Source organism: Saccopteryx leptura, chromosome 7, assembly GCF_036850995.1.
Source record: "Saccopteryx leptura isolate mSacLep1 chromosome 7, mSacLep1_pri_phased_curated, whole genome shotgun sequence".
NCBI lineage: Eukaryota > Metazoa > Chordata > Mammalia > Chiroptera > Emballonuridae > Saccopteryx > Saccopteryx leptura.
In genome coordinates, this window is record NC_089509.1 from 266,661 (window position 1) to 337,786 (window position 71,126).

Sequence of the window (71,126 nt, forward strand, 5' to 3'; positions counted from 1 at the left end):
TCTTGCTTGCCCAGTTCACTCCCACTTGCCCACCTTTAAATGTTTCAATGTGAGGACCTCTCAGGCCATCTTGACCAATCTTGGCCTATATTGACCAATGTTTGTGCACTGAGCAGGGAATTTGTTGTTGAATTATAGCGGTTAAAATTGTTGAAACCTCTACAGAAGAGACTACTACCTGTACATTCTTTTCATTGTTCCTCTGTATAAAATATCTTTGTATTTCCCCTGTAGCTGCTTCTAAATGTTTACCTTTGAGTATCATTAGTTTCATTATGAAGTGCCAAGGTATACTATTATATGTGTTTATACTACTTGAGTTTTACTGTTTCCTGCACCAGTGGCTTGATGTCTCTCATCAATTTTGTTAAATTCTCTGCTATTATCTCTGCTAAATATTTATTTCCTGCTCAATCTTTCTCACCTCTCTTTCTGATGCTCCACTTACACATATATTGGACAATTTGATATTGTCTGACAAATCTTGGATGTCTTCTATTTTTTTTATAGTCTTTTCTCTTTGTATTTCAGTTTGGAGATTTTTCCCTTATCTTTGAGTTTTCTGACTGGTTTCTCTGCTTTTAATAAGTTCATCAAATACATTTTGTATTTCTATAAAGTACTTTTTATTTCTAGAATTTTCACTTGGTTCTTCAATATAGTTTTAATTCCTCTGCTAAAATTTACCACATGTATACACAAGTTATCTATCTTTTCTGGTGAATTCTCTAATATATGTGGTATAGCTATATTAAAATCCCTTTATGATAACCCCAACATCTGGAACATCTTTGGGTCTACTTCCATTAATATTTCCTATCTTGACCATGCGTTACAATTGTTTCTTTGTATGAATCATCACTTTTATTGGTTTTTGTTTTTTGGTATACTAGACTTTGTAAAAAATAGTTGAGACTGAAGCTAATGATATTTATCCCTTAGTAAATAACATTGCCCTTCTGTCGGGACACAATTGTAGAGAATTAAAACTATGGCACAGACTTACTCTGTGTTGAGTTTCTCTGTCAACCCAGATGTTCTTTACTTTCTACCTTATTTAGCTGTTTTCTATTTCTTATTCATGTCTGCTTATTGTTCTATTCTATGTTTATTTCTGTGGCTATTTGCTTTTTACCTCCCATTTATAAGAGGTTTCCCCCAACTTTCCACTGCATTAAAAAAAAAGGCAGATATGGCCTCTTCCACTTTCTGCAATTAGGTACATTTAATTCTCTTTATCACTTTAGTTCTCTAGTAAGTTTCAAAAATTAAAATTTTTGTAGCTTATCAGCTTGTTCCAACTGTTAGGACAAATTATGCAATATTCAGAATACTGACTCATAATTTGAACAAGTTATCACTATCTCATATATACTGCTCACAAAAACTAGGGGATATTTCAAAATGTATATGAAGTGATAAAAAAAGAAGCATTTGATGTTTTTATTAACAAGAACATCAGAAAAGCAAATGACAAGTCAAAGAAAGTTGTTTTATTATGCAAATGAGATGCAAAACCAATCTTTATTTCATTGGTGAAAGTGCACTACACAAAAGGCTGAAAATATTAAAGTATCTGCACATTCCCTGATCCCCTAATTTTTGTGAGCTCTGTATTATATCAAAGTAGTTCTAGATTCAATTAAATTTTAAATATAAAAAGAGATATAATAAGGTACTGGAAGAATTTATAAGGTGATTTCCATATAATCTGGTGGTATACAGAGATAGTCTAAGCACAACACCAGGACAAGAAAACACAAAGCAAAATGGGTAGATTTAATTAAACAAAAAATTAGATGGCAAAAAAAAGAAATAAAAAAATATAGAAAAGTCTGTGAGAAGTTATTTCTAAAATCATGGTAGACAGGGAGTTTCATTGATATTTTAAAAACTATTAAAAACAAAAAAATAAGCCTGACCAGGCAGTGGCACAGTGTATAGAGCATTGGACTGGGATGCTGAGGACCCAGGTTCAAAACCCCAAGGTTGCTGGCTTGAGCGCAGGCTCATCCAGCTTGTGTGTAGCCTCACCAGGCTTGTGTGCAGGCACACCAGCTTGAGTGTGGGATAACAGACATGACCCCATGGTCGCTGGCTTGAGCCCAAAGGTTGCTGGCTTGAAGCCCAAGGTTGCTGCTTAGTTCAAAATCACTGGCTTGAGCAAGGGGTCACTCACTCTGCTGGAGCCTCCCCTACCCCCCCCCACCCCCATCAAGGCACATTTGAGAAAGCAATCAATGAAAAACTAAGATACTGCAATGAAGAATTGATGCTTCTAATCTCTCTCTCTCTTCCAGCCTGTCTGTCCCTCCCTCTCCCTCTCTCTCACTAAAAAAAAAAAAAAAAGTAATATCCTCAATATAAATATAATCTGAGAAAATAGTTTTCAAAAGAAGAAAAATAATAGGCAAAATATATAAAATGCTTATTTTAATAAGTAATTAAATACATGCAAATTGAAACAACACTGAGATACCATTCATCCTACTACAGTTTAAAAGTAATAACATTCTTCATGCACATCATAAATATCTTTTTGGCATCTTTTACATTTAGGATCGGCATATATCCCAGGAAGCTGAAATCCAGAAGTAAATTGACAGTCTGCTCTTAAAGATGAGAAAAATTGAGGTTTGGAGAGATTAAGTAACGTGTCCCAAGTCACACAGCTAGTTAGACAGGGCTGGGATGTGAATGCCACACTCTTGTTCCTAATGGCCCTACCTGACTTTGTTTTTCTATGGCTGAGGCTGAGACCCTCATCCCCAGGCCCCCAGTCCAGGTGGGCCTCAGGGGACCAGCCCAAGGAAGGAGAGAGCATCCAGCTCCAGTCACTCAACAGACAAAGTCAGGAGTCAAATACCCACAAAAAGGCCCCACAGGACTCAAAAGGCAGGCTTTGCAGGGCAGGCTGCTTTCCTCACCTGAGGTGGCACCTATCCCTTCCTTTCAGGCCTCAGCTCTGGAGGCACAGGTTTCTGTTCCACCCTGGCTTTCTGCTGGCTTGGCTTCGGTGAGAGAACTGGTCTCTCTGAGCCTTGGCGTCCTCTTCTGTAAAAAGGGTGGATGATGGACATAACCAGGGAGTGCTGCACTGAAGAGTCATTAAAGGAGAAGACTTCCATGTAGCACCAGCCAGTAGAGCTAGTTCTTGTCCCAGATGCGGCATGGGGCTCTGAGCCTACTGCCAATTGCCAAGCTTGATGTTCTCAAAAGGAGCCCACACTTGCTACTCCGTTCCATTAAGCATGCCTCTTGCCTGCCACCTTTGTGAGCACTGACTTTGTGAGGTCTTGTTGCCAGCCCAGGCCTACAGCTGGGTAGACACTCTGGTGCACCCCACATCTGTGGTGCAACACTATACCTGGCTGCTGTGGGATTGAAGTAAAGGCATACAAAAGGCCAACAGATACATGAAAAGATGCTCATCTTCACTAGTTATTAGAGAAATGCAAGTCAAAACTACAATGAGATACCACCTCACACCTGTGAGATTAGCTATTATCAACAAGACAGGTAATAACAAGTGTTAGAGAGGCTGTGGAGAAAAAGGAACCCTCAGGAGAAAAAGGAATTCCTCTGCTGGTAGGAATGTAAACTGGTACAGCCATTATGGAAGAAAGTATGGTGGTTCCTCAAAAAAATAAGACTAGAATTACCATATGATCCAGTAAGCCCTCTATTGGGTATCTCCCCAAAAAACTCAAAAACTTTGGTACACAAAGACACATGCACCCCTATGTTCATCTCAGCACTATTTACAGTGGCCAAGAAATGGAAACAACCAAAGTGTCACTAGATAGAGGATTGGATAAAGAAGATGTGGTACATATATACAATGGAATACTACTCAGCCATAAGAAATGATGACATATTGACATTTATGACAACATTGATGGACCTTGAGAACATTATTTTGAGTGAAATAAGTAAATGAGGAGAAGCTAAGAACTATATGATTTCACATATACGTGGCATATAAAAATGAGGCTCATGGACATAGATAAAAATGGAGTGGTTACCAGGGGGAGGGGAGTAAAGAGGGACAGATATATGGTAACGGAAAATGATTTGACTTTGGGTGATGGTCACACAACACAATCAACAGTTCAAATGCTATCAAAATATTTACCTAAAATCTATGTACTCTTATTGATTAATGTCACCCCGTTAAATTTAACTTTCTAAATAATTTTTTAAAAATAATAAAACTTGGCAGTTAAAATTACTCCTTGATCCATGAGCTACAGAAAGGATGTTGTACTACCAGGCATAAAACAAATTAATCTCAGTGCTCTTAAGTGACCAGGTGCACTGTCAATGAGCAGGGATATTTTAAAAGAACTCCTTTTTTTCTGATCAGTAGGTCTCAAAAGTGGGCTTAAAATATTCGAACTATGCGGTAAACAGATGTGTTGTTATCCAGGCTTTGATGTTGCATTTATAAAGCACAAAGTAGATTTAGTATGATTCTTAAGGGGCCTAGGATTTTCAGAATGGTAAGTGAGCATTGGCATAAAGTCACAGCTGCATTAATCCTACCCTTTGAAGCCATATATAGACTTTCCTCCAGTATGAGGCTGTTGTATCTACATTGAAAATCTGTTGTTTATTTAGTGCAGCCACCTTCACTGATTATCTTAGTTAGATCTTCTGGATAACTTGCTGCAGCTTCTCCGTCAGCACTTGCTGCTTCACCCTGCTCTATGGAGATGGTTTCTTTCCCTAAACCTCATGAACCAACCTCTGCCAGCTTCAAACTTTTCTTTTATAGCCTCCTCACTTCTCTCAGCCTTCATGGAACTCAAGAGTTGGGGCCTTGGTCTAGATTAGGCTTTGGCTTAAGGGAATGTTGTGGCTGGGTTGGTCTTCTATCCAGACCACTAAAACTTTCTCCACATCAGCAACAAGACTCACTTTCATCATTCACATGTGCACTAGAGTAGTACTTTTAATTTCCTTCCAGAACTTTGCAGTCACAAGTTGGCTTACTGTTTGGCACAAGAGGCCTACCACTCAGCCTACCTCGGCTTTCAACATGATATGTCACTAAGTTTAATCATTTCTACCTTTTGATTTAAAGTGAGAGTCATGTGACTCCTTCTTTCAATTGAACACTTTAAGAGGCCATTGTAGGGTAATTAATTGGCTTAATTTCAATATTGTTGTGTTTCTGGGAACAGAGAGGAATGAGAATACAAAGAGAGGAGATGGGGGAACAGTTGGTGGAGCAATCAGAACACACACATTTATCAATGAAGTCTGCTGTCATGGCACCCCAAAATAATTACAGTATTAACATCAAAGATCACTAATCACAGATCACCATAACAAAAATAATGAAAAGGTTTGAAATATTACAAGATTACAAAAATGTGGCAGAGAGACATAATGTGAACAAAGGCTGTTGGAAAAAATGGTGCTGATAGGCTTTCTCCACGGTTGCCACAAACCTACAATTTGTAAAAAATGAAATATCTGCAAAGCACAATCAAGTGAAGTGCAATAAAATGAGGTCTACCTGCTGATGTTGTGGCTGTGGGCTAGGCTCCCTGCATGTCCACCACCTTCCTGTGGTGCCAGAGAGGGATGCTGTCCTTCTGCTGACTATTCAGAACACTGGTGCCAGGTTGTGCCTTGTCACCATAAAAGGCTCCTTTTTAAAGGTGGGTGGTTAAAGAGGGGAAAAGAGAGAAATAAATGGCAAGAACATTCCCATTTGGAGCAAAAGAAAGGTAGTCACTGCAAAATTTGGAGAAAATACTATTTGCACCCAGGTTCCCAGCTGCTGGCACTGGGGGAAAGAGGGGCAGTGCCCACTAGGGCCTGGTTTCTAAGACAGATGAGCCCCTTCCCTGCAGTGATGCTTGGGCAGGCAGGCCACACAGGAAGCAGCCTCTTTGAAACCCAGCCCTCTCTACTGAGCTGCCAATATCCCAACCTGTGTGTCCACTCATGGCTCAGACCCCATTAGATGCCACGTGGCCCTGCCCAGGAAAAGAGCTTCCATCAGAAAAACCAGCTGTCTTATCACACTGACTTCAATCTATGAGGAGGGTGACTCTGTAATAACATTTGAGATGAATGGAGTTAAAAAGAACCAGGCCAAGTAAGGGATGAGGCAGGGCGTTATGTCCAGGAAGAGCAGCTGGCCAGAGAGGGAAAGTCCCCCAACCCTCCCCCCATCTCTGTCATGAGTTCTACAGAGAAGCAGGTATAAGACGCAAAGTGTCTCAGTGAGAGGTGACCAGCTGAGCACAGGAAACAGAGAAAGAGGCTAGAACTGGTCATAAACCCCCAAAAGAATTGAGGGTAACAGGAAGTTACTAACCCCCATCTCTACCAAGACATGGAAGCCCCTGGACAGACCCCCCTTGACCCATTCATGCTTTGCTCCAGCTGGCTCCATGGAGCAGGGGTGGGGGGTAGTGGCAGCAAGCATCAGGATCCTGGTGGCTCATCCCAGCCGATTCTATTTAATCCTTAAAAGGGTCACTATGTCCCCCAGGAAATATTCCCTATTTCCACTATGTATTTCCAAAGTGCTCCACTGCCCTACCTGGTGGCTCCCCTTCCTGCAGCTGGGTTTGGCCCTTTCTGGGAAGAAACAATGATCTAAATCTGAGATGAGGTCCTGCTGGGAGCTAAATGCTCCATGCCCACACCTCTCACCTCACCCTGCTCACAAAGGCTTTGTGAGCCTGGCTTTGCCCCAGAACTTCTAAAGGTGTGTTCCTTTAGGAGAGGTTCCAAATATAAAAAAGAGGACAATGCCCTTGGGACATTAGGCCTGTCCACACCTCACCAAGTTGGCAGAACCTATCAATAATCCTGCTAGCAGGAACATTCACAGTGGGGAGGGTGGGCTCCACTGCTCCCTGTGTAGGCTAGGTGGGGAATGAGACCCAGAACAAGGCTTCCACTGCAGGACAAGGAGTGTAAGCCAAGTGGGCCCTTGCCCAAACACTCAGAGAGAGAGAGCAAGGCTAAGCTCCTAGGTGCCAGTGGTCTGCCAGGGTGGAGTCACCTAGGCTCTGCAGCTCTTGGGATGGGTGAAAGTTGAGGGCCATGTTGTTTCCATCTGAATTGCACTGATTTTCATTTATTTATAATCCCATCTTCTTCCCAGAAGGATTTTTACCTTGCAGCACCTTAAGTTGTTCATTGATTGCTTCCTTGTATGTGAATGATCCCTTGCTCAAGCCAGGAGACCTTAGGGTTTGAACCTGGGTCCTCTGTATCCCAGGCCTACATTCTATCCAGTGCACCACCACCTGGTCAGGCTCCCAGAGGGATTTAAGACGTTAAAATCCAGAAAGAAGACAAAACAAGTGAGGAGGAGAGGGAGGAGAAAAGGAGGCCCAGCCTACTCAAAATCATGGGCAGAGCTCCGTTATGCCTCCGGACACCCTCTCCCACAACTGGTAAGCCCGGCCCCCCAAAGTTCAGGTAGATATGGGGCAGCAGGCACCCCAGTAAGCCCGCTGGTCTCTTAAAGCCTGAGACTTTCAACCCACAAAACGGCCACCCTGGAAAGGCACTGGGCAAGCCTCTGTGCAGGTATGGGTGGAAAGGACGGAGTACCTCAGAGTCTGAGTAGTCCTAATGGAGGAGCACTTAGCCAGGGGACAGCGCTGCAATGGGAAGCAGCTGGTGAGAGAGCCAGTAGGCAGGCCTTGCACTGGTCAGCAGGCCTCTCCAGGAGGCAGGGCAGAGGGTACAGCGAAGGCACAGGCAGCGCGAACTAGGGGCGAACGTAGAGGCGGGCCCTACAGAAGGTGAACAAGCACATGAAATCAGAGTAGCCACGAGTCTCGCTCTCCGTTCAGGTTCCCACCCTCCCGGTCCTGCCGGGCCCGCCACCGTAGTCGGGCCTGGGCCTCGGTGGTTCTTACACCAGGAGACGCGAAACCCGTCGCGATTCAGATACCCCTTGAAAAGTTTGGCCCCAAATCAACCCCTCTCTCTCGTCCTGCGTGGAAAGCAGGGTCACCCTCTGGGGAGGTCCTATGGACAGACTCAGCAGGCCTCTTCTCCTTGGTAAACACATGCGCAACGGAAAGAAAACCAGGGAACCAACTGGAAAACCCCGGGTCTCGCACTGTCCGGTACACGGGCGCAGGCAGCTGCGGCTGCGCCGCGGTGCTGCCCCACACGCCCTTCCGTGGGACTGCAGCCTGGGAAGGAGGGACCGGCGGGTTGATCTCCTGGTTCTCGGACTTTGAGGAAGCCTAGTGGATAGGGAGGGAAAGTTTCCGTTTGGGTTCTGAGGCTTTTTCTGTTAAAGTGAATTAATTACCTTTCATTCCTAAAGCCGAAATTTTATCGCCGCTTGCGCTTTTCCGGAGCAGAAGTACAATGACTTGCTTTTGTCTGATCATGACTTCCTACCACTAGCCGTGTTGTTTTCTTTTTCTTTGACATTAAATTAAAGATCGTACTTTAAAGAATTTAGGAAATGGTTATTCAATGGTTATTCACAACACAAAGATAATCACAGAGCAGACGAGCTGCAATTGCTTTTGCCTGAACTCTGAAAACACTCAGGGCTGGGTGCTGCCTCCAGCAAACAATTAGACCTCCTTATGTTTGTATACAATCTTAGGACCAAGGGGAACCTTGGATGCCAGGTAGATCACTAGAGAGAGGAAGAAAACAGAGGTGAAGAGGACCTACTGAGTGCCAGGTGGTTAGCTGTGCTCTGCGACCTTGCTTCAAATCCACAACGGCCCCCCACGTTGTTTAAGGTAGGTTAGGGGTGATAGAGGGCCTCCAATATCCGCCCACATAGGATCCACTGGAAACCCTATTGGGGCCCACGCTCAAATCAACCAAGCAGCACACCTGAGACTGACGCTGGAACCAATAGGGCTGTGGGAGGGAAAGAGAGAGAAGAGGAGATGGTGGCTTCTCGAGTATGCCCTGACCAAGGGGGGAGGGGTGATGAACCCGAGACATCCTTATGCTGGGCTGACGGTCTAGCCACCTAGCCGACCAACTAGGGCCACAATTGCCCTTTAATGTGCAGGTTTCTGCCAGTTTTTCAGGGGATTACACTGCGGCTCAACACAGAGAGCAGCTTGATGAAAATTTCCTAGCCAGTAGTGGGCTATAGTCTGCATTTGACCATTTCCACATGTTGACTGATTGATTGAAGCAACCTGACTCAGGATTATGACTCATCTAACTTGACTTTGAAATGGGAAAAAGTCACCTGCAGCCTTAGGGCTTCAAAGCTGTGCAGTGCTTAGATCAAAGGGGTAAATGGAGTAAAATCCCACAGCCAAATAAATAGGAAGATTTTCTTCTTCCAGGAGAACTCTAGAAAAAAAAGAGCCCATATGTGTGTGTGTGTGTGTGTGTGTGTGTGTGTGTGTCTGTGTGTATTTCCCTTTCAGCCAGTCCAGCTGAGTTAGTCCAACGAAGTTGGATTAAAAAGCTTCTCTGGGGGAGCTGTTTGTCTGTGGGTCAGGCTGCTCTGACTCCCATCAAAGCTCATAGGAGGGGCAGTCACCAACTGGGGACCCTGTGTAAGGCCTTTCTTCCCTAGTTTTCCCATGGGGACAATGAGATTGTCACAAGATGGGGCCCCAGGCCACACACAGGTGGTTTTGGTGGCCTTTTGATAACATTCCAGCTTTCTCCTGAACACTCTGGACCCACATTCTTATCTGGCAGTATGGTTGTAAGGAGCTAAGGAGTGGCCCCTGTAAATCCTCACACAGCCCCCAACCCCAGCCCTGGCCCCCGGTATGGGGAGCTGAGGTGAATCCAGGGGTGGGTAAGTGCTAAGCTCCAGAGCCAGACAACCTAAGGTCAGAATCCCAGTTCTAGGACTCTCACAAAAGAGAAGCTTAGTCTACCCTGGAGGACACCCATGGGCTCCACGCTGGGCCCAAATACCAGGGCTAAGGGCAGGGGTGCCCATGGGGGAGGATTTTGCTGAGGATTTATCCACCCTTCTCTCCTGGTTCAGGAAGAGAAAGCCCCAGAGAGAGAACCACCGGTCATCATGTGAGCTGTCAGGGTCCTCATCCCATCTGAGCCTGTTTTCTCTTCTGTAAAACAGGTATCATACTCCATTCTGAATGCTTGCTGATAGGATTAGGAATGACACATCTACAGTAGTTCTTAATGAAGAGCAGCTTCACTGGTAGAGAATTGCCATCTGGGTAAGGATGCCTTGTGGCTGACCCAGGGCAGCTCTTCCCTCCTGGCTTCTGGGCTCGTGAAAGAAGACTCCCTAGGACTCAGCCTAAAGAGAGGTCAATGACTGCAGGAAGAGGTGGGTACCTGGTATAGCCCCACTCCTGGGCAAGAAGGAATCATCAAAAGGAAGTCTAAATAGGCTGACCCAGGCTTCCCTGGGCCAGGGGCAGTTTTAAAGTAGCTAAGAATGGACCGGACTTTGGAACCCTAGGTCACACCAGGACTCACTACCCCCCACCTCCAGCAGCTCTAAATCATTCTGAATTGTGTTCAGGACACTGCACCCTTCTGTTTGGAGTGGCTGTTCCTTCAGCCTCCTTTGACAATCAAATGCTCCCATCTTAGTGGGTTTTGGGGAGTCCAGGGATGATTTTTCCAGTTCTCTGGATTTGCTCCCAGGACTTTCTGGTGTGGTTTAATATATTTTCAACAGTTTTACTGAGGCATAATTGACACAGTAAATCCTCACAAACTCTCCCCATGCTTTCAGGAACCCCAACGAAAGGAAATCAAGGATTCTACTTCCACCGCAGACCACCAGGAGATGGTGTGGGCATTTGTACCCAGGCCTGGCAGCTGGGATCCCTCCTAGAGGCCACCCCGGCCTTAATCAAAATACCAGGACCATTCCTGCTGACCCACGCTAAGATTCCACGAGGACTTTTAACACCGCAACCCACCTTCTCCTAGAGGTGCCACCGCTGGCGGCACAGGCATGGTCCACTCTATTTTAGCAGGCAAGGCGCCTGAGAAGCCCTGCGCAAGGCTCCAGTTAGCTGGAATATTTTGTGGATTCTTGCAATTTTTAAATATTGGCTCAACATTTTACATTTTTTTCACTGGCGTTATATAATAATCATGGATGGGGGAAAAAAATGCACACTGCAAAATTGTGATTGCATACAACTGGCCGTAAGCCCTCTCCCCGCCCCCCTCCGGCGCACACTTCAGCTCATCCTCAATAAGGGCTCACACTCATTGTCCCAAAGCCACAGGGTGGGGTGGGGGGTGGTCCCATCAAGGTCGCATGCCAACCCTCCCTTCCCTGCGCCCAGCTAAGGCTGTGCTTCAGACCCTCACCGCCCCCTACGTCCCTCTAAGTGCACTCGGTCTCCTGGCGTTTGGAATTTACCCAGCCTGCAAGGTCAATACCTTCCCTCCCGAGAAGTGGGGAGAGAGCCATTCCACCCACAGCCGAGACCGCGAGGAGGAGGATCCAGGCCCAGAGACGCACTCTGGCCTAGCAGGGCCGCCGCTCCCCGGTCCTTAGTCGCTCCCCACGCCTCTACGCACAGAAATCGGCTCCGAGCGGGTGGCAACCCCACGTTGGAGAAGTCGCCCAGCCGCGAGAAAAGGAACCGGCTTGTACAGCCTAGGCCTCCCGCCCCACGCGCTCTAGGGGCGGAGCCGAGGACCAGCGCGGGCGGTAACTGCAAGAGGCGCCGAGGGGGCGGGCCGGGGGCGGAGCGGGCGGACTGCGGAGACGCGGGGGCGCGTCGGGCTGCGCAAAGTCAACGCGGCGCGGTACGGTACGGCTGCGTGAGGCCCGGGGGTACGGGCTGAGGCCAAGCGAGAGCCGAGCTGAGCCCCGTGTCGGCCCGGGAGGGCGGGGAGCCGGCGGAGAACAGTCATGGCGTCGCGTATGGCCGCGGCTCGATCCTCTGCGGGCGGCCTAGGAGCCGAGTAGCAGGCCCGGCCGCAGCGCGGGCGGCGGCGCAGGTAGCTGCTTCCGCACCCCTTGTCCTCACAGGCCCCGCGCCCCAGCCGCCGGCGATGGTGACATATGCGGCGGCGGCGCGCCGGCGGCAGGACCATGGTTGAGCGCGCCAGCAAGTTCGTGCTGGTGGTGGCGGGCTCGGCGTGCTTCATGCTGATCCTGTACCAGTACGCGGGCCCGGGGCTGAGCCTGGGCGCGCCCGGAGGCCGCGCGCCGCCCGACGACCTGGATCTCTTCCCCACCCCCGACCCACACTACGAGAAGAAGTACTACTTCCCGGTGCGTGAGCTGGAGCGCTCGCTGCGCTTTGACATGAAGGGCGATGACGTGATCGTGTTTCTGCACATCCAGAAGACAGGCGGTACCACTTTTGGCCGCCACCTCGTGCAGAACGTGCGCCTCGAGGTGCCCTGTGACTGCCGGCCTGGCCAGAAGAAGTGCACCTGCTACCGGCCCAACCGCCGCGAGACCTGGCTCTTCTCCCGATTCTCTACGGGCTGGAGCTGCGGGCTGCACGCCGACTGGACGGAGCTCACCAACTGCGTGCCTGGCGTGCTGGACCGCCGCGACCCCGCCGCGCTGCGCACGCCCAGGTGAGGCCGGCCAGCCGCGCCGCCACGCGTTGGGGACCCGAACGGGGCGGCCAGTTTGTGAAGACTCCTACGGTGTGCCCCGGGGTGTCTTGGGCTCGCCCCCCCCCCTCGTTTCTTGCTCTTTGGGGGACCCCACTCGCCAAAGCCCCGCTAGACCTCCTCCCGCGGGCCTGGCGCCCGAGGCTGCCTGATTTGCTTTCCGCTTCTGCTCCAGCCTCTCTACTTTTCCCATCTCCCTCCCGCGCTGTACCTGGGTTTCCACGGGGTCGTTACGGGCCGGCATAAAATGGGACCGGCCCCAGTTATAAGTCCAGACTCGCCTGGAGTCGTCGGGCAGGAAAGTGGGTTCCTTTGCGTGTGCACCTTACCTGGGGTATTCGCTTTCCCTCGCCGTTCTCAGAAGCCACTCTTATTCAGAGCATAAATGAGAAGTGGAGTTCTCTTCTCCTGTACCTGTGGGGCCCCCATACTGCCTTGTGGGGACCGGGGAGGCCCTGGCAGAGAAAGGGGTTCTGTCTGCTTGTGTGTGTAGGTAGAATAAAGGCCAGAGTGTGATTTGGGGATAGGAGCGGGGAGGAGGCAGTGCTCCTTGCTCTCTGAGTTGGGCTGTTCAGCCAGATGTGAGCTTGCTCTGAAAGGAACAGTGGGGGACCAACAGTCAGATTGCAGAGGAGCTGATCAGGTCTGAGACAGGTGCAGCCAGACACCTTTCCTGGGAGCCTCCATATCTAGAGATTGGGGGCATAGAGTTGACCTGTGTGATGGGGCAGTTCTCCTGGGAAGAACTTGGTAGCCATTTCTGGTCAACAGGACATTGCTGAGTTTTGGGTTGTTAAAGGTTGGGTTCTCTTCTTCCTCTTGGTGTTGATGTTCTGTGGAGCCTTCTCCCTAGGACGTCTGGGCTGGAAAAAGCCAGGAGTAAAGTTTTTCTGCCTGCTTTTTGTTCATCTACCATATTTGCCTCATGAGTACATTCCCAGACCCGCTGGGAGCTGTGTGGCTGGGGTAGTCTTGTTCTTTGACTTTATGTGCCAGGAAAGTGCAGGGTCCTTGGTGAGTTTGGGGAATGAAAGTTGGACAGCTGACCAGTGTGGAGCTGAGCATTGTCCAGTGTTGCTCTGTCTGCTCAATCCTTAAGTCCTTTATCTGAAGTTTTTTCCAAATTGTTGAGAATTTGAGGCCGTATAGCTAATGGGAGTTGGGGAGTGGGGTATCTTCCCACTTTCCCTTGGCTTTGTGTTTCTCTCCCACAAAAAAGCAGCTCTCAGCCTGAGAGATAGTATTGCCCATCTCTGAAAGCCACAATGCTTACGGATCTACCCATCCAGGGTCCCTGAATCATTGCTTCCTGCCCACATTGGCTTGTTCTGCACAGATGTGCTTTTCTGGCATAACACTTACTCCTCCACCCCCGGTTCCCCATGATTCAGCCTTCCTGATCTAGACTGAGCATGGTTTGGGGGCTTGCAGCTGCCTACCCTCCAGGGCCATCAGCCCCTGGAACTGGGCACTGCCCAACCCAGATAGACCAAGGTGAGCACCTCCCTGCTTGCAGGAGGCAGAGCAAGCACCATGCTGTCTGCCAAAGGGAATTAGGTCGGGAGTGTGGGTTTAGGGAGAGTGTGCTTCGAATCTGCTCTGAAGGTTGCCACAAGACCTGAATCAAGCTTCCAGCAGACATGGCCTTGGCCCTTGTTTGCAGCCTGGACATTCGTTTTGCAGCCCTACCTCCTGAGGTTGATTTTCCCTTTGGGTCACCAGGGTGAGGGCCCCTGGCCTCTTTGTTCTGAAGTTTGTCCATCAGAGCAGGAGGTGAGAGGGTCAACTGGAGATTGCTATACTCCCCACACTCTATATAGTGCTGGCCCAGGGTGGGGGGGACATCACAGTGCCCCTTCCTAGGGTGTGTGTGTGTATCAAGAATGGAAAGTAAGTGCCATGTGCCGTGCCCAGTCAGCCTCCTTCTGCGGTGGGCTGTCAGCACCCCCCCCACCCCACCCCGCCTGGAAGTTGCTGAGCTCAGCAGTAGCAGGCCTGGAGAAGGAGGGGCTTTCCAGGTGTTCTGGAAGCCCCTTGTTCTGTTGTCCATTCTGGAGCCATCCATGCCACCAGGCAGGTGGCAGAAGTTTGCTTCACGCTCCTTCACCTCCCCCTTTCATGTTGTTGCAGGCATTGGATAGATTGAGTCTTTAGTGAGCTTCCTCAAGAGGCCAAGGAAATCTTGGCTTTCTGGGTTTACAGGCCTGCCTGCACTGAGGGTCACCTGCCGTGTGTTCCCCTTGTCTGTGAAGGTCAGGTACAGTTTTCCCAGTGGTATAGGGCCCAAGCACCTTTTGGCAGGCTGTGCCTACCCTCTGTGGGGTGCCTGGGGTTAGTGGTGCCTGTTTTCATGAGTCTCAAGTGTCACCCTTGCCATCCTTCCAGTTGGGCCAGGTCCCACCCTCTGTGTGGGTGTTGGAGCGCCCTCCAGCTGGTGAACTAAGGAGGAGCAGCCCTGGCTTTGAGAGCTGTCCTGATGGGCGCCCGTTGGGGTCACGGCCCAGGTGAGGATCCTTTCTCCTCTCAGGGGCTTGGACAAAAATACCTTTCCGTCGTGAGGGCACTTCTAGAACCTCTCCGCCAGTTGTCCCCCAGCTCCTGGTGCCAACGTCTGTGGTATTTTGAGACCTAAGAGAGGTGCCTTATACAGAAAGTGAGAGCGTTCACAGCTGCTTTTCATCACATGTGTCAGCCTGGGTCGCTGAGCTGGGCCTGTGCTGAGGTGACACATGAATATGATGAATATGTGCAGGTTTCCAGTGCCTTCCTGGAATAGGGTTTAGAACTTCTGGCAGTTCTTAGTGCTCCCTGATTTGGAAGAGAACAGGTGTGTGATTGAAGCATTGGCAGGTCTCTCTTCTGTTCTACATCCATCAAGGGGTGACCACACTTGCTGGCGTTAGCCAGGGGGGCTTATAAGGCCAGTCAGGAGGACTAGCCTTGGAGGGGTGTGGCCACCCATAGGCAGCAGGCAGGTGCTAACTGTTGCCAACAGCTACTTTGTTTGGAGTGTCCCCACACCCCACACTCTTGTATCACCTTGTAGGGCTGGAGTGGTGCTCTTAAGGGCTAGAACCCTCCTTCCTCTTTCCATATGCCTGATTGCCCTGGAATCAAAGTCTTGCCTGGATTGCCCTGGAATCACGTAGGCTTCATTTGGAACCAACAAGAGCATTTGGGACCTGAATGTGGCTTCTGGGATCCTGGGTTTGGCGACATCCTCTATGACATGGGCTACCAGCATCTGTGGTGTTGCCCTGTAGAGACTGTGCTTCCTCATAGGAGGACAGAGCCAGGAAACTCTAGCATTGATGGACTGCCTTCTCTATTCTGCAGCCTCCTCTCTGTCATGCGCCCTCCCTTCACCATCCTGAAGTCCACTCTGGTTCCAGAAAGCTGCCTGTGCTGCTCTCTGCCAGCTTGCCCTCATCTGCTCCCCCTGCTCTCCCTAGCAGCGCTCTGTTGCCTTAGCATCCCTTAGCCACTCTGTATCCTGTCCTGTCTGTAGCATGTTGGCACTGGCTGGGTGCCTGTGGGTGCTGCCCATGTTGGCACCAACAAGAACATTCTCGTCCTGGACCCACAGTCTCCAGGAGCTGCACTCAGCTGGCTTCCCTAATGAGTCAGGTTTAAGAACTCAGCCTTGAACACATACAGTGCCAGTCCCAGGGAAACTCAGGGCCCTTTGCGAGACCAACTGGGGTGGGCGGACTTAGATTGCAGTGGTTCTGTGACTTTTTCTGTGGCACACAGCAGTTCCCACCTTGTCTTTTTTTTTTTTTTTTTTTTTTTTTTTTGTATTTTTCTGAAGCTGGAAACGGGGAGAGACAGTCAGACAGACTCTCACATGCGCCCGACCGGGATCCACCCGGCAGGCCCACCAGGGGCGAAGCTCTGCCCACCAGGGGGCGATGCTGTGCCCCTCCGGGACTTCGCTCTGCCGCGACCAGAGCCACTCTAGCGCCTGGGGCAGAGGCCAAGGAGCCATCCCCAGCGCCCGGGCCATCTTTGCTCCAATGGAGCCTTGGCTGCAGGAGGGGAAGAGAGAGACAGAGAGGAAAGGGGGGGGTGGGTGGAGAAGCAAATGGGCGCTTCTCCTATGTGCCCTGGCTGGAAATCGAACCCGGGTCCTCCGCATGCCAGGCCAACGCCCTACCGCTGAGCCAACCGGCCAGGGCCCCCACCTTGTCTTCACAGTCAGTTTCTTCTGTGCCATCAACGGACTAAACCTGTGTTTGCCTGCTGTGGGGCAGATGTTAGCCAGGGCATGGGACTGGGACCAGTGAACAAGGCCCGACCACCTAACTTTACCTGGTTGGGATGTCACCATGGCCTGAATCACCTAGAGAGGACTTGGGTTGTGACAAGAAAACTGAGGTCAAGATGTTCAGAATTAGATTTAATTTAAAGAAAGAAAGAGAAGAGAAAAAAACCTGTTTATGCAAACTTGCACATGGTTTACTGACAGTTATTTTAAATGGTGCTCTCAGGCTTGTGACTTGACCGTGCTCTAGAACTCGGGTTGTCCTGAAGCGCTGCAGGACTTACAAGACTAGGGCTTCCTACTTTGTTTGCACTTTACTTGTAAAACCTGGGACTGTGCAGAGTGGATTGGACCACCAGGCTGTGGCGCACCTCTGGTCTGGGGCCTTGTCTGCTACTGCATCCGAGAGCCTTTCCTTGTGGGCACAGCCCCAGCCCAGGGACCAGGGACCAGTGAAGCCCATCAGTAGGGGTTTCTTTCTTGGTGGGAGGTCTGAGAGGTTTGGTGGCTACACGGGAGTGGCCAGCAGTTAGTGGGGTCATTTCTTGTTGTTAAGGAGCCCTCTCTTTCTCATTCACATCTCTTTTTTCTGCTGTTTTAAAGCAGTGATTATGATAGGTAATTGGGAGTAGAGTATGAAAGTCTTGCTATTCTCCATGCATACTGTTTTCTGTCATTGAAACCACAGTATAAGTTCACTATAAACGTTGTTCCGTGTTGGTGAAAGCGGAACTCTTCAGCCGCTGCACATGCCTTCTGGTGTCACCGTTGTTCTCCCCGGCAGTGCAGCTGTGCCTCAGGCCCTGTAGCAGTGCTGCCATGGGCAGCCTCAGATGTAAACATTTTGCAAAGTCCCGATTTCCTTTCGAAATTCTTAGAAGTGGAATTTCTAAGTTGAACGATCTGAATGTTTAAACGTTGTCCATGTGAATATTAAATTACTTTTCAGAAAGTCTGCACCTGTAACGTAGCCACCCTGTGGTAACCGAGTCCCCATCTCGATAGCACCGTCTTTGGGCCTCAGTATTGTTATGGGAGGCAGAGGCAGATTCCTCTCCCCTGAGCATTCAGTAGATACTTGGAGTGGTCCTCTCATTTGTTCCCCACCCTACAAGGTAGGTATCTAACAGTTCCCATTTTCCGCACAAGAAAGGCAGGGCCCAAGAAAGTTGGGGAATTTGCGAAGTCCCTCAGCCTGGGGAGCCAAGAGCGGGCATGTGGATACATGTTTGTCTTGTGTGCCCACCCAGGACCCGGCTGCAGCTGGGAGACTGTTGGTGGGCCAGGACAGTAGCCAGCCTCAGAACATGTGGGCTTCCAAGACCTTGGCAGACACAGGGAATTTCACAGGCAGATGGTGCCCTTCAGTTTACTGGAAAATACCTGGCAGCCGGCATGGGAGGAGCAGCAAGATCCTAGTCAGGCCCCATCCTCTCGGCTCTGCAGGGTACCTGGGTGAGGTTGGCTGACCGCGGCACCACTGTTGGCAGCTTAGACTGTGGTGGTGCTTGAGGGTTGCAGCAGCAAAGCCAGTGCCTCCCACCACCTCTGCAGTGGACAGGGTCGTGCTCCCTGCCACTGGCCCCTGTCGGAGGTTGTGTCTCTCAGGCCAGGAGGTGATTCAGCTGCTCTGTGTAGAGCACATGTAACTGCCGAGGTCATCCCTCTCCTGACAGCACATTTTCTGAGCATTTCTCTGTAGCGATTATGACCACATGGATGATTCTCATTGGCATCCCCTCTTCGTTTCCTTGAGGCCTGCACCTTGGCCTCACCTGCCAGCACTCAAGGTGACAAGACGTGTGTAAAGTTTTCATCCCTCGGGACCCTTGTTCTCGCCTGTTCCAGCATTCAGTTGACCCTTTCTCTTCCCATTAAGTTTTTGTTGTCTATTTGTGGTTTTTTTTCTTTGGGGTGATAGGTATACTATGCAGAAAAGGTCCCGTGCTAGACTGGGGCTACAGGGGATGTGGTGCTGCCCCAGCCACAAAAGTAGGCCAACATGTGGACGGTGATGGCAGGAGTATGACCTGTAGCACCTGAGGGGCTCATAGGAGCTGTCTGCACATGGGGTTTGGTGGAATAAATAGAAGTATGGATGGGAGTTAGTGCTTTGGAACCAGGTACATTTCCAGACACATCCCTGACACACACAGCCAATCACAAGGAGCAAAATAGGGCAGTGGGACAGAAGCAGTGTGAGCGGACAAGGGTTCTCCCACAAGGGCGGGCAGAGGCCCAGGCATAGGTATCCAGACTATCACTTTCTGGCTATGGGATGTGTCACCTAGTCTGTGTCCTCCCTGGGTGACATGCCACCCTCTGGTGTGGCATTGTCCCCAGTCCCCAGCTTGCAGGGCCAGTTGTTTTGGAGCAGTGTGGCATGCACATCGCCATAGACCAGAGAGTTAAAATGGGATTGCAGACTGCCCTGCGGGTTAGGTGGCATCAGGGTCAGCTGAGTGGTGAACGAAGGGAGGAGGCTGTCCAGCTGCTGGAAAGAGACCACATGTTCCCCCAGCCTTGGCCCTGGATGGTCCTGTTTTCTGGTGGAGAGCAGAAACCTGGCCAGGCAGCTTCTGTCACCAGCCGCCCAGCTAGCTTGAGAATGTGCCACCTCTCCTTCCAGGCCAGCAGGAACCTGTCCCTGCAGTGCTACCTAGCTGTGCCTGTCTTGAGGCAGCACTCCTGGGCAGCTGGACTGTGTGGAGGCCCCACCCCCACCTGGCACTCAGCCAAGCACCAAGGGCTGCCTGTGGGGACAGACACGCCCTGAATTTCACTTCCTGGTCTTGAGCCCTCTCTGTAGACAGGGCTCTGAGGCCCCAGGGGTAGGCAGCACAGGCAGTCACTCTGCCTTGAAGGGGAGAGACGCCCTCAGGGCAGCCTCTCTCACGTTGTCCCAGGAGTCAGAGGTCTCTGGGCACAGGGAAACTCTCTGAGCCTCAGTCTCCATCTCAAAAATGGGGGTATGGAGTGTGTCATTTACCTGTGACCTCATGGCCCCTATAGCCCCAGCTTGTTTTCATATTTTGTGGGAGCCATGGCCACTTACAGTACCTTAGAATTCTGAGATCAGGTGGACCACTGGTCTTGCTGCTCAGGAGTGTTGCACAGGACCTCATGTGTAAACGGGGCTATCAGTAGCTTCCCATAGTACTTCAGGAAGCCAGCATGGGGGCCGGGATGGGGCCTGGTGGACAGGGAACTTGGGGACAGGCAGTAGGCTCTCTGGTAGCTGCTCACAGCCTAAGGCATGCGTGTGCCTGTAGCATCCACCGTATGTTTATGTGGCAACATCAATCTGCCTGACAGGAACCAGAGCAAGTCAGTAATTGTTTGGAATGACAATAACTGGAGAGATTAAAACTCTAGAGTGGATTGTTTATAACCCTGTAGAACTGAAGGGGCTCAGTGGCTGTGAGGACCTACCCCCATTGGTCACAGCAGGAGAGACCACCCGTCGCTGCAGCCTAGGTCCCCCCCTAGGTCCCCCGGGATGTCACATTGCCCGGTGCCCCCAGGTTGATGTGAACACCAGCTCTTGAGTGAGACCGGTCTTTCAGTCCTGGCCCAGCTGTACACCCGGGAACCTCAGAGCCTCATTTTCCTTACCTGCTTTGTGCGCAGAAAGCCTCGGGGTGAAGTGGGCAGCTCTCTGAGGGCCACATGGACGCAGCATGGCTGGTGGTAGGAGGACTTCGTGAGAATGCAGTCAGCTTCTGAAACTGTCCACTCTCCACAATAAGTAAGAACAGCAATGGTCCAGGGGCAACCCAGTCTCGAGGAAGCCTGTGGGGGGAAAAAAAAACAGCTCACAGCAGGTGGGAACTTCTTCAGGAGCCCAGAAGCCCGTGGCTGTGGGGGTACAGGGGTAGCAGAGCAAGGGTTTGGGCCCAGGCTTAAAAGCCAGAATAGCTAGGTAGGATCCTGGTTCGACTGCCTGCAAGCTCTGTGATGGATGTGCCTTGGTTTCCCATTGGAAAATGGGCGTATTGTTAATGCCTGCCTCGCAGGTAGGTACTTGGAATTGTGCCAGCTAAAGGCCTTTTTGAAAGAGAGGAACATGGAGCTGCTCCTGTATGTGCCTAGATCAGAGAATCGAACTGACAGCCTTTGCACTCTGAAACAAAGTTCCACCAACGGAGCTATCTGGCCATGGCTTGAGGGTTCTTTTTTCACAAGAGGCTGCAAATTCCTTCTCTGGGGACAAGGAAGGGCCCTTCAGAGCCAGCTAAGAGTGCAGCTCCTAACCCCACTCTGAATTGGTCAGCTCAAGGGCCAGCAGAGCACTTCCCTTACAGCACCTGAAGTCCGGGTGGCTAGGGCACTGTTACTTGCAACACCTGCTAGTATCACTGGCCTTCCAACATGATGGCTTGAGACTTGCTGTGCTTCATCTGGGGGTCTCCTGCTCACCCCAGCTGTGGCATTGGGGACCACACAGTTCCTTATTCTCCATGCTCACTCAAAAAAAAAGGGCTTTGCCATGCTTGCTTGCTCCCCAGATATCTGGAAAACCTCCAGCCCTGACCATCAGCCAGATGAGTGGGCACTGTAATTGTGGCCTATGAGGATATACAGGCCAGCCCTGGCGCTTGAGGCCCATGTTAGCAACAGCTTGCCCACCTGTCTCTGAAAATTCTCAGTATGCCACCAAGAGGAACTCAATGGTGAGGGGAGGAAGAGGTGAAAATGTGGTGATCCCGGCTGTGCAGAAACCTGGGGTTGTAGTCACCCACTTAGAGGTGTTGACAGGTGTGAAGTGGCAGGCTTGTGTTTTCACTCAGTGGTTGACATGATCTCTGTCACCAGTACTTCTGCGCACACTGCCAGGCTCAGATGCCAGCGCGGGACTCGGAGGAAGCCCGCTGTGGCCTCCCTCACCCCCTACCCCACCACCATTGTCTGCACTGTGTGCCTTACACTCTCCCTGCAGAAACATGGACCCTTTTAAACAGTGCATAGCACTGTCTGGATCAGACTGTACTGGACCTTCTGGACCTTGCTTTCTCCACTCAGTTCTGTTGAGATTGTCCATGTTGGTTCATGGTGTGCATGTTTAATTCGTTGACGGATGGATCTGACATTGAGTTTGTCTAGGCACATCTCTTTTTTCCTATCTTTGTTGGAGAGCAAACAGGAACATTTTACAGACCAGGCGACAGTGACTGGGCTTGCCCCCATCCCTCAGCAGTGGGTTAGAGGGTAGGTGGTCCATCATGGGCTCTACTGGACAGGACCAGTACTCTCCAGACTGGTTCCTCTGACCCTCCCAACCCCCACGCATTGTTCCCCACCACCTGGACTATCAGATGCTGTCATCTTTGCCAGGCTAGTAGCCATGGTCAGCACATTTGTCCCATGACGGGATGAGATGGGCTTCCTGTTTGGGTTACTGGCTACTGCAGTTTTCTCCCCACCACTTACTGTTGGTGCCTCTGTGCTGCTCTCTCTCCCGAAGGTTGGTTTACCCCCCACCATGTGTCCTAGTTCAAAGTTCTGTGGGTGGTGTACTTGCCAGGTACTTCCCAGCAGTCCCACACTGCTCATGGTATGGGCATTTGCACGCATAGGGATGGAGGCCTGCTGACCTCTGAACTCTTCTGGGAATTGCTTGGAGTGGGGGACTGAGCAAGAGGCCTGGAAGGCTAAGTGGATGGACAGATGGCTGGCTGACCAGCCATCCTTTCTATAACAGGGCTGTCCCCAGGGCATTCCTTGGTAGCACAAGAGGCTGGGTGGCTGCTGCCAAAGCCAAGCCTAGAGGTTAGACATGTCAGTGACCTCCGGCCTGGCATCTCACACCATCAGCCCTGGTTTGCTAGGGTCCCTGTGAGGTTGGTTGGAAGAAAGGGTCCTGCAGCCAAAACCAGAGCCTGGAGCCCACTGCTCTGGAGTCACAAGACCTTCCTTCCCTTCCCATTGGAAATATGGGCAAGGCTTTCTCAGAGTGAGGCCTGACCGGGTCCCTCTGTGTCCAGGTCCCTGTGTTCAGCCCCATCTCCACCTCCACAGCTACACCACAGGGCTGCCCCTGCACAGGTGTCCCTTCTGTGTGGACAGAGCTTCCTGCCATCCCTGGAGAGAAGAGGGCAGGGCTCCTGCACCATCCCAGCAACCAAGACACACCCTCCCCCAGCCCCCCTCAGCCCCAGTCCCACATGTGCTCCTAAACCACTCTCAGGCCTCGATGTTTGCAGCCTGAGGTTGGTGAGTGAGCAGCACCCCTCTGACTTAGGAGCCCCAAAGGCTCATGAGTAAATATATATTTATTTCTGTGGAGCAGCGGTGTCCTCGGGAGCTGAAGTTCTGCCAGCACTGGGGTTCTATAGTAGTGCCACCACAGTGAGACACGTAACGGGGTATCCTCCTGGGGCAGGGTTTAGGGTGTAGTATGGCATTTTCTTTGGAATCCTGGGTCACGTTCTTGTCAGGGAAAACTTTTTAACAGTGGGAGGAAGTCCTCTGGTCAGAGCATAGCCGACTGAGGAGGGGCTCTAGGAAGGTGCTATATGTGAAGTGCATGGCTGTTTCCCCTGCGCCCCACCTGCAGGACCTGCGGGCAGGGAGCAGACATACATGCCCCAAGGGCACAGTCTGTGAGCAGAGTAGCTGGAATGGCTGCCACACTCATCCAGGGCCAGGTTTCCTGTTCTTGCTGCACTACTGTGGCCCACAGGGCAGATGAGGAACCTGAATTACTTATCACCATAGGTCACATGTGGCACAGCTAGATTCATACCCAGGCAGGGCCCCCACACAGGAGAGGAGAGTCGGACACTAGCCTGGCCACACTGCCCTGCCTGTGGTGGAGGGCAGCGTGGCTGTTTTGGTGATGAGCATTCCCAGGAGCTCAAGATGGTACAGAGGTCCTGGAGGGAAGTCCCCAAATGTTCGCCAATTCACCCTTCCTTGTAGGCCACCTGCCAGAAACAGCCTAGTCTTTAGGTCTTGGTGTTGCTCTCCCAGGAGGGCAAGACAGGGGGAAAGGGGAAGGCAAAGAAATGTTCTGGGGGGGGGGGGGGGGTTGGAGGCTCCTTCTGTCCCCTGTAAGGAGAGACCCTTCTTGGGCAGCCACAAAGCCTAGCAGCAAAGTGGCCAACGCATAGAGCCAGTGCCTGCCCACCTGGAGAACCCAGCCTTTCCTGTCCATCCACAAACCCTCCTATTGGCCAGCCCACTGCAGCCCTCAGGGCCCGCCTCCTGCAGCAGGACAGAAGCTCCAGGTGCATGCCCCCTCCTCTGTTCCCTGGCGGTGGGCTGTAGGTCTGGTAGTTTGTTTTGCTGACACAGGTCCAAATGGCTCACTGTCTGAATGCTGTGAATGTTTGAGGACTACAAGTCCTGCTCTGAAACCCTCAGGCACAGGTGGTCAGGAAGTCCAGTTCTGTAAGAAGTGTGTTTCTTTCCTGGAAGCTGAGCTGGCAATGTGCCCAATGGCAAACACCTTTCTTACCAAGTAAAAGGTGGTCAGATTTCAGCCATGTGTGTGCAAGCCAGTGATGGGGATTGGAGAGGGGCTGTTTCAGAGCAGGAGCAGTGCAGACCCATCTTCGTGAGGACCTAGGGCTGTCGAGCAGGGCCTGCAGGACGCACGTCAGGCCAGCAGAGTCCCAGGTGTGACTGCACAGCAAGCCTTGCAGCCGGAGGTATCTTTCTTCTGGCTTAGTCCATGTCCCCGGCCCCCACTTGTCTGCTGAGTTGACACAGGAACACCAGCATGGGCTCTGACATGGAGTCTTTGGGGTCTTAATTTGTTCAGAAGGCTTTCACTGAGCCCTCACTCTGTGCAGTCTTAAGAGGGACACTAACATGGGGCTCCCCAAGTGTGTCTGATGGGCAGCTCAGGTTCAGGAGGTCCAGGGGTCTTGGTACCTCCCTTGGGTTGTGCTAGTGGCCCCCTGCATCCACAGGGGCAATATGAGGGCCCTGACACCTTCTGGTGGCATTTCTCCTGTTCATCTGCCAAGCCAGATGCTGGTTTTCCCCAAGTGACAGGTCATAGTCTCTTCATACACATCTTGTTCTAGTCTTGGTCTGGAGGCACCCTGGACCCCTCCTTACTCAGCTGGCCTCTTCCAGGGACTGCAGGGACCAGTGGCCCTGGGCACAGGCACGTCTCAGGTACACTGTGAGGGAGCTACACTGCTCTCCTGTCTCAGAGGTCAGGTGACTTGCCAGAGGTCACAGGGCTTGGGCAGCAGATCCAGGACTTGAACCTTATAATCCTGGAGCCCTGTTTGTGCACTCACTACCCACACTCTGGCTGGAGCCACTTGGCAGTTGTCTTTCTGGAACCAGTCCTCAGAGAGGTGGTGATGCTCCTATAGGCCGCTGGTCCTGCCCCAGGGAGCAGTGACCAGTTGAGAGAGATCAGTCGCAGGAAAACAGCCAGCATCCTAGGCCAGGCCAGAGGTCACCCAGGAGAAGCTCAGGGCTGTGGAAAATTCAGAGCTGGGCCATACACTTTTTTAAGTATGCATCTTCAGTGCCTGCAGTAGCTCAGGAGCTAACCAGGAAGTCCTAGGGCTGTGACAGGACTCTCCCCTTGCTGCACTTCTCTGAGGCCCTGGCTAAAAGCCTCCTCACTGTAGCTGCACTGTGTGGTAAGGAGTCAGGTGGGCGGCTGCCCTCAGGGTGTTCCTGATGCCCAGCTGGTTCCCAGGTGCTGGCAGGTGATCCTGAGGGACAGGACTGGCTTGGTGACTCAAGAGGGAATGTTTTCTGATGGGCATGTGACTATTTTCAGGGAGAGCATGCAGTGGACACCATGGGAGGCCTGGCCTGTGCCCTCTCACTGAGCTGCCCCTCTGAGTGGTTCTGGCAGGAGAGGCACAGGACAGCATGCTGATTCCAGCTGCTCACTGGCCCCTGACCACGTGGACTGCTAGAGGCACAGGCCATTTGGACCAGCCCTGAGAATGAACTCAGCCATGGTTTCCACAGGTACCAGGGATCCAAAGGGGGCCAGGCCGCAGTGGGTAGAGCCACAGGCCTCAAACCTACACACAGTGTTCCCAAGGTTGGGAAGACAGACGTATCCAAGTAGAAACCTTCAGGTAACTGTCTGTGGCTGGGGGAGGGTCTCTGTGGGGGCTGTTCTTGGGGTGGGGGGAAACCCTGTGCTGCAGTCCCTGCTCTCTCCTATGGGTGCCCTGAAGCGTTTGGCACTCCACTGTCTGTCAGCCCGGTGTCCTGTTCTCTAGGCCCAGGCTTCAGACCTCCCCTGAGGCTTCGGCACTGACTGTGCCCCATCTCTGAGCCAGATGAGAGGAGCTTTGGCAATCAGGAGCATGGGTAGGACAGGCAGGAGGCCCAGCCACAGCCCTCCTCCCTCAAGCTGCCTTTTCTAGGCTCTCCTGTGTCCCAGGCACTGTCCTGGGTGAATGAAGTCCTCTTTTCCATCTGGAGCCTGGCAGCTGACATACCCCTTCCTCCCTGGCTCCCCCATGTGCCCAGTAAGTCGCTGGCTCCCCCTCGTACTGCCCAGCCTGGCCCGAGGCACTCAGAGCACCTTCTTTCTCAGATGCTGCTCCTCAAGTGCCAGCCCTGCCCCTACTGGATGGCTCAGGACTGTTGGATGCGCTCAGCCAGGAGCGCTGACTCCACTGTGCCACCATGGCCTGTCCATGCAGGAGTCCCCTCCCCCATACACAGACACCATCCCCCCCATTACACTGTCAGTGCCCCCAGAGCAGGCCATTCTCCCTGTGACACCGCACACCAGGCCTGGCAAGCCCTGTGGGTGGACACTTTCTGCTGCTCCTCCCAGGAAGCAAGGTCCTTGAACTCCTGGGCACCAAACACACTAATACAAGGCTTGTTCACCAGTGGTTCCTGTGTCCAGGCTGATACAAACCTGGCCCCCAGCTTCCAACCCACCTGCCATCTCAGGAGCCTGTCCAAGCCAGTGTCCTGCTGGGTTCTGACTCCGTGGAGGACAGGTGTGGCAGTTGGGATGGTCCCTCTCAGGTCCCACCCAAGCTAGGCCCTGTGATAGGGGGGCCTGGGGCTTTCTTCGCCCCACTCCACTGGCCACCTTCCCCACCTATTCCTCTCACCAATGCCCAGACAGCTGCCCCAGCCAGCGCTCTCCTCCCCAGACAAATCTGGGCTCCTCTGCAGAGTAAGTGCCCCTGACATCCTGATGCTGACAGCATGCTAAGCCCCTTGGGAAACTACACAAGGTGTGGATGCCTCTGATAAATGGGAGATTTCGGCCAAGGAAGGATCTTCTTCTGTGCCTCATTTTGCCCATCTGCAGAGGAGGTGCCCACCTCAGAGGTTTTAGGAGTAAAGCAAGTGAATGCCTGCTAGACCCCACCCCCATATCAAGCCTGAGCCCCTTTTCTTTCACCTCCTGACCAGAAAAGCCTTTGATGGAAGGACCCTGAAAATGGCCTGGAAATTCCTGGTTGCCAGCTCCCAAGATCAGTGATTACAGTGGAGGTACCTGATCTCCAGGCTCCTCAGTCAAAGGTGGTTGCCCCATGCTCCCTAGGAAGTGTGCTGTTTAGTCTCCGAATTTCTCTGTCTGCAGAAAAATAGTTCATGTTCAAAGATTATATAAGGCAATCATTTCCTGGCCCACCCTGTACTTGTGAAGGCTGATGAGCCTGGGAGAAACGGATGGTGTCAGCCCCTCCTCTCTATTCTTAAGGCTCCATGGTGCTTTGTTGGAGAGAGCCAAGGGTATTCTTTCAGGACCTAGGAGCAGGGATGTTGTGGGGCAGGAAGCCAGCCAGCAGCTGTGGGGTCAGCAGGTTGAGCTTGCAGGGAGGACCAGGGACATCCCCAGTGGTCCTCAGACTAGTGCCCCACCCAAAAAGCAGATACCTGTGGTCTTGTAGCTTTGGAAACATTTGAGTGTTGTGTGGAGAGGTCCAGGAGCCTCTCAGGCTGACTCCACGTGGCCTAGAGAAAATCAAATCAAATCAGGCACATAAAGAGCCCTAAACCCTTTTGTTTAGTTGACTGTATTGTGCTTACATAAAACTGGAAAAATACAAGAAAACGAAAAGCCGGGCTCTGGGCCCAGGGACGAGTCCCTGGCGAAGACATTTGGTGGGTATTGTGTCTTGGTCCCACCTGGTGTCAGGTGTGACTTGAGCTCTGATGTGCTGCTGTGCTCAAGCACACGTACAAGTGCCCTCCTTTGTCACTGCACACTTCCTACAAGAGCTGTGTGTCTAGGTTGCCATAGAGTTGCTAGGCTTAGGCATCAAGTCATGAGCTCATGGTAGCCCTATATGCTGGTAACCTGGTCGGGACAGTGTCCACTGAGCCATATTGCGCTGTGTAGGCCTCTGTGCTTAGTCCTGCTGTGTGTAGGATATGTCTCTGGCACAGAGACCCAGAGGCTGGCTTTGTGCAGCAATGGTAGGAGCAAGTCAAACAGGTGCAGGTGCTGCCCAGCTGGCAGGCCCACAGCTGCCCCGTCCTCACTCATGGCTTCTGGCTGCGTCCTTGGGTCCTGGTGGCTGTGACGGCAATGGCGGGTCCTCAACTACAGGCTGTGAGGCTGTGGTGGGAAAGCCCCAGTAAAAGCAGTAAAAGCTCTTGGCCAGATTTCCAGCTGATGACAACAGAAGACCAGGACTCCTGAGCAGGTCTCTGCCCAGTCAGCAATTGCCACATCCAGGGAAGCAGCAGGGCACAGCCCCTTCCTTTTACCCTGAGGTGGGAGTATGTGAAGTCTCTCCTGCCAGGTGTCAGGAGCCAGAAGGTTGCTGGGCAGGCAGGTGTGAAATAGAATGGGCAACCATTGTGTACAGGTGAGCAGTGCTGTGAGGCCCTCAAGGCCCAGGTGGCTTCACTGCCTAGACACTGCCTACTTAGCCCCAGCAGGAGCATGGTCGAGTCGGAGGGCAGAGGGCATGTGTGCATAGGTTAATCCTCCCTGCAGTACTCGGAAGCTCTGGGCAAAACACCACTTCTGCTGCTTGCTCAGGAGTTTAAGGCTTGGGCTGACCCTAGCCATGGTCAGTTTGAGGGCAGTAGTAGGCAAGCTTCCAGAAAGCAGTCCGTAGGTCCTTTGCTCATTGGGGAGGATGTCTCACAGTGCACACAGCTGGGACGTGGATCTCTGGAGAAGTTGGCCTCGCTTGCACCCTCATGGGTGGAGCACCTGAGCCACAGTTGTGGACGTGTCTACTGAGATGCTCTTGCAAGAAGGGTCACCTCTGCCTGACCAGGCGGTGGCGCAGTGGATAGAGCATCAGACTGGGATGCAGAGGACCCAGGTTCAAGACCCTGAGGTCACCAGCTTGAGCATGGGCTCATCTGGCTTGAGCAAAAACCTCACCAGCTTGGACCCAAGGTCGCGAGCAAGTGGTTACTTGGTCTGCTGAAGGCCCACGGTCAAGGCACATATGAGAAAGCAATCAATGAACAACTAAGGTGTTGCAATGAAAAACTGATGATTGATGTTTTTCATCTCTCTCCATTCCTGTCTATCCTTGTCTATCCCTCTCTCTGACTCTCTTTCTGTCCCTGTAAAAAAAAAAAAAAAAAAAAAAAGGATCACCTCTGATCAAGAATGAAGAGTGACAGGCAGATTGGAGCTGAGGCCAGTCTGTGCCATCTGCAAGTGCTCTGCTCCTAATGGTGCCCAGCCCTGGTCTGGGCTCTTCCTTCCCATCTGAGCCTCTGCAGGGTATGACCTGTACAGCGCCCACAGTGCCTGTCAGCTTGTCGTTAAGTCGTGGGTGTCCTGGGGACCTGGTGAGGGTCTGGTGGGATCATGAAGGTCTGGGAGCTGGGGGGAAAAAACTTTGGACTTCTCAGAGACATGGGGCCCCACACCTGGTCACTTGCCTTCAGCACGAAAGTAGGAGTTTCAGACACCTGGAATGCACTCAGAGGAGCCACCTGCCTTGGGGACCCATCTTTCATCCCCCAGACAAGCAGGGACCCAAGCAGTGCCCTAGATTCTGTGTGCATGAAGTGAGGTGGGGAAGCCTGCTGTGTTTTCCTGAAACTTGGGTGACTTTGTTGGTAAACAGAGGGAAGATGTTCATTTGCCTGCAGAACCACAGATACTATCAGGGGAGAGGGAAGAGGACTGTTGAGGTATTTCCTAAAATAAAACTTTTTTTCTTCTTTTTTTTCCAACAACTTGGAATTTTGAAACAAGGACAGAAATTTCATTTTTCCCATCGCTTGACAACAATGTCCTTTCCTTATTGGAGATGCAGACTCTGTGCCTCTATGTTCAGGTGCCTACCTTGGCTTGACCCTCAGGGACCCACACCTCCTCCTTCAGGTATCAGCTCTGATGTCATACCTCAAGGTCCCTTCAGCCTGACCCTGAACTGTGACCTTTCACTCTTGGCACTTACTACCCAGGTGTTTCCCGGGCACGTTCTAGATGCCATAGGAGGGCAGGGCAGCACCTGCTCATGCACATGGCCAGCACTCCTGTGAAGGAGGAAAGGGGAAGTCAGACTGTAGGGAATCAAGGGGCCCAAGACAGGGCTTCGGCTTGGTTCCCTCCGTGATGGACACCCGTGTCAGGGGGACAGTCACAGTTGGTAACAGTGGCTCAGCTCAGTTTTGCTGTGTCCTCGCTGCAAGTCTGGATATATTTTCTCTATGCAAACCCTCTGACTAGCTCACTGTACTTCAAAGAGATGGGCATGTGTTGTATTCATACTTGTGGTTTGGTAAGTAGTCCGCAGGTAGCTGGGGCCAGCTTTGCCGGGCAGCATGGTTTTGTGCCTTCTAGGGGCTGTGGCTCAGCAGGTGAGCAGTTCTCATCGGGCATTAACAGTCTGGGTCCCGGCGGGTCTGGGCTCCAACCCCAGCACCGGCCAGCTCTGTGGCCAACTTGCTGGTTAAGTTCCCTGGGTGTTGATTTCTTTGTCTGCAGGTGGGAATATCTCCTTCCTACAGGGTGTCTGTGTCAGGATGAGCCGGTGAATCACTTGACAGTCTGGCTTTTCCTGTGGGTGCCGGGGGGCTCCGTGCTGTGGGGCTGAGCAGGGCAGCCTGCAGCACTGGGTCTGGTACAGGAAGGACATGCCAGCCAGTGCCAGGGGGGGGGGTGTCTGCAGGGCAGCCTGCAGCACTGGGTCTGGTACAGGAAGGACATGCCAGCCAGTGCCAGCGGGGGGGGGGGGGGGGGTGTCTGCAGGGCAGCCTGCAGCACTGGGTCTGGTACAGGAAGGACATGCCAGCCAGTGCCGGCGGGGGGGGGGGGGGTGTCTGCAGGGCAGCCTGCAGCACTGGGTCTGGTACAGGAAGGACATGCCAGACAGTGCCGGTGGGGGGGGGGGGGTGTCTGCAGGGCAGCCTGCAGCACTGGGTCTGGTACAGGAAGGACATGCCAGCCAGTGCCGGCGGGGGGGGGGGGGGTGTCTGCAGGGCAGCCTGCAGCACTGGGTCTGGTACAGGAAGGACATGCCAGCCAGTGCCGGCGGGGGGGGGGGGGGTGTCTGCAGGGCAGCCTGCAGCACTGGGTCTGGTACAGGAAGGACATGCCAGCCAGTGCCGGCGGGGGGGGGGGGTGTCTGCAGGGCAGCCTGCAGCACTGGGTCTGGTACAGGAAGGACATGCCAGCCAGTGCCAGCAGGGGGGGGGTGTCTGCAGGGCAGCCTGCAGCACTGGGTCTGGTACAGGAAGGACATGCCAGCCAGTGCCAGCGGGGGGGGGGGGGGGTCTGCTCAGTCTCCAGGCAAGGCTCTGGCCTGCTGCCTGTCCCTACCCCGCACTGTTCCCTCACCTAGTTCTCTTGGTGATGCACTTGGGATCCTGATTCAGTGAGGGCAGGTGATGCCACTGACAGCCAGTGGGCCCGGGCCAGGGTTGGGACCTGCACCGGAGGGAGAAGCAGGCAACTGACCACACTCGGCCCGCAGCTGCTTCCTCTCACAGGGGGAATCGGAGCTTAAATCAGGTTCTTGTGTCTTCTCAGGCACTGAATCCCCGTTTGGACTCTGTGCTGGGTGGCTCCACCCCATGAACCACAACCCCCAGAACTAGCCTGACCATGCACAGCACTTCCGGGGCCAGGATCATGCAGCTCCTTTCTAAATGACAGTCCTCCCCCATCCATTGGTAGGAAAGTCTGGGTTTGGGTGGCCTAGGAGAGGAGGTGGGGAGTAAGTGGGTGCCCCTGTAAGATGCCCACTGCTAGCACTGTGTCATGGAGGACAGAGGAACACAGAGCTTGTCATCTGGCCTTGTCTGATGGCTTCTCTGGGCCAACACCTCATTCCAGGTACCAGGGATGCTTTCTCCTTAATGCTTTGTTTCAGTTATTTAAATGATATATGATAATTGCAGATAATACAGAAATACTTAAACAAGAAAATGTTAAAATCATCTACTTAGACACAGGGGTATTTACTGAACTTGCAACTTTTCTCTAAGTTTGAAAATTTTTATGGGAAAAACTTCTATCTCACCATCCTAAGATAGCCATTTAATAGTACATTCCCGTCCTGGGTGGTGACCAAGAGAGCGTCTGTCACCTCACAGGCCCTTCTCCTGTCTCCAGTCTTGTAGGCATCGCTGCCCTCGGCTGCCGGACAGTCTACTGTGTGTGTCTACAGTCTACCTCCTGCTTTATTCCCATGCCAGCCTGTGCAAACTAACACTCAGCCAGCTTTCACTGTGGCTTGGCCACATTTTAGCCCTTCTCCTTAGGCAAAGTCTCTCCTGGAATGGGGTGACTGGTCAAGCTCCTCACCTATCACGGAATTGTGTGCCCACACAGCCCTGGACCTCCTGTGGCCTGAGCCTGGTGATAGCTTGTTTCTGGTCAGAGTCCTAGGAGGGTGCATTTGGCATAGGATTTGGATCAAAGCCACACTCTTGAGGCAGAAAAGGGAAATGAAACCTCTGTGACCACTGGTGTGACTGTGGGAGAAGGGAGATGCAGGTGCTCGTGGGCGGCAGTTCCCACTCCCCAGTGTAGGCTCTGGCCTCAGGTCAATCACTGTGCCTTCGCAGCCCTGTTCCACATCATTGGTAAAGTCTGAGTGACTTTACCAGTCCACCTCCCAGTCAGGATCATGATGCCCACAGGCAGGTAGGGGGCAGCAAGAAAGGGAATGACCTTTCTGGCACCAGTCTTTGAGTAGGGCAGCCCCTGTGTTCCCCACGGCTCAGCTCATTGTTATGTGTTACAGAGGCTAGCTGTGCATGTTGTTGACAGAGCAGGGCTCCTGTGATCACACAGACTCTTCAAACTTGAGAACTGGCTGCTCCCTGATAGCTGTGCTTGAACCCGTGAACAGCGCACGCCTTGTCCACTAGTATCTTACATGACTATGGGACGCACTAAACTAAAACCAGTGCACATGGAAGTATCAGAACAGCTCAGGTCACAGAGGACATGTAAACCAGGCATGGTTACATGCCAGAGTGCACAATGCATTGTTAGCTCTGCGGGCTGTTGGGAGTGCCTACATACAGCTCAGACACATAGAATTATCTCACAGCATGAAATTTCCTTAGCATCCCATGCTCTATCTTTGGTGTCCCTGTGAATTTTACATACTTTGCCTTTACCCATCTGAGCTTGTTTTTCTATAAAATGAAAAAGACCCTTCTGGGTCTGACCCTGCCCACACCTCCGACCTCCATTGCTCCCTTCTCAGTCACAACAAGCTGTGTCCCCACATCTCCGGGATATGCCTCCTTGACCTTGCCAGTTTGAGAGTGGTACCTTTGGCCCTCTTGCCACTTGTCACCTCCCCGTCCTTGTTGGTCCCAGCACCTGAGCCCAGAGCACTTGGACACTGGATAACTGAAGCCGCATGCTGCCTGTGAGTCCGGGGCTCGTCCTCTGAGAGCTGAGAGGTGCCAGGCTCTCAGGTGGGCCTCACGTGCTGTGAGCCTGAGTGACACAGACACTGCCACTGCTGTGAGGACTCTGAGGGCACTGCCCACTGATGTTTTTTTCTGACCATTAATGGCATGCCTTGGGGCCTTCTGAGTACCAGGGTAGAGGCCACTCACTTCCTTCCTCACCCCACTTTCTGCCACCTGACCACGGTCATTCCTGCTGTAAACCCTCCCGGTTTCCTGGTGACGGACACCCAGCTCACTGAGCTCAGTGTTCACTGTCAGTATTGAAGGCAGAGGGATGAGAGTGCAACACCCCTCCTCTGAGCACACTCCTGTAGCCCCTGCCTGGCCCACAGCTACAGTAGAGAAGCAGCCTCTCCTTTCTTGCAGCCTGGGGAGGTAGCCTGTCTCGGCACCTGTCCGGGCACTGCACTAGCCACAGTCTGCAGGCCTGCCTTCCAAGAGCAGCCAGTTTGTTGGGGTGAGGGGGAAGGGAACAAAGACCCTGGGGTAACACATGGTGGCTGCACAGATGGATGTGCCCAAAGCTGCAAAGGGGTGCCTCTGGGCGGGCTTCCTGCCGTGACGTGCTATGCCATGGACTGCGGGCACTGACCGGACGGGTGGTGCTCAGTAGCCAGTGGTGCTGGAGGCCTCGGGGGAGGAGATGTGGGCTTCCGCATCATCCCTCCAGTCCCAGTGTGTGCCCTGTTCTTGAGTGATAGTGCATGAGCCACACTCCCTGTGCACAAGCAGAACAGTCTGGGCTGTGCTCTGGGCAGTTTCCTGGGCACAGCAGGCAGTGGTGTTCCGCAGAGACCTGCTGTGGAAGTCAGGGCACCATGGGCACCCACGTAGGCCGGGACATAATTTAGGGCTGTACCCACAGAAAGTGGCAGAAGCTTTTCACCCTGAAAGTGTCATTTGCCGGATGAGCCACTCAACGAGGTCTCTGGCCCTGTGCACAAGGATGGGCAGCAGTGGCAGGAGCCCCAGGGGCAGAGTGGCTCTTCTGGTACCCCAGAGCCCTCTCAGATGGGGTGAATGCTGCATCTGGCGTAGTTTTGCTTGGAAAGAGCTGTGGTTCCTGCCTGGAGAGGCCACTTGGGCACCAGCTTATTGTGCGTGGTTAGTTCACAAGCCATAGGGGAACCCTGACTGATCCAGGAAAACTGGCCGCCCTCATAGTCACCAAAGGTGATGTCCACAGGGGTCCTCCACCCCTGTGTGGACCCTCTCTCTAGTTTCGCAAAGTGGGGTGGGAAGCTAGAGAGGGGGACGAAGGAAGGGCCAAAGACACCTGGAGCTGGCAGGCACCAGAGGTGGGAGCTGGCGTTGCAGGCCAGGTGAGCATCAGACCAGAGGCCGGGGACCCTTGCAATTTGGGGAACCAAAGCTCTTGGTTTGATAAGAAGGCTGGTTCACCCACAAGGCTGTCTGGGGCCTCTCATGCAGCCATAAAGAATCTCGGTTTTGTCTGTAAAACTTTTAAAAATTGTTGTCCTTATCATGAAGTGTTTGGGGCATATAAAAGAACTTGTCTAATGTGTGTGAGAAATAAAGTGTGAAGCTGTGCGGGTGCCCACACTGTCGGCCTTCCACATGAGGTTGTTGTCAGCACTGTGGAAGCCACCAAGATACCGCCCCTGGCCTCCCCACCCCAGACCACCCCAAAGCTGACTCCAATGTTAGTGTTTATCACCTCATCACCTACCATACATATGTATGTATTACTGAATAGTATTTTGCTTACTTTGTTTATTTTTGGAAACTTGATAATATCAGTGTACTCTATTAAATTTTCTTGCTTTTTTTCCTGCAACACCGTAGTCATCAGATTTACCTGAGTTGTCCTCAGTGCTGTAGTTGTTTGCTGTCTTGCCAAACGTCCCACTGGAAGACTGGCCCGCATCAGTCTTCACATGCTGTGTGGCAGCTTTGGGGCTATGAATAGCAGTGTGCTGCGGACCACTGTCCACGCCTCCCAGTGCACACAGACAAGGTTCCCGGACACTTGCCTCCAGCTTTCCAGGGAGGATGTCTGTAACAACCATCTTCAGTTCATGTCCCATGAACAGCTGCCAAAAGTTGGCATTGCCCCCTCTGTTTGCCACTTCAGTGAGAATCGCCTTTGCCCACTCCCTCTGTGACTAATGAAGTGGAGCAACTCTCCAGATGCTTTTTAGCCAGTTTTCTCATTTTCTTTCACTTTTAATTTTTTCAATTAAAATAGTTTATACACATACCTGAAGTCTGCCAGAGCCCCTCAATGGTGGCACCTGGATCCACCTTGCCGAGTCACAGTGGCACAGCACCAGCCAGGGAGGGCATGGGGACTGTCTGGTGGCCAACAGCTTCTCTTCCCCAGCAGCCTGCAGATAGCAGGGCCGTTCTTTTTGTCCCATCCCCCCCCCCCCCGGAGCCATCAGCTAGCTGCCTCTCCTGCGTGGGCCCTGGCGGGGGATGCTCAAGAGCTATCCACTCTCGAGGAAATTCCAGGCTGCCCACCATGCACAGTCAGCCAGGCCTGTTACAGTAACGTCTGGTGGTCAGCCCATGGCTCACACCACCTCATGGCATCATGGGGCCAGTCTGCCCGCTCTACAGGGATGTGGTACAGGCTTGCTGCCTGTCTTGGGGGAAGGGTGGGGTGCAGAGCCTTCCTTGAGTCACACAAACACTCCCTTGTGTATAATGGGGAGGCAGCATCATGAGGGATGCCTGGCTCTGTGGGCCTGGAACAGTTCTTAGGAGACAATACAAATTGCAAGTTATTGCTCACCAGGTACCTGAACTGAGTGGTGTTCCCCCACTGAGCCTCTCCGGAGGCTGGGCTGGGTGTGCTCTGTGAGTCGCCCTCACCCAGGCTGCCCATGCATCCTGCAGCCTGAGACTGAGTGACTTCTCCTGAATGGGCCTGCACGTGACACTAAGGCTGCCAGTGTGAATAGCTCTTTAAAGCCCTGGTTCTAAGTGGCATGGGCTCCGGGCTCACACTACTGCCGCCCCAGCAGGGTAAAGCCAGGTTGTCCCTCCCCAGGGGCCGAGTAGGCAGGAGAGCCCAGGCCTTTGGGGGCACTCCAAGGCTGGCACTGCAGGGCACTATGGTGGCCACACTGCAGCATGATGGTGGCCACATTTCTTATTGTTAAGTGGCCGTTTTGAGATCTCAGCATAATGATTTGTGTCAGATGTGAAGTCCAGCATTGCACAGTGTAGTCCCTAAGCTGTCAGGTTCCAGCCTCCTCTGCCCTTCACCCCATGATGGTTCCTGTGCATTCTGCACCCTCACCTCACCCCCTCTCCCTGTCTCCCTGCAGGAAGTTCTACTACATCACCCTGCTGCGTGACCCGGTATCCCGCTACCTGAGTGAGTGGCGGCACGTGCAGCGCGGGGCCACATGGAAGACATCTCTGCACATGTGCGACGGGCGCACGCCCACACCTGATGAGCTGCCGCCCTGTTATGAGGGCACAGACTGGTCAGGCTGCACACTGCAGGAGTTCATGGACTGCCCCTACAACCTGGCCAACAACCGCCAGGTGCGCATGCTGGCCGACCTGAGCCTGGTGGGCTGCTACAACCTGTCCTTCATTCCCGAGGGCAAGCGGGCCCAGCTGCTGCTGGAGAGCGCCAAGAAGAACCTGCGGGGCATGGCCTTCTTTGGCCTGACGGAGTTCCAGCGCAAGACACAGTACCTGTTTGAACGGACGTTCAACCTCAAGTTCATCCGGCCTTTCATGCAGTACAACAGCACTAGGGCAGGCGGCGTGGAGGTAGACGAGGACACTGTGCGGCGGATCGAGGAGCTCAATGACCTGGACATGCAGCTCTACGACTATGCCAAGGACCTGTTCCAGCAGCGCTACCAGTACAAGCGGCAGCTGGAGCGCAGGGAGCAGCGCCTCAGGAGCCGCGAGGAACGCCTGTTGCACCGAGCCAAAGAGGCGCTGCCGCGGGAGGACAGCGAGGAGCCAGGCCGTGTGCCCACCGAGGACTACATGAGCCACATCATCGAGAAGTGGTAGTGCCGCCCAGGCAAGGTCCTCGGGGCAGTTGGGAGAGGGGAGGGGAACCAGACTGACAGCTCGCAGGAGCCGCTCATACTCAGATGGGAAGAGTCCAGATTGCTCACCAGAGGATAGGTGCATTCTGAGCAAGACTGGGGATGGGCAGTGCTGCCCGGTGGGGCTGGTTCTCACAGTTTACCCCAAGCCTGGGGTCTGAGAATCCAACCTGTGCCACCCACTGGCTCAGAGGAAGGCATGTTTAAAGGATGCCCCAGCCAGGCCTGCACATGCCAGGGGCTGGGCGTCCCCACTCTCCACACCCCCGCCTCACTGTCACAGCAGCTGAAGGTTCGAAGACAAGAAAAGGACAGTAGAGCTGAGTGGGGAATGGCCCTGCCAGACCAGGAATGTGTTTCATGCCCACTGTGCACACACCCACTTTCCTCGCTCAAGACATAGGTTCATCAGGCTCAGGCCATTCCAGCAGCCCCTAAGCCTCCGCTGCCCGTTGCCCAGGCCTGTGTGAAGCTCCCTCCCCAAGGGCATAGGCAGCCCGGAGGTGTCAGGAGTGGAGCTCCATACTTGCCCATCTTCTGTGTCAGGGCACACCTTCTGAAGCCAGGAGGACTTGAGTCCAGCCCCTGGGAAGCCTTCCTCTCTGGCCTCCTACTTTGGGTCAGGAATTCAGGACACACACCCCCTTTCCACCACAGTCCTCAGACTGAGGAGGCTGCGGCAAATGTGTCCAGGAGTGGGAAGGCTGCATCTGAGCAGGTCCTTGAGGTGACCATACCATCAGACCAGCCCAGACAGTCAGGGGGAACGTAACTGACTCGTCCCCCTGCCCTCACTCTTCATCCTGATCCCTGGGACTTGCTAGTGGACTGCCCTGGCCCTGAGCCCATCACTTGCACATTTATCCACTGCTCCCACCACCCCACGCACAAAGGTCCAGTTCCACCTTCATGGTGAGAACTTGGCAGATACAGCTGCACGCCTTGGGGCCATGGTTATTCTGGAGGCCAGGAAAGGGGACCCAGGCTCTCAGGTTCTCAGTGAGGGTTGGAAGAAATGGCTAGATGGCTCCCTGACACCCACACTCACAGCCCTCCCCACCCTGGGTTCTCCCTGCATTTCCTTGCATCCCCCACCCCCAAAAGCTGCTCAGGCCCTGTGTCCAGGGGCCCTGCAGATTAGAAAATTCATGTTCTGAGGCCAGGCCAATGTCTCACTGAGTGTGGCCTCCCAAGTGAGACCCAAGACCTGGGTTCTGGGGAGTTGAGTGTGAGCCCCAAACTGAGGAAGATGGGTCCCCCTTTCTCCAGGAGAGGACACACGTGTGCTCAGAGGCCACAGGCCTGCCTCAGGGAGGGATGTGAAGGCCATAGGCGGCCAGGCAAGGGCCAGCAAGGGCAGCATCCTCACCGGCAGATCCTGACGTGGTCCCCTGCTCCAGGTCCCCTCTGCCTCTTCAACTGTTACACCAGGGAGTGAGCAGTGAGGAAGCAGAAAGCCTTCCTTAGTATAGGAAAAGCGAAGTTGGTGTCAAACAAGGTGGCTTCCCAGGAGGAAGGACTTCAGCCTGCTTGTCTAGCTGTCCTGCCAGTTTCCTGCACTGGCTACTTCATCTGGTCGTTTGAAGCAGAAGTCAGCAGGTGGAGATGGGCACTGGAGCAGCCCCAGGAGGGTGTGCCATGCTGAGGAGGCAGACGCTGAGGTGGTTTAATGGCTCTCGTAAAGGAACTGAAGGGTAACAGGGCAGGGTATCTGCTCTGATGCTCAGCATTTGGGGCAGACATGCTCCAGGCAGGAGGGTGGGCATGTCCCCCAGAGCTTGGAAGGTGTGAGTGCAAAGCTCGGGCCGCTCAGCCCGGGGCCTGGGTCAGGGCTGTCCTGCCACAGGGTTCCTGGGTGTGCAAGCCCAGCACGGCGTTTGTTCTGTATGTGTCAGAGTGCTGTTGCTCCAGTTCACACAGAAACACAGGTCTGTCTGCAGTGTCATTGCTGATCGGGAAGCAGTGCTGTCTCCGGCCAGCACCCAGGCAGAGGTGTGTAGACACGGGGCCAGGCAGCACTTGCCGCATCGGCCACCTGCGTGGGAGGGAAGGCTCCTTGTTCCTGTGGCACCCCTCGCTTCCCAGGGCTGGGCTCACAGAGAGTACAGAGCAGTCCCTCCCATGGGCTCTGCCCAGGGCCGGGAGGACAGAAGCCAGATGCAGCAAGGGGGACCCTCCACACAGGCCTCTCCAGGGGGAAAGACTGGGAGCAACAGGCTTGTCAGAGTCTGTGAACCTTGTGGGAACTGGAAGTGTTTAAGTTGAACCAGAAGCATTTAAAGCTTTATTTATTTATAGCTTCTTATTAAAAAAAAGTGTTGAGAAGAAGTCTTTGGTTATTCATACAAAAAATAAGTCAATGGAAAACAAGGCATAATCATCTAATTGTTTTTGTCTAGGACAAGAGTGAATGTTAGCCAGCGAAATAAACCCTGAAAAGGAGTCCAAGTGTGCTGTGATCTGTGGCAGCAGCCTGCCAGTGTGGCATGGCGGGGACCTCCTGGTGTGATTCCAGTCTGAGCCCCTCTGAGCACTGGACTTGGTGCAGGACAGAGGGGCTTCCTCAGGTGCAGGCAGCCCAGTGTGAGGAGTTAAATACAGTTGCACTGTGATGCTTGGGGAGAGTAACAGCTGTGATTTTCATCACCACAGAGAGTCATTTAGTAACCATTAACCGCAGTATGTGAGATGAACCCAGAGGAAAGTCGGGGTGAGACCTGGGCCACCATGTGCTTCTCTGTCCATGACCTACCCCTCAAGCTTTTAAGTGGTTCAGCCCTCAAGACCTGAGGGGGTCTCCTCCTCCTCCCCTGTCTCAGAATCTGTATCTGGAATCTGGCTGGACCATCCACAGGGGAGAAAGAACAGAGGCCAGGGGCTGAGGTTTCTGCCCCATACTGCCCGAGAGTGGAAAGGGCAGGCCCTCCAGGTGAACCAGGGCCAGAGCAGGAACCCAGGACAGTCATAGCCAATACCCATGAAGTCCTCTTGGTCACCACAGCTTGCTCTTATGTGGGAGAGGCAGAGGGAGGCAGATGTGGTTGCCCCTTTAAACCCCATTCTCAGATCCAAATACAGACTGCTCAACCATGTGGTTCCTGAGGGACCATCCCTGGTTAGTAACAAAGTCTTGCAAGGGAGGAGCCCAGGGCGAGAGACCTGCACAGAGGCCCCTCTGGGGACATTTCATTTGGGGCCCTCAGCTTGCTCCTCCCTCTAGAACCCATGATGGAAGTGCCCTCCACTCTAGAAGGAGAGGGCTCCATTCAGCTCTGCAGGGCCAGGCTGTGATCAGACAGGTGAAATCAGTCCTGTAAACACCTACCCCAAGGTGGGGGTTTTCATCCTCCTACCTGTGTTAAAAGGAAAGGTTACTTCTAAGTCTGAGCCTGGGATCCAGGAGGCTCCCATCCCCACCCTCACTGTGGCCCAGCTGTCATCCCCACCTCCCACTATGTCCCCTCGCCCTCCTGCACTGCTGGGTGAGCCTGCTTTCTCCTTGGGTCTCTGGGTTTGGACAATTCTTCCCTATGGCCGCTGCCCCTGCCCCGTGCACCCCACCCCCACTTCCCTTACTGCCCCCTCTTCACACCCACACTGAAGCTGTGACATCAGCTGCTACTCCCTGGCATGGGCCTTTTAATGGTTTCCCTGGATCCGAACCTTCAGGCAAGCACTGTTGTCACACTGGCACTCCCTGGTTCACCTCTGCTCCTAGGTGAAGTGGCCCTGCCCCAGCCCAGAGTAATCAGGCTCCCTGAGGTGTTGGCCAGCCTTGAGGGAGAGAAGCCTGAGGTCCTCTCCAGCACACACATCAGCCTCAGACCTTCAAGACTAGGAGGGCACTGGATGCGTCAGTGTTGGAGGGACCCCTTGCCCAGCACCTTTCTAGCTGACCAAGTGCTCTCATAAGCAGCTGCCCTGGTGGCCAGGGTGGGTCCCTATCCCCCTTGACAAAGCCTGCCGTGGAGGTCATCAGCTCATGTTCATGGAGACCCCTTGCAGTTGGAAGCCTGGCCTCAGCACCCCTCCGTACTTAAGCACAGAGAAATCTCAGGAGTACTCTCTGTTGTCAGATCAGGGTTTGGATTTCAGCTGGACAATGTACCGGCCGTTGGCCCTGCTCTGTGTGAGATAGGAAGGTTGTTGCAAGGATCCATCTGCTCCTGGAGAAGGAACCAGGCCTGGGCATGGCACACCTCATGCCACCTTCACCTCCCTCTCCAGCCAGGAGCACGGACAAGCTGCCAGAAGGGGGCTTATTACAAGCAGACTCCTGACTCTGCCCGTGACTAACTCAGTCACACCCACTTCACTGTCTACCGCAGAGCAAAGCCATGTGGCCCCAGCTTCTCCTGTGGGCACACCTAAGGACTGATCTTTTTCCTTTTTATCCCTTCAAAGGACTGTGACAACCTACAAAGTCCCCAGCTTGCCAGCCCCATCCACCTCCACTTGGTCAGTACCGTCCCATTAGGGTGGGTTCCGCACCTGCCTTTTCTCCCTGCAAACAAATAGAAAGGACCCTTCTGGCCCCATGCCTACTGGGCCTCCCACTCTGACTCACCCAGGCCTGGGCCTTCTCAGCCAGGCCTCAGGTGGGACCTGGGTTCCTGGGCAGGCCCAGCAGAGGGTCAGCTTACCCAGCGCTGCCCAGACTCCCTAGCCATGCCCTTGGTAAAGAAGTTGCTCCCATCCTATCTGTCCCCATTACCTCTGATGTGCGATTGACTTTCCTATTTGTCTATTCAATTTCTTCATCTCTTCTGCTTAGAACCAGTGGGTTAGGGTCTCCCTATACTCTCTGGGTGGCATTGCAGTCCAGGGGGTAGTTGTGTCCCCAAGTGATGGCTGGCAGGGTGCTCCCATGTGGCCCCCTCCACTATCCCCCTGCCACCTTGTCAAAAAGGGCAAGAGACCCTGGCCAAGACCACCAGCCTTTATTCTCACAGACTACTACAGAATGTTCAGAGCAGTTGGCTTGAGTGAAGCGCACAGATCCCTCCCGGGGGCAGTCTGTCTCCTCTGATGCTCTACTGATGAGCCCCGAGCTCAGCCCTCCTGGCCCTACTGTCCCCTCTCCAGTCCCTCATTTTCTACAGGTCCCTCTCCCCCACCACTCAGGCATGGGGTTTTTAACCTGCCCCCAGACAGATCCCCCACCCACCACCAGCTACACAGTCATTTCTCGCCACTGCAACCAGGCCGGGCACTGTTCCTCTCTTGGCCCATTCCGCTGTTTCCAAGGCCTGACCCTGGCAAACGCCATGGGTGTGCAGCACTGAGGCCCAGGTGCCCCCCTCTCTGCCTTAGTGCCTCTGTGGCTTCTCACCATCCTCTCTGACGGGCCACCCTCAATGCCTGGCTCTGTGGCTAGTCGGAACCCTGGGCTTTTTCTGTGAAAGGAAGCTGGGATTGTGGGAAATGCTGTTCTTTCTCAAACAAAAGCCAAGTATGCAAGATGAGGCCCCTCCAGGATTCATGGGAGCCAGGCTGGCTCCTCCAGGTGGCAGGCAGGCAGCACTGCTTTGTTCTAGACGGGCTGCCCTTCCACAGAAGCTGCGAGGCTGGATCCAGGGCACCCTGGATCTGCAGACAGCCTTGTTTTCGAGGACACGAGCACAGGAGCTTAGTGCTCACACAGTCATCTCAAGGAACAGGCACACACTAGGACGTTTGCTCTGAGGGGTCTGGGCTCTGGACAGAACAGCAGCATCCAGGGGAATGAGGCTTGAATAACCCATATTGTTCTTTAGGAAGCAGCTCACAGCCGCCAGCTTTGTGCCCCCAGGACGTGTAGAGACATGCTGCAGAGGGCGTGCCAGAGGCCACCCTTTCTCAGCTGCATTCCATGCAGGAAGGAACTTGTTCACTTCAAGGTATTTGAGACTCGGGCACCACAGCGGAGCCTGCTAGTTGTCCTTTGGTACTTGTCTTCCCCTCCTTCCCCCACAGATCGATGGGGACACAGCCAGCCAGAGTCAATTAACACTACACACCTCCCAGCCACTCACAATGAGATATTGCTACACCACCAAACTAGCCACCCATGTGCAAGAGGAGATGACTGCAGCTTTGGGAAACAACCCTGAAAGAAGCAGTGGGCCCTCCTTCCATGCGTCCTCCTCCCTGATGGCCACAAGGAGGCTGTGATAGCTAGAGACCAAGCTGCCATCTCAGCCATGAAGTAGAAGCCTAGTGTTGAGGATGGTAGAGCATCAGGGATGATAGGTCCTTGATGACCACGGCACCACCCTGCCAGCTTTGGGCTGCCTATCTTAAGCCTTACTGATGGAAGAGAGAAGTAAACATGGACGTTAGTTAACCCGCTGCTGGTTGGGGTTTCTGTCTATCTTAACTAAAGCTGATGCTAACAATGACGGGCTGTGTGGCACCGCCTCGGACAATGGTACTATTACAAAGGGAGCACAGCTGGAAGCTGCAGCCTAAGTGACAACTGCAAGGGACATTCTCCTTCAGGACTGCCCACCAGCTGCTCCTGGCTTCACACACATGGCGTGTTACAGTGCAGAATGAAAGGGGGCTTTTTTCTTTGTACCCTTTTGTACCTTCTGAGTTTTGAAATGTGAATGAATTACCCATTCAAAGCACAGACAGCTGAGGCCCTGGCTGGGTGGCCCAGGATAAAGCATCACCCTGGTACACTAGAGGTCACAAGTTCCAGCCCCAGTCAGGCCACATCCTAGAAGCAATAAATGAGGACACAACTAAGTGAAACAAGTTGATGCTTCTCTCTCTCTCTCTCTCTCTCTCTCTCTCTTTCTCCCTCCTCCCTTTCTCTCAAATCAGTGGAAAATTTAAAAAAAATGGCTGAAAATAAACACAAAGCAAAATGGAAGATAAACACTAAATTTATGACAGTGATTTTCTCAGAATTTGAACAACAGAGAAGGTGGGACTCAGGGATATCTTACGTGTCACAATTAGAAAACAAGTAAATGAAAAAACAACTGTTACTTCTGGGCAGTGGGTCGGGGGTTTCTCCATCATTCTTTATCTTTCTTTGTGGGTGACTGCCTGGAGGTGCAGAGCTCAGCTCAGCTCAGCTCCTGAAGCAGGAAGGGGCCTGCCAGGCAGCAGGACCCACAGCTCCTGGGCTCAGACTTGGGGCTGAGGGACGTGACTTTGGGCATTTGATTCATGTCATTTGCTAGATGATTCATGGGTAATCACTCCGTTTCCCATGGGGCCCAGCCTCCATGCCCATCTCGTGTCTCCTTCATCAGGGCCCCACGTGCAGAAGGAAATCCAGGTTCCCAAATTGGCCGTTCACCATCTGCTGTGGGGGCTCTTCATTACAGACACCTGACCACTGCCAGAGGGAAGGGGACTCTGGCATCTGTCTAGAGTGGAGTGGTTATGGCCTCAGAATTTTCAGTTTGGTCTCAGCTCAGAGACCAGACTTTCTTGGGCCTTTTCTATCTGTTTCCATTGGCATTTCTGGGCTGCTGCCTTTTTCTGCTTCAATTCTGGGACATAAGGCAAAAAGAAAACCCAGGAATCCACGTGATGTCGTTCCTCAGGTATCAAGGTCCCTCACTGCTCCATTTTCTCTACCTTTAAGAATCTAGATTATGTCATAGATAGGTAGGCATTCTACCTAGATACATAATTCTATATTTCTATATCTTTAGAAAATATCCAGGGGTCTCTGTAGTAGTTAGCAAGAGGAATAGGGACAAGTGTGTCTGCTTCACAGAAGCAGAACAATATTATTTCAACCAAGCTGCCTTTAGATGTGGTTATTCTTAACCCAGGACAGACATCAACATTTCCTTCCGTTAACTAAAGGGAGCCCAATGCTGAAGGACCTCAGGCAATGTCTTGAGAAAGTTGATCTGAGGACAAAGCAATGCCTATCAAGTTCCTCCTGCTCCCCCTCCTGCCAGCAAACCCCAACTCAGACCGTGCCCTCCTGAGAGATGGGAGATTTCTGAGTTTCCCCAGCAAGAGGGAAAACAGACTCTTTCACAAGACCAGTGTCATCTGTTTGAGGGCCCGTGTAAGAAGCCAGACCACTGCCATCCTTTTCTCTGCAATTCATTCTTTGGTTCCTTTCCAGTTCAGTTAAGGGACATGCTCCTTGGAAGGCCATTATAAGCTGTATTTGGCTTGCTTTTTCTGTGGCGGGGGTGGAGGGTGTCCCTACAGGGCTGGGCCCACCGTGGGGCCTTATTGAATGACAGGAAGACGCCCTGCACCAGGAGGCAGGGCCCTCCCGGGCTCCTGCCTCAGCCCTGACTCTGCTCACAGCTCATAGATCAGGAAGGAAGGATTTCCTGTGGTACCCCCACTGCTCAGGCCATTCCTTTCACACTCACTCTTGTCCTCTGTCCAGTCCTAAACCTGTAGCAGGAATCAAAGGAGGACAAAGATGCCCAGACAACTTAATAGAGGATTTTAAAATAGAGGATTAAAAAAAAGGATTTTAATAGCGGGTGGAGCATGTGCAATTGATAGCACCAAAGACACAAACTCCCCAAAGTTAGATTTTTTACATCTCATATACCTTTACAACTTTATCTTTCACGTGACAAGTGCCTGATTTCTATGACTTCTTTGCAGACCTACATGACTTTCATGTCTCCGGGAGAGGAGGAGGTAAGAAAGAAGGCTGAATAGTCCTTGACTAGAACTCATTTTTCTTGCTGGTACTGCAAGTTTATTTCAAGGAACTGATAACAAGCAAGGACCACAGCTGTGGTTTGTTACTTTACAAACTTTTCTGTCTGCCCTTGCTCACTCAGTCCTAAACATTGAGGTCACTGGCTTGAGATTAAGATCCCGGACATTGCAGGCCCCCCTTCTCTGCATTCTTCTGCTTTCTCCTTTCAAACATACCTGCCCAGGAACTGGTGTGAAATTCTACCTCCAGCTCCTCCACACACCAGCTTTGGGGCAAAAACTTACTCTCCTTGATGTGTTTGTAGTGTTAATGGAGAGTTCAGATGAGATCTGAGATGCAAGTGGGTCATAGCCACGTAGACCTCCCTGTGCCATGGTACCTGCAGCTGGAGAATTGACTAATGGCTCCAGGACAGAGGAGGATAGACTCCTGGGTCCCAGGGGACTGACTCCCAGCAGCCTGCTGGGACCTTCCTTGGCCTCCTTCACCTCCTCATGCACAAACTGGAGCTTCCTAGAATCACGTCTGCAACACCCTCCTTGCAGCTGAATCCTTGCTCTGCATCTGTTTCCAGGCGAACACAAACCTGGAGACCCTGATTCCAGGGCAGCCACCAGAACTGCTCTTCCCACGACACTTCTCCCCTGATGAAGCCACAGCAGGACTGTGGGGAGGGAAGCAGCTGTCCTCACACTCAGCTGGAGGTCTGGCACAGTGAGACCAGCCAAGAGTGGCTCCAGGGGCTACTACAGAAAAGAGCCTTCTGGGCTGCTCTCTGCTTGTAGCCATGTTACAAAAGACTCCCTTCTTTAACCCAGCTAATTCAGGTCAGTCTTCAAGAGGGAAATAAAGGTAGAGGGTGAAGGATTATATCCACTAGAAAAAGCTATTCCTGCCTGACCAGGCGGTGGTGCAGTGGATAGAGCATCGGCCTGGGATGCTGAGGACCCAGGTTCAAAACCCTGAGATTGCCAGATTGAGCACAGGCTCACCAGCTTGAGTGTGGGATCACAGACCCCAAGGTTGCTGGCTTCAGCAAGGGGTCACTGGCTCAGCTGGAGCCCCACCCCAGTCAAGGCACATATAAGAAAGCAATCAACGAACAACTAAGGTGCTACAACCATGAGTTGATACTTCTCATGTCTCGCCCTCCCTGTCTGTCCGATCTGTCCCCCACTCCCCCACCACTTTCCTCAGGCCAGCTCTGCCAGAACACGTGACTTGTGGAATGGCAAACAGCCATGAATTCATATTATGTGTGTTACATGCAATATAGATGCACATGCTATACATGTTGCATGTTCCATGCTTCATACATGTCATGTTATGTGCTATCCCATGCTATACATATGAGATGCTGTGTGTTATGTGCTATGTATATGTGACTGACGTGTATGTTACATGCTATGTGTGTCACTGTGTGCCCATAGCATGTACTATATTATGTATTAAATGCTATATATATTGTTATGTATTGCATGCCATGTGTCACATGCTGTACACATTGTGTACTGCATGTCATACACTGTAATATTACTCCGTTTACCCCATGCTGTTATGCACTGTTATGTTATATGCATTGCTGTGTGTGCACACTGCATATTATATGAAGTACATATTTTACAGTGTTACATGTTCTATGTGTTCCAGTCTCTACATGTTGCACACATGTGTGTTACCTGCAGCTCCGCATAGACACTGGTTGGTGGTGTTCAGCGTCCCAGGAGACTGATGGCTGGCTGAGCCCTCTCCAGCTTTGGGCTCCCTTTGCTCCCAACCTCAGATGCTGCTATAAGACCCCAAGCCAGGCTCAGAGCCTTCTAGGGCAGCAACCTATGCTTCCAGCTGGCCTGCAGAACGCTTGGCCCACGGAGCGCATGGCCCGCAGGGGGGACATCTGTGTCACATTAATACACCCTAATTTCTTTATTCTCCCCTTGTTGGACACTGATTTGTTTCAAAGTTTTAACTATTTTGGAATATAGTTGCTATTAAATTATTTATGTGGACAAATATTTTTATTTCCCTTGGGTAAATACCAAAGAATAGAATTTCATATGAAAGTACATTTTAATTTTATAACAACTTACAGATTTTGAAAGTATTTGAACTAATCTACCCCACAGGCAGCAGATGACAGTTCCCATTTATTGCTCCATGTCCTTGCCAACCTTTGCAGATGTCAATCTTTTTTATTTTAGTCATTCCAGTAGTTGAATAATGGTACAGAAAGTCATTAAATAACATCATTTTATTGATGAAAGGAAAAAAATCAATTCATGGCCAGACCACTGCGTGGAATGTGCATGCTACCCCTAGGTCTACATGGGTTGAAGTGAACTACATGTGAAGTGAACTGGTGTGTCTTCATTGTGAGTGTAAGTGTGTGCGTGCACACACCCTGCACTGAGAGGCATCCTGTCCAGGGTGGGCACCGCCTTGCACCCTGAGCTGCCAGGAAAGGTTCCTGCCACCTGCAACCCTGATCTGAAAAGTTATTATCTTACTTTTTATTATTGTTTCTTAAGTGTATGTACAGCACACACTTATTTTACTGTTTAATATTAGTAGTGCTTGGGTCTTAATGCCTGTTATAGATGGAATGATGTCCCTCCAAAATCCATAGGTTGAAACCCTAACCCCCCAATGTGACTGTATTTGGACATAGGGTCTCTAAGGAGGTGAATACAGTTAAATGAGGTCATAAAGATGGGGCCCTAATCCAATGTGACTGGTATCCCTGTAAGAAGAAGAAGAGACTGCAGGGAAGCACACACACGAGGAGAGGCCCTGTGAGGACACAGAAGGCGTCCATCTACACATCAAGGAGATAGGCCTCAGGAGAAACCAAACCTACCCACACCTTGGTCCTGAACTTTCAGCCTCCAGAACCATGAGAAATAAATTTCTGTTGTTTAAGCCCCCTCCCCACCATCTGTGGCATTTTGTTATGGCAGTGAGCAGAGTGAGACAGTGCCTGTGCAGCCTGAGGTTCGTTCTGCACAGCAGGGCTGGGGCTGGGATGCTGGGTCAGCTGTCTCTCCGGCCCACTCACCGGGCACAACAGACTCCCTCCAGCACTGCCAGCCCCAGATCAAGCCCCTCACCCCACCCACAACATCTGCTCATCTTCCAGGCCTCTCGGTCCAATTTTGGGGCCACCATCTCTTCCCTGGTTTTAAAAGGAAGTTTTGCTTAATCCAGTTCATCCAGAAGGAAAGTATAATCCCAGTAATATCCTGGAAATAAATGAAGACAGCCCAGATGAGCACAGGCAAAGGTTAATTATTCAGAGGTTGCTATAGCCAGGGGGGTCAACAGCTACCATGTGGGTCTCCTGGTGCACACTGAAGGCCACTGGGGTGTGAGAAAGCTCTCATGTGGACCTGGGGAAGGCTCAGGCATGTCTGATTATTACAGCAAAAGCTAAGTGCTGAATCCAGGTAGTGGATTGTACAGGTGTTAGTTTACTTAATTTTTCAACTTTTACACAGCTAGGAAAATTTCAGAAGTACAAAAAATGCTAAATCTGTAGTTTTATTTAAATATAACACTAGCAGTTGCAGAATATTAATCAGTAGCTTGAATCAAAAAATCCACAACTTCATTTTTATTTACAGGTGTACATATTTCACTTTATGGAGCAGTGCTCGAGGGTTAGGGGTCAGTAGGTTGTGGCCCCGCTGTCAGTCCCAGGGACGCAGCACTTACCTCCACCTGACACATCTCCACACACTCAGCCAAAAGCCACAAGCAGCTTCCTAAAAGACCAATCCTGTACTCAGGCTTCCCAGCCCCAGGGCCTCCCTGCGCTCACTCAGCCTCCCTCCTGGGTAGAACTGGCCTTCACTCTCTTGGTAAGTGTACCTGCTATCTCCAGGCACAGTTGCCAAGACCCTGGCCAGTTAGCTCAGTCAGCCCAGCATGCAAACGCCCTGGGTTCAATCCCTGGTCAGGGCACGCAGGAGAAGTGACCATCTGCTTCTCTTCCCCTCCCCCTCCCTTTTCTCTCTCTCTCTTCCCCTCTCACAGTCAGTGACTCAGCTGGTCTAAGCATCAGCCTCAGGTGCTGAAGATAGCTCAGTTGATTCGAGAATCAGCCCCAGTCAGGGACTGCTAGATGGCCTGGTCAGAGTGCATGCAGTAATCTGTCTCTCTATCTCTTCCCCTCCTCTCACTTAAAAAATTTTAAAAATAATAATAAAGATAATGATAATGATAATAAAGAATGGCCAACATAACACTCACCTCCCCAACCTGCATGGAGCCACTTGGCCATCAGCCCCTGAGCCAGGACAGTCATACAGGGCTAAGTACTAACAGTGTGTCTGGATTTGAGTTTCTTTCTAAGTGTCTTGTTTCAAAGTGTTGCAGGAAATGACACTCAGACAACTTAATTAATAGAGGAAAGAGAATTTATTAGTAGCCGGCAGAGCACTTGGGGAGTAGCCTCACCAAAGCACAAGCTCCCGGAGTTAGATTTCTTACATCTTATTTACCTTTTCTAGTGCCCATGCAAGGGGCATGATTCCTTTGTCTGAGGTCCTATGTGCACCTCATTTCTCAAGGTTAAGCAGGGGAGTTTTGGTGGGGCAGCAAGAGGGAAGGGGTTTACAGATCCTGTTTTTCTTGTGAGTGTCTCCGGGAGATCAGGGATCTATAGGATGTGGATAATCTTTAACTGGCTGAGCCATTCATTCCTGCAGGCCCCCTCTCCTGCATTCTTCTGGTTTCTCCCCTGTCAAAAGCACAGATAATCACTCCTTACCCTCATCACCAGCAACCTGGTCCCCTAGGTCACAGCAGAGCCTCCCTGAGACAGGCCCCCCTCTGGACCATATGAATGTCTTCCGCGCAGCAGCCAAAGAAGCCCTGTCAAAACTGAGCATCATTTCTCTGCCTGGGACCCTTCAGTGGCTCTTTATGCCTAGGGGAAGAGAAAGGATTAAGCATGCCCTACAAGGTTGCCTGTTGGAGGTCAGCAAATTACAGCCCATGGGCCTTATCTGGCCCACAGCCTACTTTTATAAATGTGGTTAATTAGACCACAGCCACACACGCTTGTTCACTGCTATCCATGGCTGCTTTCCTGCTACAAGGGGTCACTCATGGCCACCCTAGATGGTACCATGAAGATATTCAATTATCTCCAGGGAAAGGCCACTTAATAAGTGTGGGGCAAACCAATGCGTTTCAAGTTTGTAACTTGTGTTAGGTTTGTTCGTTTATATTTTGCCTAATTGTTGCACTGGCACAGGGAACACCCTGTGTGTAGTCTGTGAAAGGCTGCAGTGCTTACCCTCAGTGCAGCAGATTGCAAATTGAGAATTGCTTGGGGGTGATTGTGAAGGGTTGTTTCTCCCCAGGCTGTTTTGGCTAGTGAGTTCAGAGAGGGAGAGGAGTGCTGAGGGGCGTGGGAGTCCTGAGATTTCAGCCTGGCCTGTTTGGCTGAGTAGTGCTGAGGCTGGTGGGGGCTTGTTTTGTGCTGTGAATCCATGAAAGCCGAGAGAAAAAGGGAAGCAGTCTTTCTTGCCTGTTTGCTTGTCTGCTGTTAGGAGACTTTAATAAATGGAATGGCTCACCATTTTCTGGCTCCACAGTTCTTTTATCATCTGCTCGAACCCAGTGTGAACCTACATGGCCACAGTAGTGGCCACTGGCCTTACAATAAGCAACCAAGGGCCCAGCCAGCACTGCCAGCCACAAGTACACACCTCGGAACAGGGCACTCCAGCCCTGAGCCCTCAGATGATGGTGGTCCCAGCTGGTATCTGACTCTGTAAGGACAGTGCTAAGGCCAAGCGGGGTCCACACTGGATTCGGACAGATGGTAGAAAAGTTGTGAAGCTGGAAAGCGTTGGGCTATTACCACTTAATAAAGTTTTGCAATGGTGGATGTAAAGCCAGAAGCCACGGCCACCATCAAAGCAGCCCGGCCCATGCAGGTTCACATTCGATTTGGACAGTCGGTAAAGAAACAACAGAGCCAAAAACTGATGGGCCAACATCTTTAATCCTAGCTTGCACCCGGCGGGCAAATAAAAACACACACTGGGCTCCAAAACCCACTCACATTCAGTGCTCACAAAGCTACTGACTTAATCTGAGTTCTACTAGAATCAAAGGTTTCTAGCTCACCAGACTTATTCACCTCTGTTCCCCATCTCCTTCCTTCTCCCTGCACAAACTCTGCACTAACTGGCTTCTCACTCAACACTCCGCCATCTTGGCTGCTTCTCCTGGCCTCCTCCACGTGGCCTTTCTCTGCTCTGCTCTCTAACGCTAATCTCAGGAACCAAGAGCGAGAGCAATCTCCCGTTCTGCCCCTATTTTATAGTGTAGAAATCCAAATCTTTAATCCAATATACAAAATAGGGAAAGTCTCTAATACAAAGTCACTTATCAGAGACATGATGGGATTGTACCACCCCACATCAAAAAGGGTGGGAAAGGCTTAATCCCAAAACCAAGCCCCAGGCTCCAAGGATTCTGCCTGCCCACAGCCTGCCCCCAACACACATTAATATCACCTAGGCAACAGCCTCCACGTGGGCAGCGCCATCTTTAACAAAGTGAGCATAATACATTTTATCTGCCCAACAGTGGACAAGCAAACAGGGAAACCTGCTTCTCAGGCAAATGAACAGCAAAAATGAGCCCTCACATTGGTGGGCAGACAATCCACAATCTGCCACCTGCAATCCACCCTGAGCACAAGCACCTATATAGCCTTACATAGACTCTCCACATGTGATGCTGCCATGTGCTCATACATTGATCAAGCAAAGTGCTTGCAGCTGTTATAAAGTATGTTACTTTAATCCGCAGGTTACAGAAACACCAGGGCAGGATACAGAAGAAATTTTAGGAGGAGATTTATTAATAAGCTGACTACATATGACTTACAAGGGGTAGGGCTCACCCAAATCGTGCAGCTTTGATTAGAATCCTGAGGTTGGTTATATAGACATGATCGCATGCTGGTTGTGGGGAAAAGGAGGGGGAGCATGATACAAAAGTCATTTACTGATAAGCTTACAACATTTATCTATAGGATCTATTAAAAGGAAAAGCATTCCTATACATTAAGACTACAAGATAACACAGTAGTGATAAATAAATGTTTTACATACCCAACACAGTAGCGGTAAATGTCATTTTACATATCAAAGACATTCCCAAATCTTCCAGGGTTTACATTTATCCTTGTTGCCACAACAGTGAAAAGTTTTAGCTTAGGATAAGGAGAGAAGCTAAATAAAATTACCTTTGCTAAAAGTTTTTTTCCTAATAAAACCTAATAAGCTAGTCCCCGCTTGCTTTAGTTTACAAGTTTTATACATATAAAGAATTTCAAAAGGGATTGTAAAGCCAGTAGCCAGGGCCACCATCACAGCCGCATGGCCCATACAGGTTTGCATTGGATTTGGACAGTGAGTAAAGAAACAATGGAGCTAAAAACTGGTGGGCCATTATCTTTAATCCTAGCTTGCACCCGGAGGGCAAGTAAAAACACACACTGGGCTCCAAAACCCACTGAAATTCAGTGCTCACAAAGCTACTGACTTATCCGAGTTTCCTAGAATCAAAGGTTTCTAGTTCACCAGACTTATTCACCTCTGTTCCTCATCTCCTTCCTTCTCCCTGCACAAACTCTGCACAAACTGGCTTCTCACTCAGCACACCGCCATCTTGGCTGCTTCTCCTGGCCTCCTCCACGTGGCCTCTCTCTACTCTCCAACCTGCTCTCTCCTCTAATGTTAATCTCAGGAACCAAGAGAGCACGCTCCCGTTCTGCCCCCATTTTATAGTGTAGATTCAAAACCTTTAATCCAATATACAAAATAGGGAAGTCTCTAATACAAAGTCACTTATCTGAGGCATGATTGGATTGTACCACCCCACATCAAAAAGGGTGGGAAAGGCTTAATCCCAAAACCAAGCCCCAGGCTACAATGATCCTGCCTGCCCACAGCCTGCCCCCAACACACATTAGTATCACCTGGGCGACGGCCTCCACTTGGGCAGTACCATCTTTAACAAAGTGAGCATAATATATTTTATCTGCCCAACAGGGATGATTATTAGAAAGCATATAAAATGTTACAGAATGCAGGTTTTTCAGCAAAGGGAGTGAGCTCATGATCCCTTTGTCTAGAGGACGGGTCCCCAAACTACGGCCCACAGGCCGCATGAGGCCCCCTGAGGCCATTTATCCAGCCCCCACTGCACTTCCGGAAGGGACACCTCTTTCATTGGTAGTCAGTGAGAGGAGTACTGTATGTGGCAGCACCGCAAAGCGCTGCATCACTCACGTACAGTACTACTTCTGGTGACGCAGGACAGAGGCGTCATGGCTTCAGAAGCGCATCATATCACTTTGCCGGGGTCCAGCCCCGGGGGGGATCCAGGGGTCCCACAGGAAGAGACGGCGTCGGCGAAATCGAGTGAGAGAGCCGAATTCTTTTCTTTCTCTTTATTCTCTAGTTAGCATTTACTGCCAGGCATCTCCACCAAATGCTAGTACAGCTCCTTTTTTATACACACACACCAAGTTACAATTACATGGTATTAATCATTGCTTCTGTTTCACTATGTTTACATGTTTCCAGATAACAGTTAGTTTATATCTGTAAACTACAAATCATTCAAAGTACAACTAAAAAATAACTTGAATAGCGATAACATCGGTAAAAGCTTTTAAAGGATTAGTACTAACTAATAACTCAACTTTACTGTTGTTTGTGAGTCAAGGGGCAGAGAGAGATTAACAGACAAAATCATTAAGGACTAGCAAAGGACCACCGCTTGCTCAGGCAAATGGCCTGGAATTTATGCAGTGTCCTGGCTTTTCTCACAAGATAACAAAAGGCTTGCCCATTGAGAAACTGACTTAACATTAAGAGTAACTTTTACTTAAAGATATATAGAGTGCACTCGCAAGATAGCTTAGTAGCAACATAATTTCAGAAGACATTGATTGCTATTGCTTCTATGGATGCCCCTTGCCATACCTCTCATTATCAGAAGAAAGAATTTTTGGGAAAGTTTATAAATCTCATGAGTGTCTCACTGAGAAAGTCCAGCAACTGCCTTCAGTCATAAAACAATTCTCTTAGCAAAACATCCTTTTCTTGCCGACTGCATTCCTATCCCAGGCCATGCAACAGGCCATTCCATAACACCTTATCTAAGATTCTATTGTCTGGTTAAACTTTATTTATTTACTATATTCATACACTAGCTAAGTTCTGGCTATATTCTTTCTAATATGATTAATAATAAGAAATTCTCCTACAAACTTAACCCTTTACGAGGGATATCATAGCCAGCCTCTTATGTTTATGAGCCCAGTTCAAGGGGCTTACAGGCTTTTCTGTGGAACTTACACCTTCTGTCTCATTTCCAAAGAAATTACTACAAATCTACAGGGAAAGTACGGTACTATTATCCCTGTGCCACAAATAATAGCACACACCCAGAAAAAGGGGGGATATAAGGCCAGATTAATTCAAAAGATTAAAGGGGGAAGTATCGTGCCTTTCCTTGCGGTGACTTTGTCAACCCGCAGCTGTTGGTCTTTACTGCGGTAACTCTATCTTCTTTTGCTGTGACTTTGTCAACCAGCAGTTGTGGATCTTCTTCTGCTGTGACCTAGTTAGCCAGCATTAGTGGATCGGCTCCCGACATCTCCCCCTTTTTTATTATTTAAATAAAGCTTTTGTATTTTCACCGTTGTTTCTCTGAGATTGCTGTTTAAGAGTCGGAACATGACTGGAAGGACAAGAAGAGTGATAATTGCCACAGCTATTATTATGCCTATATCAGTAGCCAGAGAGGTCAGGCCATGCATAGAAAACATACTTTTAATGTTTTCAACAAATTGATCAGCTACTTCTGAGGCAGAGACTAAAGAGCCTGAATGTCCTAAGTTTTGTATCTGCTGATGTAATTCCCTCAAATCTAAACTAATATCACTATTATTCCATACACCTAACAAATGATTCTGTACATTATTCCATGCTATGATAGACTGATTGTATTCTAAAGGAGTCACACATATCCACCTGAATCCTGCATGGCATCTAAGAGTCATTCTAGCTTTCATAGCTAACAGCTCATTACATATGTGAATAAAAGCCTCCTCTAAAGCATTCACTTTCAATTCTAACTTCCTATCTATAGTCTCCTGTACTGCTAATGCAAGAGATATATTACGAGATAAACTATCCACATGATTTGCAGTGTGAACTGATTGAGCTAAAGCAGTGGTGGAAGCAGCTACAGATCCTATAATAGCAATAAGAGCAGTAATTCCCAAAATCAATTCAGCAACAAATCGCTTTCCTCGATGGTGAGCAAGCGCTTCAGAAGCAGCCTGTAGTGCATGCAACCCTGGGTCATCATACCAAGGCTGAGACAAACTAACAGGTAACATCACATAAGGTGGCTGCCGCAAAATAAACATAACTTGAGCTTTGGTGTCATATGATAGACAGTTTGTTAAAACACAGCGAGAGCAGGAAATGCTAAACATAGAATTATAAGTACTAACAGAAAGATTACTATCCATTGTAGCAATCAAGAGTACATAAGGAGCCTGTACACAAGCCTGAACAAAAATATTCTGAGCAGGATAAGGGTAAGGCCTAACTAAATATGCTGGTGCAGCAGCTGCAATTAGCTGCCAAAGCTTTGTTTGATACCTGGTGATTAATTCATCCTGATAAGTCAGCTGTGCAGGTATCCATCCAGCAGACTGCCAACGTGTGACGATTTTATTTAAAGGATTATATTTATCTGACCAACTGTAATCGTCTCTCATTTTCTGCACTAATTTTCTATAATCATATTCAGAATAAGGACTAGACCAATCTTGTACAGTGAAATTAACAGCATATGCAGTATAATTCATATAATTGTAATATGCACATTCTTGCCATGGGGGAAAACCAAATCTATTCTCCACAGACCACCAGTAAGGCTCTTGAGTTGCCTTTTTTGGAGGATAAAGTTTACATGGGTGAAATCCCTTAGGAGGCAATGTAACAGGATTATACTCATGGGTGTCAGGGCCTCCAGGCATTAAAATTGTGAGAGACCATAAGTCTCTTGTTGGGTGTCCAGGTTTATTACTTTTAGGAGAGTCAGTCAAAATAGTCTTAAGTGTAGTAGGAAAACACCCAGAAATCTTGTGAGTATTATTAAACATAAAACATATAGGTACCTTATCCGTTTTCCCATGAAATGAGAAATTTGAATTAGTTTTATGTATAATAAAAGAACTACATGATCCTCCCAAAAACTTAGTATGATTATTAAACACAGGTATATCATCTCCTCCCCAAGTAACAGGCTTAACTAATGGTGGATTTGGAATATAAGCCCAATAAGATTTGTTTTGTCCAGTAGCCTCAACATTAAGTACCTGAATTGAAAGTACAGCTAGCATAGCAATAAACATATTAACAGGGTTACGCTCTATATTTTGTTGACGACAAATTGAATCAGCCCTTTCAGACAACGCCTTCAACTGGCCCCAGGTTGGTGGGTTGACAGTTCGAGTAGAGCGAGCCATCCGTTGATAGGGAGGTCGTCTAGCTCCCTGTAGTGACAATCGCTGTATCCCTCGAGTAACTGGATCATACGGAGAGCTCCTTGATGACCTCTGCTGGGAAGTCACTGATGACGCGGGTGGCACAGAAGTCTCCTCCGGGCTGGATGGTGTATAAGGAGGAGGAGGAGGGAGATAAGGAGGGGGCGGCAGCGGCAGCGGAGACCTCCGGCGAGGCATGGCGAATCAGCCGGTCTGGGATCCAAAGAGGCGAGTCAGCGTCCTGTGGAAATATACAAGCATACCCTCTCCCTTGAGTTAAAATTACATCTGGACCTTTCCATTGACCTGTCAATAAATCCTTCCACTTTGCCATTGGTTTAGGCTTATCCAGATCCAGATTCCAGTGTCTCAGCATGCGAGTGTGGCCTTGAGAGTCTGAATTAAGATTGTTAATGACAAACAAAGCATGATTTAAAAGCTGATGTGGGGAACTATATTTTAACTCACCTTCCCGTAGTTTTTGAATCTGCATTTTCAGGGTCTGATGAGTCCTTTCTACTATACCTTGTCCCTGTGGATTGTAAGGGATGCCGGTAATATGTGAAATATTAAAGGTGTTACAAAACCTTTTAAAGGCAGCTGATGTATATGCTGGAGCATTATCAGTTTTAATAGCCTTTGGCATTCCTAGAATAGCAAAGCAGTGAAAAAGATGTTGTACTACATCCTTAAAGGCCTCTCCAGTTCGTGCAGTACAAGCAACAACATTTGAAAAGGTATCAACACAAACATGTACATAGCAAAGTTTGCCAAAAGATGAAATATGACAGACATCCATCTGCCAAAGGTCATTGGGTCGGAGTCCTCGTGGGTTAACTCCAAAACTACGATTAGAAAAGTGAGTAGGGCAAGTGTTACAGCTACGCACGATAGCTCGAGCAGCTTCACGAGATAGTTGAAACTGCCACCGGAGTGCAGATGCATTCTGGTGATGTAAAGCATGTGAAAGTTTTGCTTCTTCTACTGCTGTAAACACTGCTTTCTGCTGTGTAAGAAAATCAGCAAGACGATTTCCTTCGTGTAGTGGCCCTGGAATAGAAGTGTGAGAGCGAATGTGGCCGATAAAGAAAGGGAGAGTTCTGGAATGAATCTGCTTTTGTAGGCTGTTTAAAAGTGAAAAAATCGTGGTTAGATGATGTGGTAAAGAAGCAGTTTCAATGTGAGGAAACATTTTAACTATATACTGTGAATCAGTGAACAAATTAAAGGGAACATGTTTCAATTTTTGAAATGCTGTTATAACAGCAATAATTTCTGTTTTTTGCGCTGATTTCTCCTGAGTTTCAGTGATAATATGCTCATCCCCTATAATTGTTACAGCTTTACCATTAGATGAGCCATCAGTAAAAACCAGTGCAGCTGGTGGCGGCAGCGGATTTCTAGAAGTTTTAGTGGGAAAAATTACTGATTGTCTTTTTAGAAATTGCAGCAGTGGGTGAGCAGGAAGATGAAATAAAACCTGCCCTGTAAAATTACTAAAAGCAATTTGCCATTCTGAATTTAGCTGTAATAATGCTTGAAATTGATCCTTATTATAAGGAACAATGACTTCCGCCATTTCTTTACCAAACAACTCTCTGCTGCGGTTTCTTCCTTTAATTATAAGAGTAGCCACCAAATCAGTATAGGGCATAATAACTTTCTTGTGAGAGACAGGTAAGTGAAGCCACTCTAGAGGGCCATTCTGCCACAAACATCCGGTTGGAGTGTGTTCAGTGGCTAAAATCACAAGCTGCCATGGTTCCTCTATAATAACTCTGACTAAATGTTGATTATTAATTACTTCTTCTATTTTTCTAAGAGCTTTTGCCGCTTCTTCTGTGAGCTCTCGAGGAGAAGTTGGATCAGCATCTCCTCTCAAAATATCAAACAATGGCTTAAGCTCTGCTGTAGTTAATTTCAAATAGGGTCTGATCCAATTAATGTCTCCCAATAATTTTTGATAGTCATTTAGAGTTTTCAAATGATCTTTTCTTAATTGTAACTTTTGAGGACTGACAATGTCTGTAGACAGAACACGTCCCAAGTAATTAAAAGGTGGCTGTACTTGAATTTTTTCAGGGGCAATTTTTAATCCAAAATTCTGTAAAGACTGAGTTGTTTCTTGTAAAATATTATGCAATTTTTCCCGATCAGGCAGAGCAAGCAAAATGTCATCCATATAGTGAATTAAATAAAGATCAGGATATTTTAATCTTATTGGATCTAAAGCTTGATTCACAAATTTTTGACAAAGCGTGGGACTGTTTTTCATTCCCTGGGGTAATACCTTCCATTGATATCTCTCATAAGGTTGTTTAAAATTTTCTGATGGCAGACTAAATGCAAACCTTCGACAATCCTGTGTAGCTAATGGTATAGTAAAAAAGCAGTCCTGTAAATCTATAACAATTACACTGTAGCCATGAGGCACCGCAACTGGTGAGGGGAGTCCAGGTTGTAGTGACCCCATAACTTCCATAGTGGCATTTATAGCCCTAAGGTCCTGTAGCAACCTCCATTTTCCTGATTTCTTTTTAATAACAAAAATAGGAGTATTCCATGGACTGTTAGAAACTTCTATATGTCCTTCCTGTAATTGCTGCATAACTAATTCTCTGGCTGCCTTAATTTTTTCTGAACTCAGGGGCCACTGTTCTACCCATACTGGGTTGTTAGATTTCCAGTTAATAGGATCGGCAGCAAATAGCTCAGTGGCCCCAACTATAAATTTGTATATTCTATACCATGTCTTCCTTGATTTTCCAACGTCTGACTTGGATATACTTGGCCCTGCTGTTTCTTTCCTAGCCCTCGATTAGGGTTAAAACCCATCTGTAACATTTGTGCAGTTACTTTTGAATCCGGGCTGTACATGAAAACACCCATTTGTTCTAAAATGTCTCTCCCCCAGAGAGATAATGGTATACTTGAAATTACATAGGGGCAGAAAGTTCCTTGGTTATTGTCTTCATCCTGCCAGGTTAATATTTGAGAACTTTTAGCAACATTTGAAGCCTGGCCAAGTCCAACTAATGAGGTTGGAGTTGACTGAGTCGGCCAGGCTCGAGGCCAATCTTTGCCAGCAATGCAGGAGACGTCTGCCCCGGTATCTAAAAGCCCCTCGATTTCTTTTCCAGAAACCTTTAATTTCTTTAGTGGCCGAACTTTCTTAATTTCTTGTATCCAAAACACAAAATCACTGGAGCCAAAGGCACCTTCTCCCCGTTTTTGTTCAGATATAGGCTTTCCGATGGGACAGTAAGGCAATAGTAAAAGCTGAGCAATTCTTTGACCAGGATAAATCTCAAGCGTTTTAATTGGGGGAGCAATCATTATTTTTATCTCCCCTTCATAGTCCGAATCAATTATTCCTGGCATTACGTATATTCCTTTTAAAGATGTTGAACTTCTGCCAATTAATAATCCAACCATTCCTTTAGGAAGGGGACCTTTAACTCCTGTTGGTAATGTAACCGCCGGACTGTCAGGGGTTAATATTGCTGAGGCGGTGGAACAGAGGTCCAGTCCTGCGCTGCCTGGGGTTGCCCTGGTGAGGTCTGAGACGGACCGGAGTTGACAAATGGATTCAGGCTGGCCCCAATTGTTATCGGGGCCTGAGGCTGGCCCCCTTGCCAGTTTCCCTGATTGCTACTTTGATTGCTTGCTAGATTTTGATTTTGTGGGGGCTGCCATTCTATCCCTAACTTTGGTTCTAATGGCTGTCCGTTTTTGTGAAATTTAGAACGGCACTGCTTTGCCCAATGATATCCTTTTTGACAGCGTGGACACAAAGTCTTAGGCAATGGGACATTATTATTAGCATTATTAATTATGGGAGCTGTCCCTTGCACTCCTGGGCCTGTTTGCCCACTCTTGTTAGGGCATTGTCGGCTAAAGTGGCCCGTTTGATTACAAGTAAAGCAAGTAAGACTTCCCTTAGAGGAAGCTTCATTGACAGAAGGCATTTTTCCTTGATACATAGTCTTAATAAATTGAGGATACGTTTCTCCTTTTAAAGCTGCAGCAATAGTTACTCCCTGAACAAAAGCAGGATTTACATCCTGACAGGCTTTGATGAAATCTCCTATCGTTCCTTCTCTCCTCACTGACCGCAACATAGCCTGGCAAGTGGAATTAGCATTTTCATAAGCCAACTGTTTAATTATAATATCTCCTGCCGCCTCATTTGAAATAACTCTTCTTACTGCTTGAATCAACCGAGCAACAAACTCCTCATAAGGTTCATCACCTTTCTGTTTTACTCCTACCACAGTAACATCTCCACCAGACAAAGCTGGCAACTTTCTCCAAGCTGATATAGCACAATTATTCACTTGTATCAAAGCTGGTTTAGAAAGTTTTAACTGTTCACTAACATCAGCAAATTCTCCTTCTCCCGTAATCATTTCTCTAATCACAGGATTATGAGTCCTCCGATTCCTAACTGCCTGTTGTTTAGCTTGCTCCTCATATTCAGCTCTCCAAAGGAGATAATTTCCTCCAGACAAACAAGCCTTAGCCACTTGTTCCCAATCATAAGGAGTCATCCAATTATGAGAAACTGTTTCCACCAAAGACATAGTATAAGGAGAGGTGGGTCCATATTGACTGCAAGCCATTTTCAACTCTTTCAATAATTTATAAGAAAGCGGCTCCCATGTAGGATCCTCCTCATCAAATTCACCAGCCACAGCCACAGGGAAACATAATGCCAAATCAGTTTCCCCTTGGTCGCAAGAAGCTTGAATTGCCTTCTGCAACCCTGTTAACCCAGATGATTTTTTCTTTTCATTATCATCTGGTGATTGTACTGGTAGAGGCAAAGACATTTTAATAGCCTTATTTTCATCCTTTTTGTCAGTCTTGGAGGGATATAATATGGGCAAGACTGTTTTTGATTTCCAATCCTCATTATCCCTATTATTTTTAGCTGCCTCATCTTCTAATTCAGCCTCATCTGTTGGAGATAAAAGATTTTCACTATTATCCTGATGTTTACTTAATTTTAAAGAGGCCATAGCATGATTTGTAGTATCTTGAGACTGCCTTTTACTTCTAATTAACGGAGTCTCTTCTTTTGGAGGAGCAGTTGCCTTAGAAAGTTTATGCATCTCATGTTCTGGATTTAAGGCATCTTTAATCAAGCTCCATAAAGCAACTGTATCAACTGGGACCTTTTCTGGTCCATGTACCTCATAATAAAGTTTTAAATCTTCTCCAACTTGAACCCATTCCTCGAAATCAAGCGTTCCCTCATCTGGAAACCATGGAGAACATTTTTGTATGAATTTCATAAAACGAGCTACTTGTTTAGAGGAAACATTAACTCCTTTTTGGGAAAGTGTATACTTAATGACTTTTATAAAGAGTCTTCTTTCTTTAGACTCAGTATGGCCCATGACTTCTCAAAATCTTAAGTTCTGAAATTCTCCACCTATCCTCACCCTGTCTTTCTTACAGGGGGGTCTGCAGCACCCTGAGTGGAGTCCTAGCCGTCCCGAGACAACGAGGGGGGATTACCTGTAGGTCCCTGTTCGGGCGCCAAATGCCGGGGTCCAGCCCCGGGGGGGATCCAGGGGTCCCACAGGAAGAGACGGCGTCGGCGAAATCGAGTGAGAGAGCCGAATTCTTTTCTTTCTCTTTATTCTCTAGTTAGCATTTACTGCCAGGCATCTCCACCAAATGCTAGTACAGCTCCTTTTTTATACACACACACCAAGTTACAATTACATGGTATTAATCATTGCTTCTGTTTCACTATGTTTACATGTTTCCAGATAACAGTTAGTTTATATCTGTAAACTACAAATCATTCAAAGTACAACTAAAAAATAACTTGAATAGCGATAACATCGGTAAAAGCTTTTAAAGGATTAGTACTAACTAATAACTCAACTTTACTGTTGTTTGTGAGTCAAGGGGCAGAGAGAGATTAACAGACAAAATCATTAAGGACTAGCAAAGGACCACCGCTTGCTCAGGCAAATGGCCTGGAATTTATGCAGTGTCCTGGCTTTTCTCACAAGATAACAAAAGGCTTGCCCATTGAGAAACTGACTTAACATTAAGAGTAACTTTTACTTAAAGATATATAGAGTGCACTCGCAAGATAGCTTAGTAGCAACATAATTTCAGAAGACATTGATTGCTATTGCTTCTATGGATGCCCCTTGCCATACCTCTCATTATCAGAAGAAAGAATTTTTGGGAAAGTTTATAAATCTCATGAGTGTCTCACTGAGAAAGTCCAGCAACTGCCTTCAGTCATAAAACAATTCTCTTAGCAAAACATCCTTTTCTTGCTGACTGCATTCCTATCCCAGGCCATGCAACAGGCCATTCCATAACACCTTATCTAAGATTCTATTGTCTGGTTAAACTTTATTTATTTACTATATTCATACACTAGCTAAGTTCTGGCTATATTCTTTCTAATATGATTAATAATAAGAAATTCTCCTACAAACTTAACCCTTTACGAGGGATATCATAGCCAGCCTCTTATGTTTATGAGCCCAGTTCAAGGGGCTTACAGGCTTTTCTGTGGAACTTACACCTTCTGTCTCATTTCCAAAGAAATTACTACAAATCTACAGGGAAAGTACGGTACTATTATCCCTGTGCCACAAATAATAGCACACACCCAGAAAAAGGGGGGATATAAGGCCAGATTAATTCAAAAGATTAAAGGGGGAAGTATCGTGCCTTTCCTTGCGGTGACTTTGTCAACCCGCAGCTGTTGGTCTTTACTGCGGTAACTCTATCTTCTTTTGCTGTGACTTTGTCAACCAGCAGTTGTGGATCTTCTTCTGCTGTGACCTAGTTAGCCAGCATTAGTGGATCGGCTCCCGACATCACTTGTTACGGCTAACAGTGACAAATGTGGAACCGGACATTGACCATCTCATTAGCCAAAAGCAGGCCCATAGTTCCCACTGAAATACTGGTCAGTTTGTTGATTTAAATTTACTTGTTCTTTAAATATTGTATTTGTTCCCATTTTGTTTTTTTACTTCAAAATAAGATATGTGCAGTGTGCATAGGGATTTGTTCATAGTTTTTTTATAGTCCAGACCTCCAACGGTCTCAGGGACAGTGAACTGGCCCTGTGTAAAAAGTTTAGGGACCCCTGGTCTAGAGGTATACATCACTCTCAGGACTCCATGAGGGGAGGAAGAGTTAGAATCAGTGTAGGAATTCTTAATTAAGATATGTAAACATTGTCTCCTAAATGATCTTAAGGAAGGGGAAGAGGAACTTTTCAGATAACTTTTATCTCTAGCAAGTGGCCTTAGTCCTTCCAGAGAACTATAGTAATAGTTAAACTATAATTAGTTACTAACTTTTGCCCCTTTAATCTCTTTCTCTGGGTTTTTTTTTTTTTTTTTCTTTTCAGAAAGGAGGGGTAAGGCGGCCTGACTCTTCCTTTTAAAATACTAATGTTAATTTTCACAATTCTTTGGCACTTTATCACACAACCATTACAACAGTGAGCAAGCCCAACACAGCTGTTTTCCCAACATGTGCCATGAGAAAAAAAAAAAAAAGGTTGAAAATTGCTGACTTAAGGGGTCCATTTATAAAGAAGTAGGTCCAAGTCACAAAACAAGTCCGCACTGCTAACACTGTAATGCTGGTGGCCGGAGTCAGGCAGGTTCACATTAGATTTGGGCAGATAGTAGAGAAACTGTGGGGCTGGAAAGTGCTGGGCTATACTCATTTATTGGAGGCTTGCAAAGAGAGGCGAGCAAATAAACAAACAAAGGGAAAGAGCTAATAAACAAAGGAAAATCTGCTATTCACAGTAAGGACAAGGGAACAAGAAAAATCACAGCTCACAGTGGCAGGAGAGCGATTTGGAAGAATCACCACCCAGGGAAAGCACCCATGGATATAGGCTATGTGCACATGCCTATGCCATGTGCTCACTCACTAATCAAGCAAAGTGCTTGCAGCTGGTAAACCTGCTGTCCCACATTCCACCCCTTTAGGGTTGCTCATCTCACAATCTACACAACAGGGTTTTTTTTTGTTGTTGTTGTTGTTGTTTTTAATACAATTATTGCATTTTTTTAACTTTTTTTATTTTTTTTTATTTTTTTTTATTCATTTTAGAGAGGAGAGAGAGAGACAGAGAGAGACAGAGAGGAGAGAGAGAAGGGGGGAGGAGCTGGAAGCATCAACTCCCATATGTACCTTGACCAGGCAAGCCCAGGGTTTCGAACCAGCGACCTCAGCATTTCCAGGTCGACGACGCTTTATCCACTGCGCCACCACAGGTCAAGCCATCTACACAACAGGTTTCTCCTGCGACAGTCCCTATGTGAGGAGTGAGGTACATTACAAAAACCAAAACAGTACAATCTATAGCAACAGAATTACCAACACAGTTATGGGTGAAATGATAGAGTGGTCAGCAGTACCAAGAGAGGCAAATCTTCCCCCTCTGGCAGAATACAGACCCGAGTTCTGTCTGCAGACAGCACAGTAGCAGGTACCAGAGGCCGCCCCGGGCAGGCATTCCAAACCTTACTGGTTTGCACACCAGGATCTGCTGGTTCTGTGTGCAGCAAAATGGGAGAACTCATTATGGGCCATAAAGAAATTACAAAGGTGCCCTTCATAATGCTGTCCCCCTGAGCACTCAAGGGATAATACACTTCTACCTTAGGCAGCCAGGTGCTAGTTGCCCAGGGACTTAACTGGAGGTCCACCTCTAGCCCTCTACCCCATGGTGCCAACAAGGCCACACATCTCAGATGGGGGGCCTGTACAGTCCAGGGCCAAGTCCATCGAAGCCGTTGGCCTTTAAGGAGGGCTGTTGGGGCAGGCAAAAGCATGTTGCCCTGCCGTCCAAAGCCTGACTTCAGCAAAGTGTCCTTGGTGCGTATCTGCAACTAGATGAGAGCAGCTTCCCAGTACAGGAGAGCTTCCATAGGAGCTGCCCCCCCCCCCATCGAGGTCTCTCATTCAAAATCTGGAGCACTATCCACAAGCGGCATGTCCACCCAGTAAGGGAGCCAGTGCCCCCCTCCTGTCACAGTCCCTGCTTTAAGAATCCATTACACTACTCACTGATATCAGCAGCCTGTGGGTGATAGGGTACATGGCACTTTCAGTCCGCCCCTAGGTTTTGAGCCCATTGCCTCAGCATAGAACCCATGAAATGGGTACTACCATGAACCAGCGCAGCTAGTAATTCCAGGTCCTGAGGGAGAATGGCATGGAATTAAGAAAATAGACTCACAGAGAAAAGAGGATGGGATCAGGACACCTCTGCAATGCTGATGGCAAGATCAGAGAGAGCACGCACCCCTGGGCTGCTTCATTTTATAGTGTAGAAATTAAAGCCTTTAAGCCAATATACAATACAAATAGGAAAGTCTCTGATACAAAGCCACTTATCTGAGGTATAAATGGGATTCCTCATGAGAGTGCACCACCCCACATCAGGCAACAGTCAAGGGTGTGGGGGAAAGCTCAGTGTTGAGAAGGGTGTTGAGAAGATCTCAGTATTATAAGGGTGGAGGAGAGCTTAGTCTTAAACTACGCTCAGGCTATAAGGATTTTGTTAGCTTACAGACTGTCTCCCACATATGCCCCCCCCCCTAAATTTTAGCTCAGGTGTTGAGATTTTCACTTGTTTGATTTCCTAGATTCCAATTCAGAGGCAGATTGGAAAAATACAGAATAAACAGAAAATTAACATAGCCAATGTTAGCAGATATCAGTATCTTAATACATTATAAGGAATAAAGCCTTTAAGCAAATTCTAAGCCAATATAACAGGATCTATAATAGAATCTTTGCTGTTTTGAATGTCCTTAACATGTTCACTAATTCCATGCTGACATAATACCATTCCGCATTCCCTGCAAATGCAAACCAACCCCACTTCAGTCCATTGAAAACTGTCACAAGGAGCAGGAGTCCAGGAAACACATCCAGGAAAAGTTCAGGAGTCCAGAAACACATCCAGGAAAAGTCCACATGGCACTGGAGCTGTTGTCACATTTCTACACTCTGCAACTAGCCTCCAAGTCCCTTGACCACTGTTTCCAGCACATTAAGCGTATGTCAATTCTGGGTTTCTGGAGATGGTTCAGGTAAACTGGAAGGGCCATTCACAGGCATGTATGGAGATGGAGCCCCTGTTCTCTTCAGCCTAGAGAGATGAGAGCAGGGGGTCCCTTCCTGGAGTTTTGCAGCCATGGAGGTACTGAAGAGAACCTTAGAATTTACTATGCTGGGTGATAGAGGTAAATTTGTAGGAGAAGCAGGCAAATATGGCTGACCAAAAGTAGCAACAAGGCCTATTCCAAGGACAAGAGGTGAAAAAGAGTGTGTAAAGGAGCATTGGATTTACGGCAAATGAGGAGGAAAATAAGACCATCAACACCAACAGCAGAGATCTGTGAGGGATGAGCAGGACCCGAATATTTGGGCAAGGCAGAGTAAGTGGTTCCCATGTCTATAAGAAATGAAATCGGCGTATCTGCTACTTGGATTGTTACCCTAGGCTCCTCCATGGTGACATGAGATGGGGCCAATGGCCCTGGGCACTTTCAGTCTTCAGTGGCAAGTCCCAGCAGGCTGGGCAAGGCTAAGTCAGAGGTGGCTGGGATAGAACTGGAAGAGACTGAACCTTCTCTTGGAGGAGTGAAGGGGCAGTCTGCCTTCTAGTGTCCCTTTTTCCCACAGCAAGGGCATGTCCCTGGTGGGGGCCAAGAATCCAGGCAGGCTTTAGCGCAATGACCTTTCCACTCTTGAAAGAGGGCCCTGATGGAGTCTTATGAGGCCCCTTCGGGGCATTGGAGCCTTTAAGGCAGGGGTCCCCAAACTTTTTACACAGGGGTCCAGTTCACTGTCCCTCAGATCATTGGAGAGCCGGACTATAAAAAAAAACTATGAACAAATCCCTGTGCACACTGCACATCTTATTTTAAAGTAAAAAAACAAAATGGGAACAAATACAATATTTAAAATAAAGAACAAGTAAATTTAAATCAACAAACTGATCAGTATTTCAATGGGAACTATGCTCCTCTCACTGACCACCAATGAAAGAGGTGCCCCTTCCGGAAGTGCGGCGGGGGCCGGATAAATGGCCTCAGGGGGCCGCATGCTGCCCGCAGGCCATAGTTTGGGGACCCCTGCTTTAAGGGCATATGTCAAGAACTGGTGTTTTGCCTGATCTCTTTGGGCTCTTTCTGCCTTCTCCTGTTTCTCTCGGTCATTATAGACCTTAAGAGCCATGCTCAGGAGATCTCATTGAGGGGTCTGAGGGCCCTTCACTGCCAATTTAAGCTTTTTACAAAAACAGGTTTGACAGAGAGAAGGACAAGAGTGGAGTAAAATAAGCCTTATACAATTGATGTTGTGGAGTAAGACTCTCCTCCTGGCTCATGGTGTCTCAACAAACATTCAGGAACCCACCGAGAAGCCTCAGGAGTCTTAGGAAAAACAGACACATATCCTCGGCCCTGTAAGAGAACAGGGTCTGGCCCTTGCCAGATCCCTGTGAGAGGGTCTTTCCATTGCACTTCAGGGAAGACTTTCCTTGTAGGATTCCAGAGTCTCCTAGCCACTGAATGGCCCTGTATATCAGTATTTTAAAAATTTAAAGAGAGTGTGATAAAGATTTTCAGGAGTTTGAGGCTATAACTCCCCCTTTATTTTTTCTAATTGACTTTTAAGTGTTTAATGTGCATACTCTACAATGCCTTTACCCTGGGGATTGTAAAAAATTCCCGTTTTTAGGTCAATTCTAAAAGTCTGACAAAATGTAGTAAATGCTTTTCTTACATATGCAGGAGCATTGTCAGTTTTAATCAGCTTAGGAAGTCCAATAATAGAAAATGCATACAAACAGTGAGCTATAACATGCTTAGCAGCCTCTCCTGTTCTGGCAGAGGTTACTATAAATCCAGAATAAGTATCCGCTGTAACGTGGACAAAGGACTGTTTGACAAATAAAGGTATATGAGTAACATCCATTTGTCAAAGTTGTTCTGGTAGGAGTCCTCGAGGGTTAACTCCAAACGAGGGGACAGATTGTAGCATAGAACACTTTGGACAGGATTTAACAATCTGCCATGCTGCCTCTCAAGAGAATTGAAATTGTTTACACAGGGCTGCAGCATTCTGGTGATGAATAGTATGGGACTGAATTGCTTGATCTATCCTAGTTGCTCCAATAATCTTTTGAGTAGCTTGATAAGCAAGGGCATTCCTTTGTGCTAAAGCTCCAGGGAGCATGGAGTGAGCTCAAATATGTCCTACAAAACATGGGGCTTTATGTTGATGTACAAGTCTTTGAAGGAGAAATTGCTGAAATAGTTCCTCATCAGCATTTGTTCCTAAGACAGCAGTCTCTATAGTGGAAACTGTTAGAATTAATCAAAGTCTGAAAAGACCAGTGTAACAGGCTTTATTGAAAGGAAACCTGCCAGGCTGGCTCACAAGGGGAGTCACACACCAGGCACAGGCAAGGACGAGCTTTTTAAGGGTTTAGGGGAGGGGAAGTGAGATGGGTTGTGGAGCATTAGCCTGATTGGCTGCTGGACTAAGGATTGTCTTTTAGGGAAGTTTGCCAGAACTTCTCAGCTTGTGATGTCAGACATTATTTGCGGTTGGTCATCTGCGACAAGCCCTAAAACAGACTTACTGGCAGGGTTAAAGAAATGAAACCTAAGATTCCCGACTATTTGATATATATAAAAAAAGGAAAGAGAGTGGTTCCTAGAGAGGCCTCAAGGGAAAAGGGACGGAGGTCATTATCTTCTGTAACATCTTCCTGCTGAGTAGGGGCGGTGAGGGGTTATGGCCTCTCTAAGGATTACTCTCAGTGAGGAGTAGAGAGATGCAGTTATGGCTTCTTGTCAGGTAGGGGTGTATTTCTAGGGTTTCAGATTTTTCTGTTTCACGAGGGCAGGTTTCAGGGTTGGTGTGTAGGGTTAGGTAGATTTTTCCAATTTTCTGATTGGCGAAGGTCTGCATGCAGTTTTGTAAGAAACTAGTAAACAAATGTAAGAGGCAGGGTCCAAAAGTTAGAAAAATAAATAGGAGAGTGAGTGGATCAATGAAAGGCAATAGTCAAGACACTCAGTTTTTGTGAAACCACTGATTCCATGACTCGGTTTGTTTTTTACGAATTCACTGGGCTTCAGGGAGAGAGAGAATGGGAATAAG

The 71,126-nt window shown here is 49.6% G+C and overlaps 1 protein-coding gene across 2 annotated transcripts; it reads left to right on the plus strand.

The window, feature by feature from the left end:
• Positions 1-11,678: 11,678 nt before the first annotated feature.
• Positions 11,679-50,946, plus strand: HS6ST1 (heparan sulfate 6-O-sulfotransferase 1). Of its 2 annotated transcripts, XM_066346046.1 has the most exons (3): positions 11,679-12,522; positions 36,943-37,661; positions 43,446-50,946. In XM_066346046.1, exons 1-2 carry the CDS (start codon positions 11,996-11,998, stop codon positions 37,649-37,651), a joined length of 1,236 nt encoding a protein of 411 aa, XP_066202143.1. In that variant the 5' UTR covers positions 11,679-11,995; the 3' UTR covers positions 37,652-37,661; positions 43,446-50,946. The 2 variants fall into 2 exon arrangements, with proteins under 2 accessions (XP_066202143.1, XP_066202142.1); XM_066346045.1 differs by having other exon boundaries at positions 36,943-50,941.
• Positions 50,947-71,126: the final 20,180 nt, after the last annotated feature.

Bases quoted from the DNA above. Each gene is read 5' to 3' on its own strand.
- HS6ST1 (XM_066346046.1), top strand. From the start codon at position 11,996: ATGCGGCGGCGGCGCGCCGGCGGCAGGACCATGGTTGAGCGCGCCAGC. The intron at 12,523-36,942 runs GTGAGGCCGGCC...GTCTCCCTGCAG, and splicing joins GCCGCGCTGCGCACGCCCAG to GAAGTTCTACTACATCACCC.